The sequence below is a fragment of the Pinus tabuliformis genome, chromosome 1_1 (genome assembly GCF_031772625.1).
Source record: "Pinus tabuliformis cultivar Carrire ecotype Pingquan chromosome 1_1, CPIR1, whole genome shotgun sequence".
NCBI classification, from domain to species: domain Eukaryota; kingdom Viridiplantae; phylum Streptophyta; class Pinopsida; order Pinales; family Pinaceae; genus Pinus; species Pinus tabuliformis.
The window spans coordinates 761,115,939-761,188,027 of record NC_142297.1 but is presented as its reverse complement, the minus strand read 5'-3'; the positions used below and the strand labels follow the sequence as shown (position 1 = coordinate 761,188,027).

At 37.5% G+C, this 72,089-nt stretch overlaps 2 pseudogenes across 1 annotated transcript; both read left to right on the top strand.

Moving 5' to 3' along the window:
- The first annotated feature begins 19,888 nt into the window (after nt 1-19,888).
- Nucleotides 19,889-21,328, top strand: LOC149216246 (plasma membrane ATPase 2-like; annotated as a pseudogene). Its single transcript, XR_016250082.1, has 6 exons — nt 19,889-19,969; nt 20,082-20,204; nt 20,332-20,436; nt 20,541-20,685; nt 20,777-20,941; nt 21,168-21,328. The product of XR_016250082.1 is annotated as a plasma membrane ATPase 2-like (transcript).
- A 22,820-nt stretch (nt 21,329-44,148) lies between these two features.
- On the top strand, nt 44,149-44,717 carry LOC149216245 (histone H2A pseudogene; annotated as a pseudogene).
- The last annotated feature ends 27,372 nt before the right edge of the window (nt 44,718-72,089 follow it).

Here is a 72,089-nt window from a genome sequence, read left to right as displayed (position 1 = left end):
CTCCTATCTACAGTTCCTCGGCAATGACGACTTCTGAGCATACCATTATAAAATATTTTTATAATATAATATTATATTTTAGGTATTATGCCTTTCTTATATTTAAAATTTAAATATCAAAGGTATAATATTTAATATTTTGAATCATGCATAAATTAGCCAACAACACATTAGATCATCAACATGGGCCATCATCCACATTCTCTTTACCTTGACAATTTTTTTAAAGAGAATTATCGTTAAGGAAAAAATAAATATAATGATTATCTCTTTGAACTAAGATATAATCTGCCCCAAAAGGATCATAATTATAATTATGATCCTTAAGATATAATTATCTAAGTTATTGAATTAATTAGGTTAATATATGATTATCATTCCTAAATCCATGTTTGACCTTGGATTTAGGTTTTCTTTAACCTAAATCCTAGGGCAGATTTAGGTTAAGGGTCATTTAGCATCTCCTTAATAACTATAAACTAAGGATATCCCTTAAGGAGATGTTGTTGCATCTTTGTATTTATGGTTATATCTGTGATTTGTTGCATTCCTGTTTAAGTTTGGATAATCTTTTCCTACTCGCATCTCATAGGCTGTGAGAGTACCAAGCAACTGATCCATATTGATATTCTTTAAGTCAACCATCTCTTCAATGGCAGAGACTTTGGAATTAAATCTCATGGGTAGATATATTAAGTCCTTTTGAACAATTAGATCTTCTTTGAACTCTTCACCGAATCCTCTAATCATATTGGTTACTTCATCAACTTTGAGATTCATGCCCTTTCTTCTCCTATATCTCTTGTAAATTGTAAGAGGGAACTAAAATAGGAATACATATTAAATTAACTTTGAATATATTATATTTATGATACATTCTTAGGTATATATATTCTTAACATATGGATATTTATAATTATACATACCAATATGTTTGGATAATTAAATATTTGGTTTATTAGATCTTATATTAGATAAAATAATATATAAGTGAGAATTAATTTATCCATAACTAATATTAATCATCTAACTATGTATAACCTATTGTATAATCATAATAGGTTATAATGAATATTATGATTAAGATAATATAATAGGATCACTTAAATAATATTGATCTTCAATTAATGATAATTAATATTAGATATTAATATGATGACTAGGTACCCATATTATTAGATTAAATTATAATAATGATAATCATAGACATACATTATCATATAATTGCAACTCCTATTAAGTCTTGATCACCTTCTTAAGGTACAACAAAGCATAATAACCAAGGGCCTAGGATAATTATGGAGCCTTCAAATTAATCTTGCTAAACACCCTACCACCCTATTCAAAGTTTTAATCTTGAATTTTTCAAGTGTTGATTTTATTGGATATGATAGTGTTTTTATTTACAGGTTGTCAATTCCTCTACGGGAGAGCCCAGTCAAAAAGTATATATCATTGACATCAATGGTGACACGATGATCCTCGATCATGAAATATTGATTCACTAACCACGTCATGAGCATGGAGTAATCCCTGCTCATAATATTTGAAAATTTCTTTGCAAAAATAGATTTGACAATGCTACACAAATAAAATATATCTTCAACCATATAAATATAAAAAACCGTAAGAGTAAGAATTATTTCATAAGGAGAAGCTATATAAATCTATATAAAATAACAAAATTTTAAAAATAAAAAAATTTAAATAATCTATATAATATTAATCTATATCAAATAAATTAGGGAAAGATATAATAATTACTACCTTAATTCTATTAATAATTAATAAATAAAATTAATTAATATATTAATGACTATCCCGATTATTATTAAATATTAATTCTAATAAGAACATTTTTCATTTGTTTTTTTGCTTCTCCTCACACAGTGGTTGTTTAACAATCATCTAATCAATTTTGATGGGTGTTCTAAAATAATTTATATTAGCCTTATTATTATTATGTAAGTGAAGTATATCTTATTAGTCCCTGCCTGGGACTAATAGCGATCGATCGATCGTTGACCAGCAATTAATTAGCTTTGACCAAATAATATTTCCCGTACATGTCAGGTTTAAGCCAATGTTTGAAATAAATTTTCTGCCCAATAGATTTTTATCCAAAGTTTGTGTTTCGACCTCTTATTGCCGGCTGCACAGTATACTTTTTTGAAAACTTAGGCTAAAGAGTTTGGAGTCGCCTGTATACTTTTCTGAAAACTTAGGCTAAAGAGTTTCGAGTCACCTGTATACTTTTATGAAAACTTAGGCTAAAGAGTTTCGACTCGCCCGTGTACTTTTCTTAAAAGTAGGCAGTTTGGCACCGTTGTCGCTACATGTACATAGCTACCACGGCTTCTTCTACAACTGCCACGGCTTCTTCCAAGTGTCCTAACGCATTGAAGTTCTATTAACTATAATCTTGAGAAACAAGCAATACATATAGATCTTGCTAGCTAGTTCTAGAGTCTTGGGTCAGGGGGATTATCGTCGCCTATCCCTGGGCTATGGCCGGATGATGATGGAGTAAATGCCATCACTGAAATGTCCTTCTTCTTTGCTGGTGATTCACTGACTTCTTGCGATGCCATGAAAATATTTGAGCTCCATCGTCATTGCTGGCCAGCGTTTCAGGCCCCTTGATTTTGTGGGCTCGGTTATGACGAGGGCTGTCTTGTACGAACACTTTGAACTCGGTGGCAGCGGATTTATTCTCTGATGAAGCGACTGATAATCGCTCCTTCTTCATTTTCGAGCCCCTTCTTCGTTTTTCTGATGAAGGTAAGGCTGCACTGAGGAATGAATAGCGTGAGGGTTTAAGCCCATGTGCACACGAAGAAACGCAGCAATACGACAGCAAAAGAATTCAGCAGTGGAGAGATGCTCTTGCTCATGTTGCAAAGATTAGCGGACTGGAGCAGAAGGCATTTAATGGGTGAGCATCATAGCTTTTAGTCTGTTGGATTAGTAGGTGCATGCTAAATTAGGTAGGCTGCTCTCACTAATAATGTTACCCTCTGGATATGAATACAGGGAACTCGAACTCTTGCATAAGGTCGTGCAGGATGTGTTGAAACTTTTTCCAAACCTACCAGCTGAAATTGCGTGTGAATGATGCTGGAGCACCCTAGGCATCGCTGAAATCCTACACCCGGGTTCCTGAAATTGCTGACAACGGTCATGGCGATTGACTGCCAGAAAATCACGAATACTTTACTGATAACTGCGAATCAATTCCAAATACTAAAATTCCAAAAGACCAGAATTAGTGATGAACAGAAATAGTGATAAGACTGCTTTTTTATTGCAATAAAAGAATTTTATTGCTTATTCTAAAATATGCCAACAGATTTTATACCTGTCTTACAGGCAAATATATTGTAATCGAATTCAAAATCAATGGATTATTGTTGATTGGAAAATTTATTTCTATATCCAACTTTTTAAATAGTATATTTATGCTGATAGATCTGAAATAGGTTTCAGAAAGTGTGATTTATTTCACATTACAAATTTTGAAAATGGGAATTTTTTTTATTGTGTTTGCTATAGTTTAGATGATTTTAGAAATGATGCAAGAATATTTAAGGGATGATTGCAGTTGAATCCGCATTCTAGTTTCGTGGCAATATTAATATTCCTATATATTACAACAACGTATTGTTTTAATATATATAAGGCACTGATGATTCAAGCCCACCAAGAACAGAACAAGCATAGACATGCAAAAGATTGACACGGGATAAACTATTGACTCTGTTACACTACAATTTGTCACCATGACTATTTGCAGTCAGTATGGCTCCATCAATAGTCATACTATCCTCCTTGGCAAGTCTTATACCTCTGCTCCTCATGTCAAACTCCAAGAAAGATAGAAAGTCATTAAAAGTCAATATAACTCTGGTTACGTAGTTTCTCTTAGCCTTACCTGCGTGTACGCACCTCAAGTTCATAAAACCTGCGTACTTGTACGCTCTGTCTGTAGAGGGGTGGGTGCGTACTCCTGTAAAGGTCAAAAGGCGCAAGTTTCACTTCAAAAAAGTTACTTGTGGTCGATTCTAGAGCATTCTAGAAGATGGTTTGACGTGTATTGAGCGCCTCCAGATGGTTCATGCATCCCAATGAAAGAGGAACTTATCCCATGAAGAGGGGAGCTATCCCATTGAAAGAGGGGCTTATCCCATTCATGGTGGACCTGATTAACTTCCTCCAAAGCACTATAAATACATACATTGGGCCAGAGGGAGGGGAGGTTGAAAGCTGAACATTCCTAAGGGTAGATGCTGCTGAAATTAGGACTCCCTTATAGAGCTTGAGAGGAGAGATTCTAATCCTTTCCTAGCTTCATTTGGAAGTGGGTGAGCTGATCAAAGTAAAGGAGAAATCTTGCTGGACCCTGGGAGGGACCTGCACAACACCAAGGCACTGGTTGTAATGGTTTCTTTTGTTTCCAATTAATACAATAAAGTTCATTTTTCTCAACAAGTTGTTATATATAATTTGTTTCATAAACTCCTTGGTCTTTATGATGAATATGTTTTATTATATGAGTTATTCAGGTGCTATGTAATCGTTTGCTTGTTAGTGAATGCAGGCTTCAAGGAGAAGGAGCTCATCTGGATCAGAGAGGCTGGACTACAACAAACAAGCGTTGGACTAAAGGTAAGCCTTAAACACCTGGTTGCTTTTATTTTAAATGCATATTTAGGGAAAGATAGTGCTTGATTGTTTTGTTTGTCACTAGACGACCTTTGGTTGCTAGGGAGGTTGGTTTTGTCCGCAAAATTGACTCTTTCCGCATGACAAAATGGCGACTCCGCTGGGGAATTCATGGATTTGATTGATTTCTCTTTTAATTGATACTTTGATTTCTTTCTAGTTTTTGACTGATTGACTGTGAATTTGGGTGGAATAGCTTAGGGTTAAGTTAGTTTTTCTTTTTCTTGATTTTGAGAGTAGTACGCACCCTCTGCGTTAAGCACAGTGCGTACTTGTACGCACTGCTGCTTTGTACACAGAGCGTGGCCGCACCTGTGCAAACAGGCTGCCTGCGTACCCTGTCAAAAGCCTAGAAAATTTCAATTTTTTCCTTTTTATCTTTTAGATTTTGTTTATAGCTTGTTTTTGCTGCCCAGATCCACTGTTTACCTGTCAAAAGTTTTCATCTAAGCTTGTTTCATTAGCGTCAAGGGTTTTAGTGAAGTTCATAGAGATTCTAGCCCTAGGTTTGATTTTTGCATTGGTCTTGTAGTGACTTTGGCTTTGGAAGTTGTAAAAACCTTGGATCTCCCTGGTCTTTTCAGTCTTCTTAGAAGTCAGACCTTTCGTAAAATCCACCTTTGTGAGAAACCTACCTTTGTGTTGTCTCTTTGCAGAATTTCGAGAAGGCTTGTTGGTTAAGCTGTGAATTTCATTCTTAAGAAAAAGAACAAAAACTTTTTATTTTGTTTTTGACTAGTTTATGATTCTGCATGAATTAGTCCTTGGTTGGATTGTAACTGAGTAAAACATCCTGGAATTATATTTTGTAGGCTTTTACCTCATTAGATTTGCTTTTAGGTGAATTTCTCTTAGATTTGCATAGATCTTAAAATTGATTTTCGTTTTCATAAATCTTAGATTGATTTGATTATCATAGATCTTAAGATTGGTTTTTGTTAAGTAGTTTTGCATGCTTTGTTAAATAGGAAAAATACAAAATCTCTTTTGAGGAAAGTTTGTTTTAGTAGCGTTTGAAGTCTTTGAAAAGAGAAAGGAAGTTTTCGTGAATAATTAGTGGTCATGTGTTGTGTGCTTTGGAAAAGATAAAGAGATTGTTTCTTTGATTTTCATTGCCAAGAAAGTTGTCTTTATAAATTTTGCATTCTCCAACTCTCTTAGCTAGGGAATTCATTGAAAAAGGAAAGATTGTTTTGTTTCATCCTAGGTGCATCTTTTTAGTGGATTTGAGTCGAGTCTACACACCATCAGTTTCATCTCCGCTACCTTTTGTCCTAAAGAAAAGCCATAAAAATTAACGCTTAAAGTAAAATCAACTTAGTAACTTTTTATTTACTAGGGTTTTGAAACACCAATATAGATCAGGCTAGTGTCTTGGAGTAGGAGAGTAATTAACTCTCCAAGACAGTAAAACCAAACAAGTAGCTTATCTTGTGGTAGGATAAATCCAATTGTTTCATTTGTACTCTGGGAAAGCTCCTCTTAAAGGAGAAGCACGAGACCATGTCTGAACCAGTGAGGGAATCAATCCTCCTTCATTGGGAACGACGCCAGATACGCATGTACTACAAACGGTAAACCTTGGATTAACCATTGTTGAGGAGCCTGGGGTCACTTGTCGGTAAACCTTGGATTATTGTCAAGGAGCCGGCAAGGGGATTGAGCTTGTTACTCTGCCCTTGCGTGCTATCGGGTCGTAGACTGTTCACCCAGGTATATTTGTTGCTGTTGGTAACCTTAGTGACTATTATCTTTAGGATTCTACCCAAGGTGACGGTGGAGGGAAGATCCCACTGTACCTGGAGCAGACGTCGGCTAGACTCACTTGGATTTTCTGGGGGGTTCACTTCACTCGAGACGGTTAAAGTGGAGGAACTTGGTCCAGTCTATTCATTAAGCAGGTTGTCGGGGTAACTGTTCCACCCGCCACTTCTATACTGAATTCGACGATGTTGGATTTCCTCACCAACTAGTGTTTTCGGTCCGGAAGGTTACTGTTTGTGTTTGGTTTGATGCCCTAGATTCTTTACGCGTGTGATTCGAATTTGTTTGGTTCTTTAGAGACTTTAGGCGTTTTGCTTTGAGATTTTACTTTGTTTGCGTGTGCAGTAGTTAAAAGTTTTTAGTTGTGGCTGAATTAACAAGACAGTCCTGTAGACTTCGGGGCCAGTCTCCTGAGGTTGTAACCATGGCTGATTTGTTGAGGAAGTCCCGTAGACTTTGGGGCCAACCTCCTGAAGACATCCCGGGCCATTACGAAGGTTTGAAAGTCCTTGTAACTCCTAGTGGCAGTAAAGTAGGGTCACCTGAAGAAGGAGAGTCTTCATTGGTTGTTCATCCTGATTACCAAAGTCTAGAAACAGGTTATAATCCTGAAGCTGTTTCGGTTTCCGAGCTTGCTGGTAGTTTTTCATCTACTAGTGATATAGGCGAAGAACCTGAGATATCTGAACCTGTTACTCCAACATCGGGGTTAGTCTCTCCAGCTTCTAGTGTTCCTAATTCACCTAGGGTAGAAAGAGTCATCACCAAAAATCTTCCTTCTGGTTTGATAGCTATTGAAGAGCTTGCTCCGGAAGAAGAAATAGGCGTCCCTATCCCTGAAAATCAACCTACTATTGATCTAAGGGAGCGTGAATCCATTTTTTACAGTCCACCTAGAAGTACTACTTGGTATCTTTCTTTAACTAATTATTTGGACAACTCGGTGTCGCGTTTTTCACCACCTCGTGTTTCTTATCCACCTAGGGGTATTTATACTCCCGTAAATATGTCAGGTCAGTCGTCCATGTTTACTCAATCATATGGCGGTCCTTCTGTTCCTGCCGGATATCAGTCTTTATCTGGTACTTTTTCGGGAGCATCTCCTCAACCCATTGAACAAAGGATGTTCACTGGAAGCAATGGTGCAAAGCCGTTGAGTGTAGAAGACATTCTTATGATGTCAGGTTCTATTCCCATTTCTCAACCTCAAGGTGGCCAGTTACCGCCTGGGGGGCAGCCTCAATTAACGCCTGGGGGGCAACCTCAAGGTACACAATTTACATATGGGGGGCAACCTCAAGGACAGTACGTGCCTACGGTACATTACATTCCTCAAGGTCAACCCCAGACTCAATATGTACCCCAAGGTCAACCCCAGTATCAATTTATAGCTCAAGTTCAACCCCAGTATCAGTACATGCCTCAAGGGTATCTACCCCAAGGTCAGTACTCGAGTCAAGGTTTCCAACCACCCCAAGGTAAATCTTATGTTCAAGGTACGGGAAATGTGCCTTTGAATTATCAATCCTACCCTCAACCCGGTTATGGATCTCAATATCCTCAACCTGTTATGGGTCAATACCCCGGAATAAACATAGTGTGGGATCCATCACAAGTTCAACAGGTGTTGCAGCCAAATGTACAGTTGTCATCTCAAACTGGACAACCTTTAGTTTCTGGTTCACCCCAGGTCCAGTCTAATATTCAAACTTCTGTACCTTCGGTAGTTTCTCAGTCCGGGCCTATTTCGCCTCGTACTCCATCTCAAACGACTGCTGCAACTACCAGAACATCTGTTCCATCTACCACACTTACTTCTGGAGTATCGAAAGCTCCAGTTTCTACTGTCCCTGTAACTACTCCTCAGACATCTTTACCATCGTCTGGATCTACGATTCAAACTACGGTTCAGATGCTTGTAGGACAACCTGGTTTAAGTACGGTTGTTACAAGTCAACCACAATTCACTTATCAACCGTACCAGGGACAGTACCAACTCGGTCCTGCTGTCCAGCAGCCAGTTTACTAGTATCAACTGTATCCTGGGTACACTTATCAACAACCACAACAACCCCAGTATGGTCCGGTTAATCCTGGTTTTCTAGGAGGATACAATATCCCAAATGTGATTCCTATTCCTAGTTATCCTGGATATCCTCCTCCTGGGACTGGTATAGTGACCCAGAGTTTTAGGGATCCTAATCGGAAGCTACCGTTTATCACAACGTTGGATTTACCAGACTTGTCGCGCCTAACGAACGATCCAATTAATTATCTTCCGTTCTGGCCGCCAATGTCGAATAAGTTTCCCAGTGACATTCCCAAGTTCGAGGGTAAGTCTGGAGAGGACCCGTCGAATCATGTGATGACTTACCACATCTGGTGTGCCTCAAATTCCATCTCGGATGATTCAATCCGCTTACGTCTTTTCCAACGCACTCTCATTGGTCTCGCGGCCAAGTGGTACATTGAGTTACCACGAGCCTCTTTTTATAATTTTAGCCAGTTAGCTACCTCGTTCCTAACTCATTTTCAGTTGCTGGTCAGATATGATAATGGCACGGAGTTACTAACTTCATTAAAACAATCGACGTCCACTTATATTTCCGATCATATTCATGAATGGAGACATCGAAGGCGGTTAGTGAAAGTTTTTATCCCGGACCAAATCTTAGCTGAATGGTTTGTTAAATCATTGTTACCGAAGATTACTGAAGACGTAGCTAAGTCCGGAGTAGTTACTGAGGAGAAAGTGATTGCTCAAGCGCAGTACCTTGACTTAGTTTACACTCAGTCAGGTACGTTACACGAAAAGATCCCAGATCTTCCAAAGTCAAATCAAATCGCTGCTGCTCCTTCGGGATCTCATGCTGCTGATGGCATGATTGGTACGGTGAACACTAAAAGCAAGAAGAAATCCTCAAAGAATTCTTCTCCTATTATAACCTTACCAGACTCCCCGACAGGAGATTCTTCTGCTGAACTCTCCGCCGATATTCACGCTGTAGAGTCATCTACGGCTAAATCAAAATCTGGTGGGAAGAAGAAAGGCAAGAAGAAGAATAAAGCAGACAAAACTCCAAAGGAGAAAACTGAAAAGGCGGAATCCAATGATGAAAAGCGCAAGCCTCGTTATCCATGTCTTATTTGTGAAGAAGAACACTTTACAAGAGACTGCCCTCATCGAGCAGAGGTTGCAAAGATCGTCAAGGGTTCCCAAATTCCTGCTGTCTTGAAGGATCCATTTCCGAAAGATAGCAAAATGATAGGTTCTTCCTCGAGTTCCACTGAAGAACCCATTTTGATGATGTCTCATGTAAGGATTGCGACTCGATCGCAAGATTATGGTAGTAAAAGTCCTGTTGATGGATCGAAAGAAGCAGAATCTTCTCATTCTAATCCATCAACCTCAGCTCCTGGTTCCGATCCACTACAGATCGAGAAACCTAACCCAGACTTAGTAATCAAATCGCCCGCCAAGGGTGTACTTCGAAGGTCTGCTTTCAATCCACATGCAAGAGCGGCCCAGAATTACAACATTGTTGAGGACTTAGTTGTTTCACCCTCAGCAATGTCGGCTTTGGAAGTGCTGCAATCATGTCCAGCACAACACAAATTACTTTTGTCGGCTATAGGAGCTGTTGATGTTCAGGACCCGAACCTAATAATCTTTGATCTAGAAAATAGTACACCGCGTTTGCCTCATCAAATGGCTTTCCAGATCCCAGTGATAGTAAAAAACAGGCCTATTCATCGGACTGTAATTGATGAGGGAGCTTCCACATGTATTATGTCGATGCAGTGTTGGAGATCGCTTGGTTCTCCTTCACTAAATCAATCCCCGACAATTCTTAAGGCCTTTGATGGCCGTGGGTTCCGTCCTTTTGGCATTCTACAGGATTTGCCTATAGGGGTTGAAGGAAAAACTGTTAGTCTAGATGTGGAGGTGGTTGATGCCCCTCTAGACTACAACCTTCTCTTGGGTCGAAGTTGGACTTACGCTATGACAGTGGTCGTTTCATCGGTCTTCCGAGTAATAAAGTTTCCACATAATGGAAAGATCGTAACAATAGACCAGCTGACTTACTTTTCATCTGACCCAACCTCTTCAGAGAGTATCCAGCATGTCGGTAAAACGACTATCCCATATAAGGATGTTGGTGTAGGATTAGTTAAAGATGTCGGTTTACTGGGAACTTTTCCTTTTCCTCCACTCAACGCGTCGTCTTCATTCGCAACCATTCATATGATTACATCAGACACTATTTATTATGACGATCCCTGGATCGTTCCTTCTGAATCTGAAATAGACTCATTTGGTAATTCTATGCCGTTGAGTCCATATGAAATTGCCTATGAAGCCGTGCAGTCTTTTTCCGACCCGTGTTCAACCAAAGTCGACCAAATGAATGTGGTCCATGAGGAATCACTTTTCACATCAACCTCGGAGTTAATAGCGTTTCCCGAAGTTGTGTCATCTGACGAACAACTTCGTGAAGTCCTGTGTATAGATGACTTACCATGGGACGATCTCCATCATAGATCTTCGTTTTTACCTGAGGTTGATCGTTTTGAAAATGATTTCTCATCAGTTTTTTCAGCTGAATATGTCAAAGAGGCTCAGAATCCCATGAAACATCCTGATTCAGAGTTGAATTTGGGAAATATCTCTCGAACTCTTCCCATTGACATTTCAGTTAAGCCCGGAATTGTTGAAAACATTCATATAGGTGCCTCGTGTACAGATGACGAACTTCAGACATACAAGGCCCTATTTCAAGAATTTCGCGACGTGTTTGCCTGGTCCTATGAGGAAATGCCAGGAATTGATCCCGCAATTGTTGTTCATGAGATCAAGACTTACCCGGATGCTAAACCCGTCCGGCAAAGTTTGCATCAGATTCACCCACGAAAAGGTACTGCAATTAAAGCAGAAGTTGAAAAGCTGTTGAAAGCAGGTTTCATTTATCCGATCCCGTTAACAAATTGGGTATCGAATATTGTTCCGGTTAACAAAAAACATGGAACAATAAGAATATGCATCGACTATAGGGACATTAATCGAGCTTGTCCAAAGGACAACTACCCAACGCCCTATATCGATCAAATCATTGATGATTGTGCCGGCAGTGAAATATTTTCCTTTATGGACGGTTTTTCCGGTTACAATCAAATCAATATTCTACCTGCCGATCAACCAAAAATGACTTTCATTTGTCCATGGGGGACATTTTCTTACTGCAAATTACCTTTTGGGCTTAAGAACGTTGGAGCAACTTTTCAAAGGGCGATGTCTTATGCGTTTCATGACATCAAACACATTGTGCAACTGTATCTCGATGATTTGCCCGCTCATTCATTACATCGAGCTGATCACCTTGTCCATTTACGAGAAATCTTCATGAGGTGTAGGCATTATCGTATTCGGTTGAACCCACACAAATGTGTCTTCTGTATAGAAGTGGGACGATTGCTAGGATTTCTAGTTTCGAAAGCCGGCATTCGCGTCGATCCCTCGAAGGTAGAAGCTATCATCAAATTGCCTCCTCCTTCGAGTCTTCGCCAACTCCAAAGTTTGCAGGGGAAAGCAAACTTTTTACGACGATTCATTCCTAACTACGCCGAGGTTACAAAGGGTTTTACACGTTTGTTGAAACAGAACGCTCAATTCTCTTGGGATGAGATAGCTCAGAAATCTTTTGATGCACTCAAACATGCGTTGACCCATGCACCGTTGTTGCATTCTCCCAACTACAACCAGGATTTCTTTTTGTACCTCGTCGCCTCCCATTCCACCATTGGAATGGTCTTAGTTCAGGAAGATGAATTCGGAACGGAACATGTGATATATTACCTTAGCAGGACATTAAATCCCACTGAGCTAAAATACTCACATGTGGAGAAATTGGCATTGGCAGCCGTTCAAGCTGTCCAACATTTTCGTCACTACATTTTACTCCGTAAAACTACAGCCATTTCATATTGCAACCCTATGATTTACATTTTGACTAAACAATTGCTAGGGACAAGTACTCCAAATGGATTGTTATCCTGTAGGAGTTCGACTTGGAGTTTGAGAAATCTAAGTCTAAGAAATCTTTAGTTTTTGCAGAGTTAATGTGTGACTTCCCGCGTGATGACATGGAAACTGTGGCAGAGGAGCCCATTGCGGACGAATCTCTGTTTCTAATCAGCACTTTAGATCCGTGGTATGGGGATATCATCATCTATCTCCAGACCCAATCCTTTCGGCCCGAAGCTTCAAAATCGGAACGTCGGAAAATTCAATTCCAGTCCCAACAATACAAAATTATTGGAGATACTCTTTATCGCCGTGGGGCGGACTCTATTTTTCGACGTTGCTTAACTCACGAAGAGGTAGAAAGGGTTCTAAATGACTGTCACTCTAGAGCATGTGGCGGTCATATGTCTGGGTATGCCACAGCCCAAAAGGTGTTGCGCGCTGGCTACTTTTGGCCGTCCTTGTTTAAAGATTGTATTACTGCGGTCCGAAAATGCCACAACTGTCAAGTGTTTGATCGAAATATGCGCGCTCCACCTGCTCCTCTCCACCCTATAATTGTCGTTGGTCCTTTTGCCAAATGGGGTATCGATTTTATTACATGTAACCCTCACTCGGCCGGGGGGCATGCGTATATCATCCTTGCGGTAGATTATTTTACTAAGTGGGCCGAGGCGATGCCTACATTCGAGGCAGACGGCAAGACAGCTGCAATTTTTGTATTCAATCACATAATTGCTAGGTTTGGTGTCCCACAAGCGATAATCACTGACCATGGGCGCCATTTTCGAAACGTTATGATGACAGAACTTACAGGCCAGCTTGGTTTGCGTCACGATAGTTCAACTCCTTATTATCCACAAGCGAATGATCTGGTTGAATCTATCAACAAAGTTTTAGTTATCATGATCCGACGAATCATTGGTATTCATCGGTCGAATTGGCACAACATGTAATTTTCAGCGCTTTGGGCGTACCGAACCTCAGTGAAAACATCAACAGGGTTCACTCCTTTCCAACTAGTTTATGGTTTGGAAGCTGTGCTACCCATTGAATGCGAAATCCCGTCACTGCAAATGGCTATCGAGTTACTTCCAGCTACTTCCGAAGAGGAGAAGCGTTTATTATACTTAGCTCAATTAGATGAGAATCGACGCGATGCCGCATTGGCAATCGAGACTCACGCAAAACGGATGAAAGCTCAGTATGATCGAAATGTGACCCCTCGAAATTTTTCGGAAGGAGACCTAGTGTTGTTATATGATCAAGCTAATGATAAATTAGGTGCTGGAAAATTCGTTCCTATGTGGCATGGGCCCTATATTGTCAAGCGAAAGCTAGCAAAAGGGGCCTATGAGCTGGTAGACTTTGACGGGGACTCTTTGGGTAAACCCAAAAATGGACTTTACCTAAAGAGGTATTATGCTTAAAAGATGGGTATGGAGATTTTAGTTAGGTTAGGTTTTTCTTTCTAGCTGGTGTGTTTGTTAGTTTAGACAGTGTGCTTAGCTTAGAAAGTGTGTTTTCGTCATTATTCTGGCTTATCTTGGTTTTACTCTTGATGATGCAGATGTCGATGCCTCTCCAAACATACATTGGTTTTGCTGATGGTGCTTGTCGTAGTACACAGAATAGCTCTTCTGCAGCTTGGGTCATCTATTCGCCCTTTGACGAGTTAGTTTCTATGCATGGGGTGAGCCTCGGTCAAACAACAAACAACATTGCAGAATACAGTGCAGTGATTGAGTTATTGTCTGAATCTATTTCATTTGGTATTCAGAGTTTGATAGTGAGGTTAGATTCTGAACTCGTTGTATTACAGCTTAATAGAGTGTATGCCATTAGAAATCTAGTGTTATTAAGGTTATTTTTGAGAGTGCGTCTCTTGGAACGTGAGTTTGATTACATTGAATATCAACATATTCCAAGGTCTTTAAATACATTAGCAGATGCAATTGCTTCTCGAATGTTGAATAGACATTTGCAATAAACATACATGTAAATTTAAAATCATTCCATAACATGATTTACAAGATAAGCCGGTAATAATGATATATATAGATAGGAGTGTGTCAAAAAATACATCGTCTTCGATCATAGGTTGAAAAACACCTTATGATCGGCAAAAATGATAAGTACAAAAAACCAAAATGTCACATGTGTCTACAAAAACGACCATCCAATCACTGGTGATGATCTCTATATGACACCACTGCACGAGCCACCCTACACAAGAACCTCCTAAAAGGTCCTGGGACCCCGACTACAAAGCGCTGAAGCCTGATAGGAATATCATCTATGGTAGTCTCCGGTATGTCTGCTGTAAGACGCTCTAGGTCATGCTCCAACTCAGCTAAAGTCTCTGTGGCCTCGTCCTGTGGGGCCGGTGCCGCTGCAACTGGTAGTCTCCTCTCGAAAGGCTGGAGATTGGCTGGACGACGTGGGCCTACATCTGCATTTTGAAAATTGTTACTATCAGTTTTGAGACGATATAAAAACAAAAAAATACATAGTTTAAAAGAAAAAACTTGTAGAAAATGAAGTTACTTGTATCATCCCATTGTTCTCCCGGTGGAAGAACCATGTCCGGATCTCCACGAAAATCAGCTCCGGCATAAGGAAAATCCTGTATAGAAAATACCTGGTCCTCTAACCAGTGAAAGTACTCCGGAGTAAATCAAACAACCTCCGTTCCCTCATCAGGATGACGGGCCATAACCGCAACCCATCACATCAATTTGAGCTCTCGAGGAAGCCCAACACCAACAGTGAGCTGCTGTGGGATCAGCATCGGAACCCTCTCTAAGCCAAAACTGACAACTAAAGGCCCATAACCAAAAGTCTTCAGCTGTCCGTTTTTGGCTCGAGTCAGTTGGCCTTTTACATTGGCCAACACAACATCACACGAGTTAAAAATGGTTCCTCGATAGCAATCAATCGCCATCCGCATCTGGGACCCAGTGGCAATGTGCAAAGTGGCAGCCTCGCAAAGTCTGGTAACTGTAAAGGCAATCACCATAAGTTCAGGTCAGGATATAGTTTTGATCTCTATCCCCTTCTCCTGGTTCTGAGTGTTACACCACTCTAGTCGGAGACTAGCAATGGACTGGCCACCCGGCCTAGTCCCGAACAGAGTCAAGTGTTTGCCTCTCTTGGGCAAACCAGTGAGAAAGTAAATATCTGAGGGCTCTATCTCGAGTTGGTGCCCTCCAATATAAAAACATTGGTCCTGAACATTCCACCTTTCTACCAGCCACTCTAGAAATCTCACTTGGGCCCTCATGCCAGGTATGGCCCAGTATTTATAAAGGCCGCATGCCTTCAAAGCATCAATTGATGGTTGATGATTAATGGCGGCCAAATCAACATCTTCGTGCTCCCTCTCGCGCCAATCAAGCATGGTGGGAAATCTACACACCAAAAAACATCTGTTAGATTCAATGAAATCAAAACAATTTGGTCCATTTTGAAGAAATTGGTGTTTGAAAACTCGTTTTGCGGGGTACGCACCTCGCCTTTAGGAACATAGCGTGGGTACGCAGGTTCCCTTAAGGCAAGGTGCATACGCTCGGCATTTTCCCAACTGAGAAAATGTTGGGGTACGCAGGTCACCAGTGGAGCACCTGCGTACCCCGAAAGGCGGATCTTGAAACCCCAAAGCCTCCAAAAAATGAAACTAGGGCCTAAAAACGAATTCCAAACGGATGAAAATGAAGAGGAGGATGTTGTAGAATACCTGAAAGAGACGGCGTTCGGTTTCGACGGTCGGATTCTCTGCAATGTCCACGGGAAGTTTCTTGCCAAAAACCCTTTTTCTCTCCTCAACAGTAAAATGGTAAAAATGAATTGGTAAAAGCCCTTTTTATAGGTTTTTTGGGTAAATAAATGGTAAATTTGTTTATTTTTCACCATGAAAAGGTATTTTTCAAAGTATTTTTATATATCGTCAACAGGTATGAGTAATGTGTTGGTTTTTGTGCAGGATAAAGGATTTTCAGGGAAAATTGTCATTTTTTACAAACAAAAACATCAGAGTCATCTTTAAGCCCTTTTCTGACTCCTAAAACATGAAAAGATTGCCGAGCGTTTCTTTTACACTCGTTAAAACGGAATTAAAAGACGGTCCTCTTATAGCCCTTTTCTGACCGTAAAAACATGAAAAGATTGCCGGATATTTGTCGTTTCAAATTCGATATTGAAAATAAAACGACATGTCCTTGATCGCTTTTTACTTTTCAGGTCAAAGACACTAATCATGAAAGTACTCCTTGGTTGTAAAGATCAAGCGGTTCTCTCAAGTATTATTTTATACTTTTGCGGGCTTGGGAGACACAAACTTACGAAAAAGGTCAACCCTGGAGTCTTCTTAAGTTTTTCAGACTCTCTAAAATTGAAAAATGCCGAGTTTCTCCTATACTGGACTCGTTAAAATTTCACAATAAAGGACCTGTTCGATTACAAACAGGAACGGACCACTCCTTCTTAGGGTTCGAATCTAAACTAAGTTGGACTCATCTGAAGGATGAGCTTATAATCAAGCAAATGTTATCCTCCTCAAGATTGTAAAAAAAATAAAGAGGTACTTGCCAGAAATGGTGGGGGAAAAGAGAGAAAAATGAGCCTATTTGTTATCCTTTGTCTCAGAGAAACCTTATCACCACTCTTGAACACGACACTTTTCATTCACCTGGGTTGGGAAATCCTTTGCCTCACAGTTGATCAAACCACATTGAAAGTCTTCAATCGGGTATCAACTTTCGGTCAATTGTCACGAAGCCATCTGTCGTGTCGTTATGTGTTCAAGAGGTCACTGCAAATAAAACATTCATCCAAAAAATACCTGTCATCCATCTTGACCATCCATGAGTCAGTCCTTACAGCTACATTTCTTCAACTTGATCTGTGATTTCGTGTTGTGGGCTTGCCTACGATGGATCGCTTTCTATCGACATCAGCACATTATCTAGAAAGATGATCTAGAAGTCGTCAGCACCTTGAAGTCTGCATGCATCAATGGCAGATTTCTCACCTTTGACGACAATTTACATCATTGACTTTCGATCGAAGGATTCCGTGACATGTTCGACATCAGCACATTCATTCACATCTCATGGATTGTACTGGGTACTTTGAGAACCATTGACATCACTGGTGGTCTCTCTCACACTTGTTAACAGTTTACATCATTGACTGGTAATCAAGTGGTTTCTACCATGTTCGACATCAACTCATTTATTCGCATGGATAGAATCGTACTATTTCGGGAAGTAGAAATGAAGACCCTGGATCTAGTTTCCGCCATCCAGGCTGCGAGGAGTTTAGTATTCATTATATAGTAGACTAATTATAAACAGATGGCTGCGTCCATACTGTGTCTACATGAGTCTATGATTATAATGTACTGCGAAATCATTCCTGTATCAGAGCAATAGTTAGTTTGTTAGTTAAAGTTTCTGATCTGAGTATGGGAATGCCTACCTCAGCGATGATATGATCTCATACATGTATTTTGTGTTGAATATTTGCAGGTTCCGACTAGGCTCTCCACAAGATAATCCTTGAAATGATAAAGTACTTCACCCTTCCTAGATGATATGAAACCCTAATCTACTACAGGCTTCACACTTTAGGGGGCAATCTGTTACACTAAAATTTGTCACCATGACTATTTGCAGTCAGTATGGCTCCATCAATAGTCATACTGTCCTCCTTGGCAAGTCTTATACCTTTGCTCCTCATGTCAAACTCCAACAAAGAGAGAAAGTCCTTAAAAGTCAATATAACTCTGATTACGCAGTTTCTCTTAGCCTTACCTGCGTGTACGCACCTCAAGTTCATAAAACCTGCGTACTTGTACGCTCTGTCTGTAGAGGGGTGGGTGCGTACTCCTGTAAAGGTCAAAAGGCACAAGTTTCACTTCAAAAACATTACTTGTGGTCGATTCTAGAGCATTCTAGAAGATGGTTTGATGTGTATTGAGCGCCTCCAGATGGTTCATGCATCCCAATGAAAGAGGAACTTATCCCATGAAGAGGGGAGCTATCCCATTGAAAGAGGGGCTTATCCCATTCATGGTGGACCTGATTAACTTCCTCCAAAGCACTATAAATACAGACATTGGGCCAGAGGGAGGGGAGGTTGAAAGCTGAACATTCCTAAGGGTAGATTCTTCTAAAATTAGGACTCCCTTATAGAGCTTGAGAGGAGAGATTCCAATCCTTTCCTAGCTTCATTTGGAAGTGGGTGAGCTGATCAAAGTAAAGGAGAACTCTTGTTGGACCCTAGGAGGGACCTGCACAACACCAAGGCACTGGTTGTAATGGTTTCTTTTGTTTCCAATTAATACAATAAAGTTCATTTTTCTCAACAAGTTGTTATATATAATTTGTTTCATAAACTCCTTGGTCTTTATGATGAATATGTTTTATTATATGAGTTATTCAGGTGCTATGTAATCGTTTGCTTGTTAGTGAATGCAGGCTTCAAGGAGAAGGAGCTCATATGGATCAGAGAGGCTGGACTACAACAAACAAGCGTTGGACTAAAGGTAAACCTTAAACACCTGGTTGCTTTTATTTTAAATGCATATTTAGGGAAAGATAATGCTTGATTGTTTTGTTTGTCACTAGACGACCTTTGGTTGCTAGGGAGGTCGGTTTTGTCCGCAAAATTGACTCTTTCCGCATGACAGACTCTGTTAAAGAATCGAGTTATTCTCTTCTTCAGATAGCTGGGATCTCCTAGTGAACCTCTTTGCCTCTAAAGCACGCCACTCTCCACTTCACTCTGAAACGAGACCCCTCGTGCACGTCTGAAACACGAAACTTGCTCACCCACCAACAAACCTAGTTTCACATCACCGCCTAGCGGGATCAAGGGTTCGATGGAGAAAGCCAGGTTCTAGCTAGGTGTGGTTTGCTTCCTGGTCTATTGGTTGTCATATTTCATCTGCTAGTTGTTTTACCAACACCCAAGCATTCGTGGTTAAGCTTATACTCCTAATTTTGCATGGCCAAAATGCAGTCAGAGGAAATCTCTATGGCTAAAATACAACCTGAGCACCTCTAGCAATCAGGAAAAAAACCAAATCAATATGCAAATGGTTTCGCAGTTGATTCTGTCATGCGAATTAAAGTCGAATGCCACGTACAAATGCGAGGTCTGGGAATATGCAAATGGTTTGATAGTTTGATTCAATCATGGGAATTAGAGTCGATTACCACTTACAAATGCGAGCTCTTGAGGATGCCACCTGGTTTCTGGTCAGAACAACTTGTAAAAATTACATGGAAAATAGAAAATAGTGAATAGTGGTGCCAACACGTCAGAACTTCCGTGCAAATGTCATTTACATTTGCCTTTTTTTATTATATTATCCTGATGGCTGCAAGAGCATCCAGAACAGAGAATCAAGATGCCATTGATGCGGCAATTGTTGGGATGATTGCGGATCCTAAGGAGGCAAGTATTTTTTTTATGTCATCATATTAAATTTTAGTTGATAAGTAGGCCTATGCTTATTTTACTGATTTGTATCTTTTGTTGTGGGTTTTAATATCCATGGATGTAAAAGGCGCGGGCAGGCATTCAAGAGGTCCATTTTCTTCCTTTTAATCCAACTGACAAGAGGACAACTCTCACTTATATTGACAATGAAGGGAAAATGCATCGAGTTAGTAAAGGTGCTCCAGAGCAGGTATTGTTCTTTGGATGTTTGACCTTCTTCATTAGGCTTGGTAATGGGCTGTATTGTTTAGAAAGTGCTTCAAAACTTATTTGTACACATTCTATTAAAACTGAAATGACCAAATACTTTCTGCTAGATTCTTAACCTCGCACATAATAAGCCAGAAATTGAGCGGCGAGTTCATACAGTTATTGACAAGTTTGCTGAACGAGGACTTCGCTCTCTTGCAGTTGCATATCAGGTTAATAATATGGCTTCTTTTGCTTTATCCGTGGGCTGAATCTTCCCAGTAAGTTCTTCTTGTTGATTATGTATATCTTTATAGCTATCTCAAAATGTTTGCAGGAAGTTCCAGAGGGCAGGAAGGAGAGTCCAGGAGGGCCCTAGCATTTTATTGGATTGATGCCTCTTTTTGATCCCCCACGCCATGACAGTGCTGAAACAATTAGAAGGGCTCTTAATCTTGGTGTAAATGTCAAAATGATCACAGGTATGGTGAGGTTATGGTGTCATCAGTTTCACTACTGTTTTTGTAATGCAACGAGCCGACATTTAACTATTTACTTGCAAATGTTCATCAGGAGATCAATTAGCTATTGCCAAGGAGACAGGTCGCCGACTGGGCATGGGTACAAACATGTATCCATCATCCTCTTTACTAGGTCAGGAAAAAGATGAACCAATTGCAACTTTGCCAGTTGATGAACTGATAGAGAAGGCTGATGGTTTTGCTGGTGTTTTCCCTGGTAAGCAACAATTATCTTTTACTTCTGTGTTTTTTCTTGGGAGTCCCACTCAATTCTTTATTTTTCCAACTCCCTTCTCTCTTGGTTATGGAACTTTATGCTTCATGGTTTATATTATAACTATTATTTTGCAGGTGGAAATGTTTATCTCAGATACTTTTATTTTTTCATTTCCTTAATTAGTGTTTGATTCCATATCCTTCCTGATTTTGACTGGTCATTGCAGAGCATAAGTACGAGATTGTTAAACGATTGCAGGCTAGAAAGCACATATGTGGAATGACTGGCGATAGTGTTAATGATGCGCCTGCGCTAAAGAAGGCAGACATAGGAATTGTTGTTGCTGATGCAACTGATGCAGCAAGAAGTGCTTCTGACATAGTCTAGTCAAGAAACTAGCCCCATAGCTATTTTGTTACTATGTAATATTTGCATCCACTGTGAACTGATTTACGGTTGAGAGTACCTGCCTGCCTTGAGTGACTTATATGAATTACTGGTTTTAAGGTTTAAAGATCGAGAATGTTTATTTGTGGTTGAGCATTATTGAAAGGGTTGAATTCATCACTTTGTATCTCCAAACCCAGTTCCTAAATGATTTTGTGCATTTCTGTTTAGCATCTTTATTCAAATAAAGCTTCTTTAAGTTCATAATGGTTCTTGTCATACCTGGACAGATGGATGCAAATGGTCGCTGCTCTGCAGCATGTAGGCCAGTCAAGAAACTGGCCCCATAGCTATTTTGTTACTATGTAATATTTGCATCCACTGTGAAATGATTTACGACTGAGAGTACCTGCCTGCCTTGAGCGACTTATATGAATTACTAGTTTTAAGGTTTAAAGATCGATTTATATGAATTATTGGTTTTAAGATTTAAAGATATTTTTCAGTCTAGGCAATTAATTTTTCAGTCAAGATTGAACAGAATGTTTATTTGTGGTTGAGCATTATTGAAAGGGCTGAATTCGATCACTTTGTATCTCCAGACCCTGTTCCTAAATGATTATGTGCATTTCTATTTAACATCTTCATTCAAATAAAGCTTCTTTAAGTTCATAATGGTTTCGTTTATGTTGTTTGAAAATGGCAGGAGCCCCCCACCTCCAACATAGGCGAAAAAAGCATACATATAGCCCTTTCAATCTTGCTTGGTATCACGGGCATTGAATGCCCAAGCGTTAGGAAGCAAAGTGAAGTAATAAAAGGATTGAATGACAGTCCATTTATTCCTTGACCTCTACCTCCCATCCTCTCCAGACTTGGGACAATTTTCGCTAGGCCAACTTTTCCAAGTTCTGCAATTCAGTCCAGCTCCTGCTTGATGCAATCCATTTGCTGTTAGCTAACTTGCAATGTGCCTGCAAACCCCGGCAAGGACTACCGCCACGGAAGTGGCTCCTTGTTACTAATAACGCGTACAATGCTTTATCAATAGTTTTATTCTCTTTTTCATGAATAAATCTGTATTCTTATTACTTTATTAGTGATGTTATTTAATTCATCTATACTAATCTATTTAGTGGTTATTATGATTATGGTTTAATATTATATGTTTAATTATAATATCTCATTATAGTTAGAAATAAGATTAGCTAATTGATTTTTCTTAGAAATGTTGGGTATGTGTGATATTCTTTCCATGTGTCATGGGGTTTGGGGCATCGCCTCAAATTTGACAAAATGACAATTTCTTAGTTTTTAAACGACTTTCACCCAACTTATAAAAATACCCGCCATACCCTCATTCTTGCTTCTTTTTAAGTGATTTCAGTTGGAAATGGTGCATTCTACTATTTGCCATTAATATAAAATGGTAATAAGACATAATATAAGTGAAGGCTAACAAGGAAATTAATATGATATTATCTGAGACCTGAGCTAAAAAAATAACAAAATAATAATTAAAAAAATAAGATACGTGCCAGATGATATGGTATTACTAAAAATAAGCATCTTGCCAACACTCTGTGTTGATGTTTAGGTCCCAAAGTTGGAAAGGTGGGTACTGCCTTATAAAACAAGCGCTTGCCAATCAGTTGCAACTCCTGTTGGCCTACATGTGCAAAGAAAGTAGAGTTCATGGACAAAATACGAAAGGGGGTTGCGGGAAAACCCTTGAAGCACTGCACATACATGACAGACTGGATAAGATAATTAATATTTTAGTCCATAAGTCATATATTAATCATAATATATAATTAACATACAATCATCCATCAATAAGGCCAATAATAATCATTAAAAGGTGATATCTTTTTATTAATTTATCATGTAATAATAGAATTACATGAAAGAGCATGTAAAAATCATATATGTAAATACTTAACGAAGAAGCAACATAAATGAGACCATAAAGAAAATGCATACAATTTTTGATAACATAGTTCATCCAATGTGGACTACATCTCTGAGCCTTGCCTCAATAGTGGAGAGGTTCGCCTTCGAGAACCTGATAACTAGTTGACCTGCACGCTATTAAGTGCAGTGGTTACCTTTAATAGAATAGTGATATAATCTTAATTATCATTAAACAACCAAGATGACACCATATGAGGTGGTCGATGGACAACTCCCACCTTTTCCAACTTCTTACATAAAAATAAATTAATAATTATTTTTCCATATAATATTAATAATTTCTTTTAAAAATTAATTTAAAATATACCCATAAATTAACCAAATAATAATAAAATATAAATTAACCAAATAATAATAAAATAATGGCAACAATGGACCTCGATCACCTGAAACATGTTAAAATAATATCACTGGATGGAATCTCATATTATATTTATTAATAATCATTTTGTTCTTCTTAACCTATTAAGAAGCATTAGTTCTTTTGTTATTTTTTTGGGATCATATTAATCATATGATCCCAGAAGCTCACGTTAGTATTAGTTAGGTGATTAATTAATAGTCATTCTATTTTTTCCTTCACTTTGTCTAATATTTTTAGAGGTACTAATTGGAATGTAATAGAAAGGTAATGATATGACACTAATGATTGAAGAGATGATTTTTAAATTCATCTATGTTTTGCACATGTTACTACGTTTTCACCATTTATAGAGATAATAATTAAAAGTGATCAATTAAGTTTTTTAGGGCAGTGAAAATATCCTTACTGTTTTACATATATCAATTTTTTTTTCTAGTTTAAACATTTTAGTATTGATATTATTATTTGCTTCTGACAATAACTTACAATAAGTGTAGATAGGGGATTTTTGCTGGGTCTATTTCCACTCTCGACACAAGAATTTATTATGACCTCATAGCACCAGAGAGGAAACTCACCCTATTTTAATGCATAAAATCATATGTATTAATAATAAACGACAAAATTAACTAAGTTATTTTTACTAATATGCTATAACTTAGTAATGCCATATTAGTTATTTCTTTATTTTGCTTCATATTAGAGCACCATGACACTGCACCATCAAACTATGTTTTTACTCTTAAACATAACCTAAGAGTAAAAGTTATCATAGAAAAAACCAATATGGCATAACTAAGTTAATTAAATCACATCTCATATGTTAGGATCTATTTGACTAGTATATTATATGATATCCTATCATATGTGCTATTAGACATAAACTAATATCCTCCATAATATTAATATTATGTAGCCTATTATCCTTCATAATAAGTATAAATTATAATTTTAAGTTCTTGTAATAAAAGTTAATAGAGGAAAAATAAGACCATAGGTAAGGGATACGTATTCCAAGTTGAATGTTGGGAAAATATATCCTAGTGGGTATCATTGGATGTGTGTTTTGGTTAAGGAAAATTGGCAAAGACTAGTAGACATGCATAAATTTAGTTTAAAATATCAGTTTAGAGAAATTCATCTCTGTTTTGCACATGCTACGATGTTTTCGCCATTCATAATGATAACTAAAAGTGACCAATTTAGTAATCTTCCCAAGATTTGGGAGCTACAACCCCATTTCTGAAGATTGCTATCCTCAGCTCTTTGTGGATCACTTTTCAGAATGTTTCAAACTAGAGGTGAGGCGAAGTTTCATGGACGATGGAGCTTCAACACCCACTGCACAGACATATTAAAAGAATAATTATTATAATAAAACTATGACATAACAACTTGATAATATTATGAACATGGAATATGCTAGGAAATAATCACACGGTTACTTGACTATTTTCTAGCATATTCCATGTTCATAATATTATCAAGGTGTTAGGTCATAGTTTTATTATAATAATTTTTCTTCTGATCTGTCCGCGCAGTGGATATTGAAGCTCCACCATCTATCAAAACTTCATTTCAACACCATAAATACCTGCTTTTCTTTTTCAAAAGCAGGTATTTATGAAGAATATATGCTTTTCCTTCAATAACTCATAATTATTCTTTGAAGGCCACCATGATCAATGATCCTTGACCCAATAGTCTTGAACTAACAATCGAGTCTATAGACTCCTATCTACTGGAAACCACCACGACCAACGAGCTTCACCCATTTTCTTCCAAACTATCCAACCACCATTGGATTGATATCAGTAAAATAATTAAGGGTTAAAGGTAAGTTAGTATATTATTGAGAATAACCAAATAACATGTAATGGACATTCATTCCTAGGATGTTTCTTGGTACATATTGGATAGAATATGCCTAAATATTTTTTATTGTCTTCTTGTTTTTTCTTTTTTATATGGCATCTAATTGCATATACAATGGTGGCTTTGCAGATACCTTTTGCAATGGACAATTCCTACGAAAATGGCGATGCAACTTGATTAGTTATAATGTGATCGATTAGTGGCAGTGGAGGCCCACAACGGTGGTTTTCCTTGAGCAAATAGAAAAGATATCCAACCTAATTAATAAAGCATGTATTAGTTTTCTCATAATTGTAACTATTTGAATAATAAATGATTATTCAGATAGTTAGTATATAGTTACTAATCATATTGGTTACTAAAAAAAATTGTAATTCTATTTATGAATATAAACAAAATTACAACAACAGATAACTATCAGCATTCCAATGTCTTATAGCCTGTGTAATGAGAGTCCCATCCAAAAAGAAAAACCGAGTCTCTTTTGCAAGCCTCGAATCTTTTATCCTTAATATATAGATTAAAATATATTCCATTCAATGTTTCATCTATAATTGCAGTCATGAGTTCCATCCAAAAAGTTGTCTCTAAAGTTTGCAATTTTCCTCAATGAGTACTCTTTCCATCATCAAAAAATTATCAAAATTGTTTGTATTTTTAGATGTATCATTTATGTCCAAGGGTTCAGAAAATGTTCGTGCAACTGTCCTCTTTTTGTGATTTTGCATGTTTCTCGGGCCATACGTTGGCCAAATTTGGAGAGGAAGTCTGCTTCAGTGTCCCTGTGTTGGTAGAAATTATCCGTGTTGTTCTCAACATCTGTTTGAGTATGGATTGTGAGTCCCCATAAACATGCATATGTTTCCCTATTGGTTTTCCAATTGGAGAATTAATTTGAGAGAAAATGATTTTGCATAATTATTTGTAGCTGGTCCTATGCTCACTGAGATGTTGAAACGAATATTAGATTTGATAAAAATATGGATTGTGAGTCCCCATAAACATGCATATGTTTCCCTGTTGTTTTCCTAATTGGAGAATTAATTTGAGAGCAAATAATTTTGCAAAATTATTCATAGTTGGTCCTATGCTGGTTGAGATGGTGAAAAGAATATTAGATTTGATAAAAATAACTCCTCCAGCCCCTTCCTTAAAGGGAGAGCCTGAGCTGCACCATAAAAGAAATCCTAAGGACAATCAACTTGTATAGTAACTTCCTAGGAAGGAGGATGGATTTTTTTTATTTTTTTTAGGTTGTTGGTTGAATAGTTTAAGCAATTGTCAAACTATGACTAGCTTCCTTGATAGGGACGGCTCTTTTCCTTCAAAAGTAGCCAACTTCCTCTACGACAAAATTCCCCATGCAATGAGAGGAAGAGATTTATGATGTTGCTTTTGTGACACTGGTAACCATTTTTAAGATTTTTGTCATGGAAGGACTGTCCCAGGTATACTGTAGACTTTCCAAATAATTTATTTCATTCCAAACAGGTCTCTAGCTGCAAATGAAATAAAACTACAAAAAAGATCATACTTCTATCCAGGCACATAGGAGGGAAGGCTGAGAGAATATATATATGAGAATAGATGTATGAATTTTATAATTCCAAAACTTTTTTGTAATTTTCTGAAATCAAAAGCATGTCAATAATTTTGAGAAAAGTCCTTCTCTATCTAAGTCTATTTACATCTTACAACAAACCATTTTTCACTGAAATTTCTATTTCATTGAAATTCATTTTGTATTAAAGCAACACACCAAAATCACATCTACAGTAATGAGACAACTTGATATAAAAATAGGAGTTCGAATTATGCCTTTATATATAGTACATTGTACTGTTATCCAAAACGGATCTATCAATCTTATAGTAGCAAAAATACAAATAACCATTTTCTAGAGTTTGTGAAAGTTCAACCAACATTTACACTCATATTTTATATGCTTGGAGTTCAGCGAAAAGCTTTGAATAAGTCGATACCGTAACTGCACAAATTTGAAATTACATCATGTTGGACATATCCAGATACATGTTCAACCCGTCATGCACACAAGATGTCTTTGGATCTAGAGATCCCTTTATAGGGTTATGCCAATATTTTCTCTATAAATACTCATCAGCTGGAATAATGCCATCTTGCCATTGATTGTTGGCATTTTGATGGTTCTTTTCACCTGCTATTTCCTGTAAAAAAAATTGAGAAGAATGTTATCACTTGATTTTGGTTCATCCATTACAAAACAAATTACCAATATAGGTTCATTTAAAATATAAATAGTGACTTTGATTTACACACAATTTCATTTATGAAATTTATAACATTTTCATCAATCAACTATTGTCACCATAAAATTCGAAGTCATGTGAGTAGATTGTACTTTCTCGGTAGATGGAGAAACTATAGGTAAATCGTTGATTGGAAGTGTGCAATAGTTGTGTGGCTCCGGGGGTATGGATGGAGGTAGCCAAAGAAAGGACCAAACCGGAGCCCCTGAATCTCGGAGGGGTGGGGTGCCCCACCGGTCTTAGTCTTGAGCCAGGAAAAAAGGGAGCCTAAATGAATAAGGTATAGAGTGCGGGCGACAATACAATCCGACTGGTTGTATGATAGGCAACATCACCCTAAGGTATGGAACCAAAATGTTAGGGGTTGAGGTAGGGTGGCCAATTAACAAACTTGGTGTATATGGTGGAAACAACCAGGGGGTTCGATGATCAAACGGGAGGGGTGGACGCAGTGAAGCAAATGGAAAAGGAACCAATGTACTCCCCATATTTGGATCCACATTATTCTCATCAAATAATCAAACTTGACAACTTGAAGTATTATGAGATGTGGAATCTTCAGCTGTAACAAAAAAAACACATTGTTATGCAATTGCATGGAAGGTGATGAAGATAATGATATTTTTCATTTCACATAAAATGATACATCAATTGAAATTTCCATACCAATATTTCGTAGAATAGAATGTTGTACCCTTCTAGATGTGTGGTCCATATTTATTTCTTTTGTAGAAGAGATCTCCAATTGTTCATTCATGCTTTTCCTTCCACGACCTCGTCCAATCTTTAAAAATTGTGGTTCATCTTTTCTTGATTTCAACACACGAACACTTTTCTTCTTTTTTTGATTGGGCTCAAGAAACTATATCGCCTCTTGGTAGTGACCTTGGATGGAGTTAGAACATCAAATTTCTTCTTATTGTACTCTTGGCTTACATTTTCTACCAATTTATTTAGTGCATATGCCTGCTCCAAAGTTATGGGTGTTATTTGTAATAAACCCCTCAATTTCTTATGAGTTGATGAAATCACAAGTTTAATTTCCTCATCATTAGTTAGGGCGCTATCTGGTCTTACAATGGTTGAATCAGTGTGGTATGATAAATCTCCACATCATAAATTTAGTTTTCATTATGACACATAAAATTGGAAGGAGAAGGTGGAAGCTTCGTTTCAATTTATGGGGTCATTACAAATGTTTCATTTAAATCAAGTAAATTTCTAGGTCTTTCTGTAATAGACCTAGAGACATTAGACAATTCATTGCCCCCCGAAACATTGCTAGTCACTAGCATCTCAACTTTTAAAACATGCTTACAAATATTTCCATTTAGGGCCCATTTGCAATTACAAAATTTTAGGTTGATCCCTTTATAGATGACATTATACCATGTACCACGAGTCTCCATAGTTGGCTACGAACCAAATACTCAGATTTACTGTTTCCATCAGCCACACATTCTTCATCTGGGATATTCTTTGCTTTTCAATTACTTACATTTAATTGTCGCTCGGATTTTGAAACTCGTACAAAACCAACTTTTTTTAAACATTGATTGTGAACATAATATAACTCAACCTTTTCAATAACATATGTAACAACCAATCCACCGTTATGTGAGACGCATTGTTTTTCTCACAAAAGTTCCTTTACTTTAGATACCAGTGATAAGATTCGATAGCAATATTAGTACCCTGGTTAGAGTGTGGGAAGTCTCTATATTATTTTTCCTACATATATGGAAAAAAACGTATATTAGATGCGAAGAAACAATAGAAAATGGTCCATTACAAAATAAACTGATAAAACACAGCTTCAAGAAACTTACATAATTTGTTGTTGTCTAACCAGTTGGTTGTAAAATAATACAAAAACATAGTTTCTTCTTTGAATTCATCAAAGAACATTTGAATTACATGTTGTACAGATTTATCATATTTACACGAATGCATAATAACTCCTAAAGCACGGAATATACAGACTTTATTTTCTTTTCCCCTAACTTTATTTCCAACGTTCTTCAACCACGCTCTATGGACATGCCATACACACAATAATAGTGTAGATTTTGTGCAAGTCTTGAAATAATATGACATTAAAAGAGAATATCCTTAAACAATATTGCTTCCTATCTTTTCTATAAAAAATAAACATTTCACCTAAATGCCTCAATTTCCATTGTCACATCATCTGTGATGACATCTCGAACATGCCAATCTAGATGTTCCTTTTTCCCATTTGCTGTAAGAATTTACAGGGTAAGTTCCTCAGACAGAACACCAAAGGACACCACTCACAAAGAGATCACAGATCAATACACCAGTATTCTTGACGTGGTTAAAACCCTCAAAGAGGTAAACAGTCCACGGCCTAAGCCAAAATGGCCACTTCAGGAAATTTATTAATAAAATAATGAAAATTTACATAAGCTTCTCTCATGAATGGTTACCCTACAAATGACCCTCCATGCTCTTTAAATATATATCATGGACCAATTGGGTGTTAAGCCACAAATCAAGTGTCGGTAATACCGAGGAGAGAATGAACCGTTGGATCACTTCATGTCTAGAACATATCGTGACCGTTGGATTGTAAGTTACAAAAGTACATAGTAAAGAAACACACTTTACCTAACTCTACACTAGACCAAGTTATACTTAACTATTTCCTATGTGTTGGAATGTCCTAACATCTCCCCTTAAGAACAACTTGGGATAGGATTGAAGGATGTACAAATATGACACAATAGAAGGAAGGAGGCATTAGAGCCTATCCCCCCTTAGTGACAACTTCTTGAACTCCAACCATAAACTGAAGTTTAGTAAGCTTCGCCTCTATTAGAGCCTTTGTAAAGATGTCTGTAACTTGATCATCTGTTGAACAATATTGCACTTCAAGAACATGGTCATGAATGAACTTTCTGATGAAGTGCATGTTCAGTTCAATGTGTTTGCTGCGCTGATGTTGGACTGAATCTTTGCATAGTTGAATGGCACTTTGATTATCACACCAAAGTGTAGCCGGATGCTGCTGCTGAAAGCCAAACTCTGACAGGATCTGATGAAGCCACAGGGCTTCCTTACTAGCTTCTACGACATCATGATACTCTGCTTCTGTTGAAGAAAGAGAAGCGACACTTTTTTTCTTGCAAGCCCATGTAATAGGTCCTGAACCAAGAGTGAACACATAACCTGCAGTAGACTTCCGATCATCAGAGTCACCAGCCCAATTGGAATTAGTGAAACCAAACAATAAAGGAGATGCTTTTGCACTGTAATGAATCTCAAACTGAACTGTACCTCGAACATAATGAAGTATTTTTTTTTAGCTTCTTTCCAATGAATTTCATGTGGGTTTTGCATAAACCGAGCAATAAGGCCAACAACAAAGGAAAGTTCAGGACGAGTATGGGTAAGATACAAAAGTTTTCCTACAAGTTGACGGTATAAGGTAGCATCAACTTCAGGGGAAGTACAAGTGACTGAAAGTTTGTCTCCAGGCTGAAAGGGAGAAGGGGATGGCTTACAGTCTTCCATGTGAAAATGGCGTAGAAGATCACATGTATACTTGGACTGGGAAAGGGAAATATCTTCCTTGGATTGCAAGACTTAAAGACCAAGAAAATAATGCAAGTGTCCTAAGTCTGTCATTTCAAACTTCTTTTTAAGGCTATACTTCACATGGTTTATAGGGTTGGGATCACTACTAGTAAGGATAAGATCATCAATATAAAGAACAAGAATGATAAGAGACTCGCCCACTTTCTTAGTGTAGATAGATTGTCAAAATGACACCTAGAAAAGCCAGCTTCTAAAAGAAAGCTATCCATTTTGGCATACCAAGCCCGAGGGGCTTGCTTGAGACCATAAAAGGATTTATTAAGCCGACATACAAGGCTTGAGTCTATTTGTATAAAGCCAGTAGGTTGTTCCATACAGATTTCTTCATGCAAGTCCCCATGCAAGAAGGCAGATTTAACATCCATCTGATGGACTTCCCATTTGAAAGAGGCAGCAAGGGAAAGAACAAGGCAGATAGAGTTCATTTTGGCAACAGGGGAGACGGTTTTAGTATAGTCAATGCCTTCAACTTGTGAAAAACCCTTAGCAACAAGACGACTTTTATGTTTATCAAATTTTCCATCTTGTCCATACTTGGTTCTGTAAACCCATTTGCATCTAACAAGATTTTGTCCCTTTAGAAGAGGAACAAGATCCCATGTGTCATTTACCAATAATGAACAATATTCCTCATTCATAGCTGCGTCCCAATCTGGATGGCCTGAAGCTTCTGCAAAGGTGTCAGGATCATAATTCGCTGAAGCTTGAGCCAGTAAAGAAGAGGCTTTATCAAACTGAGAACGTGTATGTCACTGATCTGTAGGATCTCTGACAAGAGAACCTACTGCATCCTGAGTAGCACGAACCCATTTTGGAAGCTGAGGAGCTGAAGGAGGATCCTGAGAAGGTGGAGGAGGATTGTCATCCTTGATGTCATCATCTGAAGAAGAAATATTTTCAGAAGTAGAAGGGATAGAGAGAGGTGGCACATCTGCCGAACTAGGCTCGTAGGCCGATATATTTTCAGCAAACTTTACATCTCTTCTAATGATAACATTTTTGGACTTAAGTGGAATAAGTCTATATCCTTTGACATCTTCAGAATATCCTACAAAAATACATTTTTCACTCTTAGGTTCTAAAGCTTTATGTTTCTCATCTGGAATATGGGCCCATGTTTCACTTCCAAAAACACGAAAGTGACTTACCTCTGGTTTAATTGAGCTCCATGCTTCTTCTGAAGTGGTATTCTTTAAAACCTTAGTAGGAGTGCGATTTAGTATGTAATTTGCATAGTTAATTGCGTCTGCCCAAAAATTAAGACTAAGTCCTTTAGATTGAAGCATATAATTAGCCATTTCATTTAAGGTGTGATTCTTCCTTTCAGCTACACCATTTTGTTGTGGAGTATATGGAACAATATGTTGCATTTGAATTCCATTCTCAGTGCAAAAGTTGATGAATTTATTGTTAACATATTCTCCGCCATTATTAGATCTTAGCTTAAGAATTTGATGTCCAGATTATTTTTCAACAAAGACCTTAAAGGCCATGAACATGTTAAATACTTCACTCTTGAGTTTTAAGAAGTATACCTAAGTGCGTCTAGAGAAATAATCAATGAAAGTTAAGAAATACTTGTAGCTAGAGAATGAAACAATTGGAAGTGGACCACATAAATCACTATGCAGAAGCTGTAAAGGGGTTGAGGTGTGCCAAGAGGCACGTTTTTCAAAACTATCCCAATGATGTTTTCCGAGTACACATCCAGAACAAACACCATCTCTGCAAGATACCATTGGAAGACCTGTCACCATATTTTCTTTACATAGATTATGAAGGGAGCGATAGTTTAAGTGACCAAATCGCTCATGCCAAAGTTTGCTCATTTCATCATTATGAGCAACAAATACCAAGGGAAGAATTGATGACCCAAAGTTGTTAAAATTATACAACCTTGTATAATCATCGACAATGCTAGTAGCTAAAATCTGTCTATGATCTATTAGGTCCTTAATTACAACATCGTGAGGTGAAAATTCAATGCTTTTACCTTCACCTGAATGAGTTATTTGATATACCGATAGAAGGTTGCAGGATAAGGTTGGAACACATAATACATCATTAAATTGACCATTGTCTAGATGAATATTTCTAGTCCCTACAACATTAAGAGATCTATCATCACCAACATATATATTTTTGGTGTTATAATCATTTAAAGAAGAAAAAATGGCTTTGTTTTTGGCCATGTGATAAGAAGCTCCAGAATCAATGAGCCACTCATGAAAATGATAAGAAGAAGATACATTTAGTGCACAACCAGATCAAGATGCTTGACAACCACATGCGGAAAGTGCTATTCCTGGAGATGAAGTTGAAGTTTAAGAGTGCTCCAAATGGATGTTATGCTTCTTCATTGCTGCTTCCAAGGTTTCCATCTTCTTAAAGCATTTGGATTCTAAGTGGCCATCTCGATTACAAAAGTGGCAATGTCTATTAGTCTTCTTCCCTTTGTTTTTATTTTCCTTATCATTTTGAGACTAAAATTGCTTAGGACCCTTGTTTGGTTTAGGACCATTCTTTTTAGGATACTACTTCTTGGGATTCTTTGAATTTGGTTGCTACTGGGTGGCTAAGGCTTTCTTAGAAGAGTTTCCAAGATTAATAAGACCAAGATATAAGAGATTTTCTTGTTCTCTTATTAAATAATCACAAAAGGCATCAAAAGAGGGGGACTTGTAGTCTTGTCCTTGAGAAATAAAAGCTTCTCTAGTAGAATGGAAGGTGGAAACAAACACAGAGTAGGCTGGTCCCAACTTAGTAAGAATGAAATATATAAGGCTAACATCTTCTTTCTTAACCTTAACACCTTCCAAGAGAATTCTAAGGGTCTTGAACTTGGACAAAAAATCTTCAATGGAAGAAAAATTATTGGGGTCCAATGTAAGCAACTCATTTTTGAGTTGATGGGCTCTAATTTCATTTTTAATTCCAAAAATTTTAGTGAGCTGTTTCATTACTTCATTAGGAGTATCAAGTTCTGCAATATGGAATCTAAGATCTGGATAAATAAACATCCCTATCAACCCACGTGCTTGATCTTGCCTATTTTCCCATTTGGCTACCTTATCTTCATCTTGAGGTTTTGTTTCTTGGCCTAAGGCTATTCTGTAAAGACTTTTACTTACAAGTAAATCCACAATGTAGGACCACCATTGGAAGTAGTTGGTGTTGTCAAGAATAAATTGGCATGGACTTTCCATTTTAACAAAAACTAAAGTTGTAGATGTTAAAACTAAGTGTTCCAATGTAAAGATCTCGAAAAATTAGGCTGATTAAAAAAAACGGCTCTGAAAACGGCTTCCAGATGAAGAAGTTATGGCTTTTTGAAGAAAAGTTGTTAAAGATGCCGACGAAGTGCGTGAATATGCGGAAATGAATGATAATGTTGTATTTAAAAAAAATCCCCCCCTTTCCAAACTTAATCTAATTAGCTCACTTTAAAAAAAGATTTTATGTGACTCACTTTTATAAATAAGTGAAAGTCACTTTTACAATGGTATTTTATGAGCTACCCACTGAATTGTAACTTAAATAAAAGATAAAGAGACTTTAAAATTATAAGTGACTCACTTTTTATAATAGGTGAGAACATTTTTATATAAAATAACTTTAAAACATAAGTTATATGTATTTTTTGAAAAAGTAAATCAACAAAAAGAAAGACTTGAACTCAAGACCTCTATTCTCATAAAAATAACTTTGGACCAAGTGAGCTAGTTTAAAACGTTTGTAATTTTGGGAAAAGAGGAAAGGGTTTTTTTTAAGTCACTGAAGCTTTGGGGTGTGTGCTTATTTGAAAAAAGTCTTTTTTCCTACAAAACAAAAACCACAAAACCCAACACGGACATACAAAAAAAACAAAACCTTACGACTTGAAGTTAGCTTTAGCCAAAAACTAAATATTTTCCTTAATCTTTTTGATTTTCGGAGATGACACTAAGGCATGGTGGAAAAGAACATACACATGAGAAAAATGCTTCATTTCTCTTTCTGATTTGCCAGATCTCATAGAGTCGCGGGGCAAAGAGGATACGCAGAAATGAAAGGTATAGATCCGGTAATAAAAAACAGAGAGCTAAATAAACCAAAATAAACAGAGAGATGAATAGTTGTAACTACAAATAAAGACTATATACCTCCAGATCTTAAAAATGACATAGCTAAGGCTACTAAAAACCTTTTCGCGTTAAACGAAAGGGGTTCCTCACTGGAACAGATGCTCCTAATATAATAGAGCAGTCCTCTCGGCCCAAAAGCAGTTAGAAACATTAGATCTAAGAAATGATAGTCATATGCAGTTGTACCATGTAGGAATTTACAGGGTAAGTTCCTTAGACAGAACACCAAAGTACACTGCTCACAAACAGATCACAGATCAATACACCAGTATTCTTGACGTGGTTAAAACCCTCAAAGAGGGAAACAATCCACAACCTGAGCCAACGCGACCACTTCAGACAATTTATTAATAAAAGAATGAAAATTTGCATAAGCTTCTCTCATGAACAGTTGCCCTACAAATGATCCTCCATGCTCTTTAAATAGAAATCATGGACCAATCAGGTGTTAAGCCATGGATCAAGTGTCGGTAATACCAAGGAGAGAATGAACCGTCGGATCACTTCATGTCTAGAACATATCGTGACCATTAGATAGTAAGTTACAAAAGTACATAGTAAAGAAACACACTTTACCTAACTCTACACTAGACCAAGTTATACTTAACTATTTCCTATGTGTCGGAATATCCTAACATTTGCAAATAATTGTGACATCCATTTACAAATATCATAAGTACTATTCCGTGATGATATTACCCAAGCCATTGGAATCTCATTGCGATGATCATCAAAAACCATTAAGGTGTACAGTTGATACTGCATTACAATATGAAAACAAAATTATGATTATATAAGAGGACAACATCGAAATGAAATTGAATAAATGAAGTTTTGGTAAATGTGTTTACTCCATATTTATTAGTGCTAAATTTGGAGTCCATTGATATCATGTTATTGTGTGAGTGTTCTACCATCATTGAAAGTATCCACTTAGTTTGTATGCCTATAATGAAAGGGATGTTTTTAACAACATCTTGTTGTTGGTAGAAGAAAAAGCTCTTTGGGCACTCACTAACTCAACAATCCACTCATTGGATCACTTTCATCCCTCACATACTCTAGCCTTTTGATATTATTGTAGATGTTTGACACATCCTTTCTTGTCATAAAAGAATCCCGAGGTGCCCCTGTGAACAACTCACCAGATCCATACCTTACATTAGAGATAAACTTGTCCCATATCATCGTAGCATTAAAACCATCACAAATCAAATCTTCAAAGTTGGTTCGTATATTCTCTGTTAAATGCGGCGAATAATTGAATTTATTGGTAATGTTATTTGCCTCATTTCTATGACAAACCACATTTTTCTCATCAATATGTCCGCATGTTATTGTATATTAGAACAACATCATTTGGTCTAAGAGAAAGTCGTCACATAATAAAGTGACATTGGCAACCAACTTTAATGTTGTGACATGGAAGATGTTTTTTAGTTGTAGATTCAAGTTCAACTACATTACTGGCTTGTACATGATTCAGACCATAGGCACACCAATATCTGGTGATCAAGAATTTACAACAAATTAAATAAAATATTTATGCATGTTTGACATAGTGAACTTCAAATCAAAATTATATATATAGTGAGAGAGAGAGAGAGAGAACATATTCTAGATATGTTGAAGAATTTGTCTTCTTGATATCCTTCACATCTTTACTTTATCGAGTTTTAGCAACAAATTGAGTAGGTGTATTTTCTCTCAATCTCTCCACTTATAAAATCCTCAAGTCGACAATATGGAATAATTGCGACTTGGTCTCCCTCTACTTCTGTCCATGTCAAATCTTCCACCAAAAACTCTATCATTCCTTCTGGGTCCTCAACCCCCAACTCATTGATCAAGTCCCACTTCTTCATTCTTCAAATCCATATACAAATGAGGGAACAAGAATATTGACTAAACATATGAGCGGCATTTCATATAATGAATAAATGAATAAAATAACAGTGTTAAAAAACTACTAAAAATAACAAAATATTTTTTACTTCTCTTAAAAAAATGAAAATTTGGATGGCCATAAAGAAATTGACCATTCTTTATCAAAATTGTCCTCTCCATCAAAACAACACATAATTTTACCAATATAATTTATTTTATCTTCATTTATTTTAGATAGTTGGATTGTATGACTATTATTGTGTACCACAAGACAGGAGGGTTGTGAATCCTATGGTTTAACTTGTGTATCCTGGATGAAGTGCTTGCTTCTTGGCATTAGATTGATGATTGCATTGTTGAGCCCAATAGGAAAATCCTAGCTCAAGTAGGAAACCCTAAATATAACCCTAAATTTCTAACTCAATGCATTTCAGTAGTCAAAGGAAGGCCATTGTAGTGACTTACAAAGCATGTTTGCAGCACTGACAAAATTACTCTTTATCTTAATAATTTCCATAATTGATTGATTCTGATTTCCAAGAGATAAAGGAGTTAGAACTTAAAAGACAACATAAAACAAGCACAAACCCTATCCAAAGCATCTCCATTCTCGATATTTTAATTTCAAACTGCAGAAAGAGTTTGAAAGGCTCCCACCTCTATAATCTATTGATACATGCACACAATGCAATTGAGGAATTTGAAGTGGAGGCTCTGAAATTTATTGTCATTGCATTACATAATAGCATGTGTTTATAGCACAATTTCTAATGAGGAATTGCAACTTAAAATTTCAGACCTAGTTTAGGATTTTTTTTTATAGTAAATAACGAAAAATAATCTCAAGTGAAAATTGTGGCATAGTGGCTATCCCTGTTTGCACTCAATGACCAACTCTGCAAAAAATAAAAATTGGTAATAGTCGTAATGGAGGTTAGTGGGGCATGGCGTGCAAGGAAGTTGTGAGATTTACACTGGCCTACGGCTCTAGTACTTATTTATAGACAGTGTATGGGCATTAATAGAATGGTGACTAGAGATGAAAATAAAATATCCCTCAACCTTTTATAATTCTTCCCTAAAATAAACTATAACTGAACAAAAAAGGCTCCTTTGAGAAGAGGAGCATTATAATTAACTTAGAGCTAAAAAGAGGCAAATTGTAGATGTGCTAATCATTTCCGTTTTGCTTTGGAGGAAATTGTCCCCAATTTCTGCTAAAAATAGGGAAACTGCTATAAAGTGTAAGCTCCATTTCCAACCAAGTATGCAATAGTCTACATCTTTCTGTAGTATTCATATCTATGTGTGAATCTTATGATACTAGACTCATAAAATTATAACAGATTAACGTAAGGGTAAAACTCCTGTCATGAGGAAGAGGCTCACAATGATAAACCACTAGATGGCCTGCTTGTTTAACAACAATACTTATAATAACACAAGGCTACCACATCATATAACTTTTGTGGTACACAAAATATATAGCCTTGCAATTATATTTTATGGTATACCAAGGAGAAAATTACAATAACCCATATGTTAGAACGTATTTAATAGTGTCTATGAAAGGTAGACCAATAATGATATGACACTTACAATTCATAAAAATTACGTAGACCACCAATACTTGCTATTAATCTCTCTAATTTGACAGGGACATAAATGTGTTAGTATAGGAAGTTTTCAAGAATCCAAATGATTCAATAGATGAGACAATCCAAATAACGTTATCTGTTATTTATGAGTACTTGAACCAATTGATTTTTAATCTGGAAACTATATGCGAAAAAAGCTTCTCTATTTGAAGGAAAAATACTAAATAGTCTGTGGTCATGAGAAATAATCGAGAATTAGGGGTGCTAGGATTACAAACTACAATTACCCCAAATTCTCCATTCTCCAATTGTTGTTCCATAATAAAAGCCTTCATCTTGTTGGTCTTTTACTTGAGACACACTTCAACAAAATGACCACAACTCTATGAATAGTATGTAGTCAAAAGCACTTCTCTATTGAAGGCAGAACACTCCATTGTCATGAGAACAAATTGAGATTTAGAGGTGGTAGGCTTTACAAACTAAAATCACTCCCACTTCTATGTTTTCTAATTGTTGTTCCATGATGAAAGTCTTCATACAAGAGGATCAATTGTCCAAGCTTCTCTATTTGAAGGTAGAATACTAAATTAAGATTTAAGAACAACATATCCAAGATTCTCTATTTGAAGGTAGAATACTAAATTAAGATTTAAGAAGAGCATATCCAAGCTTCTCTATTTGAAGGCAGAAAACTAATAGTCTATGGTCATGAGAAATAATTGAGAATTAGCAGTGGTAGGATTACAAACAACAATTTCCTTGACCTCTCGATTCTCCAATTGTTGTTCCATAATAAAAGCCTTCATCTTGTTGGTCTTTTACTTGAGATACACTTCAACAAAATGACCACAACTCTCTGAACAGTATTTAGTGAAAAACACTCATGAGATTGAAGGCAGAACAATCCATTGTTCTGAGAACAAATTGATACTCAGGATGGTTATTTTTTTCCCAGACAGAATACTATTCTGATGGTGAAATTTTAAACCTGTTTTGTTTTAGTTTGAAGGCGATTAGAACTCCTTTTTAACCTGATTTGTTTTAATTTGCAGTATAAAATCTTGATTCTATAATAATAGAAAATTACAAAGAAGTTGGCTGGGGAGGCTGATTGTATTCCTTGAAACATACCCTTCGACCTGTAAACATGGGTCCGGTTAGCTCGCCAAATCTTTAGATATTCTGAATAATATGAAACAGAGGGTCTTCCAGCCAAAGCTTAAACTTTAGCACAGGCATGGTTGGCCTCCGTCATTTAGTGAGAGTCTAGGTCCCAAACACTGCAGCATACCGTATGTGCTGAGTCCGTCTTTAAACATATCCACAAACCCCCTTCTTGGATTTAGATGAAGCCGTTTCTCACTTCAGCATTCATGTTCCCAGGCACGCATTGGGGGAGCCAACTCAGGGTTTCATTTCATTTTATTCTGCATGACCCTCCACCTTTGATTTCTATCAAAGAATACAACTAATTTCCCACTGCGAGTTGGAAATCATTTGCAAAAATTGCCTGGCATATTTTGAAAAACTGGTTGTTAGGAATGCATTGCATACATTTTTTAATATCCTGTACTTCACTTTTCTAGAGTTCCTTCTTTGTTTGGCGCAGATGAAACAACATTTAACCGCCAAAATCATTCCCTATTAAATCTCCTACACTTCCACTCTCTTTAATTCCTTCTTTTCTTGGACGCATAAAGTTGTTAATTAATTGGTAATAATGAGATGATGATATTGGGGAAGTGTTGGGTAGGGATCATGAAGTTTGCTCAGTGAAAAGGGTCGTTCTTCTAGAAACCCTTGTAGTTGCCCTGCTTGCAGGAACCATAAGATATAACTCTAAAATTGTTGATATATTCACAGATAGTAGCAATCATAATTTCCCTACTATAATGTTGGAAGATGGAACACATATCAAGGCCAAGGTGAAGCTTTAAATCCCATTAAACAGACAAACAAATTGCCTTTCCTATAGGGTTTGATTATTGTTTTTGTATATTTCCATTATTTGAGTTCATTTTGTGAGTGATTCAAGAAACATGTGAAAGTTCAGACTTCCCTTAGCTTGGGTGTTGTAGAGTATCTATTCCAACACAATAATTTCTGAGAACCTTGCACCTAGTCTCATCTCCTTGAAATGATGAAACTCGTGCCATGCAAGTAGGGCAGATCACAACGAAAATGGAACACTAGTTGATGTCTCTTAAAACTTGGTCAAGCTTACACTAATACCCGGACGACCTATTTTTGAGTTAGGTTATCTAGGTTGCTTAAAATTTCTCAGTTCATTTTCATTTTTAAGGTTATAATCTGTTTCAACTGTTATGCACTCACTAATTCCCAATCGCACGATGTTCTCTTGTAGGGTTCACATGATCTTTGGATATTTTATTTACCCATGGTGTTTTAGATCATCTACCAAGTCTGGCATCAAACTTGCAATTTCATGTTCAATGGCGCTTCTTTCCAGACAAAGATGGAGAGGAAACCTCTGAAAACTTCATTGTTGTCAATGTGCTGTAACTAGGGTAAACCCCTGGTGCCTGAGTTTCAAGCAATTAAGCACTTAGAGAGTCGAATTCGTGACCTCTGGGACACAACCCGTAACCTCTCCAACTTGGGAGACAAATGCCTCTAACTTATGGCTACTAACCCTTGAGGCTAATGGCATTATATTTTTTAACTTATGGAGGGTCCACTCACAATTCCTAAATCGCATATTGCTTTCTTCTTGACTTCCTCTTATCTTGGCACATTCTGGAAATTTTTGTTTACTATGACTTTTTTATGATGTTTTTGATCATGTGCATGTATAGGTTATGTCAGTGCATACTTTGTGTTTTTCTATCTTCTTCTTGCAACTGTGGAGCTTGATTGGGCAGTTTTGATTTTATTAATGACATTCCTAGCATTCCTGTATCTTGTCAATTTTCTATTGGTTTATGCAGGTCACTTTCATTGGTTTTTTTGTACTATAAAGGTTATTGCTGGTAACTTGTCACATATAGAAAATAATCTCGATGGGATCACAATGGAGCAAGTATGATCCAACTTAGGGCTTGTTGCTTAATTAAAATTTACTCGTGTCTAACTCTTTTGATCTTCCGACAAATTTGTTTGTTCAAAGATTGATATGTTGTAGAAGACAATAAACTGTTCATTTTGGACCACCATGATGTCTTCATGCCTTATGTGAATCGAATAAATGCTTTGTACTCTACTGAGATATACTCTTCTCACACACTTCTTTTTCCTTGAGAAGCATGGCACATTGAGACCATTTGCAATTGAGCTGAGCTTACCCCCTTTAGATCAATGTCGATAAAGTGTTAGGAATGTGTTTACTCCTACAGAGCAAGGCGTGCAAGGAGTTGTATGGAAACTCACCAAAGCCTACATGACCGTTAATGATACTGGTTATTATCAGCTTAAAAGTCACTAGTAAAATCTAATTAGGCACTTCTAACATATCACATGTAGAGTTTCTTTACCATTTTACAATACCATTATAAATGGTGTCCCAAGTAAGTAAAAAAACATGTCGCCAACATATAAACTCTCACCAAGTTGTCTAAAGATATCAAAGCACATATTGGATTTAGGTTAGAATTCCTGCAAACCTAACACAGTGAGGTTCGCGTTGCAAGTGAGGTCCGGGAGCAAGGAGGATTCACGTGGACGAGCAAAAAGAGCGAGGGGATTTGAATGCTGCGCTAGTTGCAGGTAAGGAGACGAGCGGGTCCTGTGAGGGTTCCAGACGAGCGCACAGGCGTACCGTTGCAGGTGAGGTCCGAGAGCAAAGAGAATTTGTGCGAGCGAGCGAAAAGAGCCAGGGGATTTGAATGCTGGGCTATTTGGCGCGAGCGGGTGACAAGAAGATTTGAAACTACCAGCATGGTGGGCGCCAGCAGGGCAACGGTGGGGCACCAGAATCCCCGAGAATTGCACAGAGGCTGTCAAATATTCCTATGGCTGCTCATGGCCATGTATGGTGAACTAGCCTCCATAGGAGCATTAAATGCCCTATAACATGCTCGTTAGCTCTTGCCATGACCATGAACTAAATCAGTGGTTGGTTTATTGTATGATTATTAAAAATTATCTGTCTCATACCACCTCCACCCTACCAAACTCATATCAGTCAGAAATCACTTACACCAAAAAAATTCATACTATACATGACCATAACCATACACCAATAATTACCACCTCCACCCTACCAAACTCATATCGGTTAGAAATCACTTACACCAAAAAATTCATACTATACATAACCATAACCATACACCAATAATTAGTTTAGTGTATGGTATTTAAGAATTGCTTGAAATGAAAATGATGACCCTATCCACAAAGTGTTTTTCGTCTGAAAAGCATTAAACACATTCGTCGTAATCCTTTATGTCATTACAGTTTGACCAACACAAACCATCATCATTATAAAATAAAAAGCTGTGAACGATGCCAACGATTCAAATGAAAAAAAATATATATTTAAATATAATTAAATAATATATCTATATATATATTTTTACGCTAAATAAGAAAAAATTGGTCAAAGACGTGTTATATTGTGGGCAGTTATAATAGGAGTAGTTTATAATGTGACTTTTTGGAGATTCCGATCATCCGGAAAGCGCATTATTCTGGCCAACCACCTAACTGAGTTTTTCCTCACCTCCGTCTCCATCTCTATCACCTCGCCGGAACGTGAACTCCGTTACCTCCGTCACCGTCACCTCGCACGCCGACTATATGTTTCAACTTCACCAACCCCGCCAATGCCTTAACAAGCATATGGCAACCGCGCCAACTTGATTTGAAAATTTCATGTGAACCGGAGCATCCCTTGCTACCTCGCCCTTGCCCAGACCCTGACCACCGAGTGAGCGCAACGCAGTTTTATGGACAGTGATGATTGCTGGGTATGCACAGAATGGATAGGTGGGTGAAGCATTCACGCTGTTTAAGGAGATACCTAAGCCAGATATGGTCACTTGGATAGAGTGCTACCTCTACTAAGTCAGGGAAGGGTGCAGGGGGCCAAAATGGAGGATCCAAGAAAAACCCTGTCACGAAATCAGTCATGGCCGGCCTTCAATTTCCTATTGGAAGGCTCGCCAGATATCTGAAGAATGGCATATATGCCAAGAGGGTTGGGATTGGAGCCCCCATTTTTCTTGCAGCTGTGCTTGAATACCTAGCAGCTGAGGTTCTTGAATTGGCAGGAAACGCTACCAGAGACAACAAGAATAATAGAATAATTCGCCGCCATATTCAATTGACCGTGAGAAATGACGATGAATTGGGAAAGATTTTGGGGAAAGTTACCATAGCTCATGGAGGCGTAATTCCCAACATTCACCAAGTGCTCTTGCCCAAGAAGGCTGGAAAAAAGATGCCAGAGAAGGCTAACGGTTTAAAGAAGTCCTAGTGGCATTTGGATTTTGGGGTTTTGGCATATTTTTAAGCATCCATAGCCATGAATACGAATGTGCTTGATTTGACTATCAGCGGGCCTGGGTTTCATGATTTTTGGTTTTTTTGTGTGTCTTTGATGCTAATGTTGTAGCCTTCGAAGGTTTTATGGGTTACGGTGCATGTATGGCCATGTTGCTCCCTGTTTTGTTCGCATGGAATCGATATGGAGACTAGTGGTGATGCCTTTTGTATAGTAAATAATTTGGATTAAAATCCTTTTTTCTATGTGGTTCATTTGCCAAGTTTTATAAGTTTGAAACACAAAAGCCTCTTGTGAATTGTAGGTTCTCACTTATTATTAAATATAATCCCTGTTTTAATTTCTGAAAAACTAGAGGTGGTTATATTCTTGGTACAGTATCTACCATATTTGGGCAAATCATTAAATTCAGAAACCATAACCTTTAATTGTGTTGAGATTTTAAGATAAGCGATACAAATAAATTTAAGGATCCAATTGCTTCCTCATCCAAGGCCAACTCAAATCCAAATGATTCTCACCATGAAACTCTGAAACAAACTGATGATATCAACAATCAGCGAGAAATACTAAAAACTTACCCAACAGGAAGGGGGTTGTAATTTAATAGTAGAGATTGAATTCAATGTGTCCTCCTCCATATCTTTAACCATGGAATCCATTAACTCATTCATGTTATTATTTTCTTTAGGCCTTGTAGCCCAGTCGCTCATAAACTAACTCATCAAGTGGCCAATATAAAGTCTATGTCAACAGAAGACCATATATATATATATATATACACACACACACACACACAACGAGATTCTTGTAGGAGTGATTGAATTTTAAGGAATATGCAGTGAATAGAGGATTAGGGAGACTATGAAAAGAAAGAAACCAACTACTTCTAAAATGACCAGGCAAACCTCTTAGAATATCACAATTCATAATGCTAAGCAAACTTCTTGGAACCATAATAGAAGTGGAAAAACCATAACCGTGTTCTTGAAACTTAGGAGCACATAATCAGACAACCATTAGTCTAGAAATTATCTATTAGACATTGTAAGTGCCACCATCCAGCACATAAATTGCTATCTGGAACCAACGACCCAATCTAAACAAGATAAAACTTGTATTATGAACCCATAATAAAGTGCAGCAAAACAAAAATGCAGTAATACACTCTTCCAAATAAAAATTGTATATAGTTTGATCAAATATTCAACATCTGCATAATAGAGTTTTTTAAGACTGCAATTCAAATACACTATAACCCATGACAACTATAATGAAAGTTCAAAATAAGATCAAGTTATGGTATTCATGCTTTGGTAAAGACCAACCGGTCCTCTGATTATTTTAAACCCTTTATCAGACACTGTGCCCTCTGATGTTCCTTTCTTTTGACTAAGGAGGTCAATCACTGAAAGCTCTAGTTTGCTAATATTGAATTTTCTAACCCAGAACATGCTAAGGAATCCCATCACAAGTATTTACCATGTGTGAGATGAACAAGAACCAAATATTAGTGCATGGAAACCATTAATATGATTTATATATTAAGCAATGAGAGGTCATTGAAAAGAAGTTAAAATATTTAAAACAGTCATGTTAATGCTTGACAACATATAACAAAGAAGTTGAATGGATCATTGAAAAAAACCCAACAAACTTTGTGAGGCAAAGTTTCCAAGTTTGACTTGGCTATTGAAAATAGGAAAGCACAAAAATATTTAAAAAAATTCACACTTTGTGTTTAAAAATTAACTTTTGGGGCTTTACAGAGAGGCAAGAAGGTTTTCCTGACTGGGCAATGAGTCAAACTCATTAACAACCCATCAGACACCAGCACATACTCACTGTTCAAACAGTTCCTGCAAAGTCAAAATTGCTTTGAATCACCAAGGCCTTCAAACAGTAGGCCAGGTTTGACCCGCAACACCAGGCCAAACTCAGCAGGTCTATTAAAACTGTTTGTTATAGTAGATTGAGATCAATAAATTAAATCTGGAAATTTAAAGGGCTACAACAAAATATTTGTTTCTGCCATGATTGCTACTACATAATTTCTGCTGGAATAAGGATCACAGGTATTAATCCTACAACTAGACTTCTGTGAGTAAATGTTCATTGTGATGTGTAACATGGAAACAAACTGCCAAAATGTCGGCCTTCACGAGTACACAAAGGGTTATCAATTCAGATTGCTATAACATGACTATACTAACATACTCTAAACAATTTGATATGTGGATAGCTTCAAGGCTGTCTCAACCAACCCCTGGCACAGGTTCTCAGAGTATTGTCAACCTAATATGTAATGTAACTCTGCTTCATCTTCTATATCAGAATCCCTATGGAGAGAGGGCTTCCACCATGGGAATTCAATGTGTTCTGTTCTGAATTCTGATTGAAATGATATTATGGTTTTTAGTAGAAGGGGCATTTGAAGATGTGTAACAAGTTATGTTTACTATAGTCCATCTTAATTGTCTGCAATCTGCAGCAGCAATGCTTTGATCTCCTTTGTTGTAACATCTTCCCCAGTGGATTGTTGATCACAATGTGAAAAATAATAGAGTTAGACTAGGAGCTATTGCAATTTAATGGATAATCAATTGAAACATTATATTACCTCTGCTCGAAATACATCTAGTGAAAATCCATTGAGGCGACTTAAGATTGCTTGCTTAACATCAAGACCAAGTCCATCCAGAGCCTTGATTGTGAATAGAAGCAATCCTGACTTATTGGAAAAAAACATGTGAATGTTTAGGACCTTCCCTTCTCTTCAACTTACCTCTGCCTGCATTTCTAGGGAGAGGATATCAAAAGGGATTCTCTTTTTCAACCAATCACCATTGATTGGATGGTTACCTAAAAGAACTCACAAAGAAACCACCAATGACAGAGAAGCCTTGAAGCTTGAAAACAGAAAGAGATTGGTTGGCAAATATGACATTCCAATGTGATCAACAATAGAAGATTTATAAATTTTTATGAAGGGTAATATGAAAACTTGAACTTGCTGATTGACAGAATTTCATCTAAGTCACAATGGTCTACCAGTGGGCCTGTCTAACCCAAACAAATGTGGCCAAGGTTTTTCTTATAAAATGGTCTCACCTTGGTCACCACACCTCTAGCTATGTCTATGCACTTCTCGCCTTCATTAAACCACCAACTCTAACTTCACCTCAATTTCTACATTTTCCATTAATCCAATTATCTCACATGTATTGCTATCACATGCCAATCTAAAGTTGTCTCATGCATTATGGGCATGCAATCACTACCACACCAAATAATTTCATACTCAACTAACTTATATGAGTCTTGTGCCAACAAACTCCAACCATAATTCCCCCCAAACCCCTTGTCACACCAACAACCCAAATGCAACACCTAATCCAATGTATCTCACCTAGTTAAGCAATTAATTCATGACAAGATAAGTAGAACCATCATAAGTCGTTACACTCATGGTTATCCCTTTACTCATGGTTGAAGTTTCCTGAGTTAGAATCTCTTGTACACCATCAAATTGATTATGCTCCAGTTGTAAAGAAAATTGGAAATGAGATCGATTTAACTCTGGTTGATCTTGAGGGTCTTTTACCTTCGGCAACCATTATGGTTGTTTCTGTCACTGCATCTACCACTAGTGGTAAGCCTCTATCAGAAGAAAACTTGCAAAAGACTTTAGATGCCTATGATAGAGCGCTTTCACTTGACGCAGCAAAAAATAAGGTTTTGGATTTTGTTGAGAGTAGGTTGGGATACATTTCCCCCAATTTGTTTGCTATTGCACGGAGTGCGGTTGCAGCGAAATTGATGGGTACTGCAGAGGGTCTCTCTTCACTGGCTAAAATGCCAGCTTGTAATGTGCAGCTTCTAGGTGCAAAGAAAAATATTTTGGTAGGATTTTCAACAACGACTTCACAGTTTTGTGTTGGATACCTTGAACAAACAGAGATTTTCCAGAGCACGCCACCTGCTTTGAGAATGCGTGCATGTCGATTGTTAGTTTCTAATTTTTTTCCATGAAAAAAATGAACGAGAGACTTTGCATTTCCAGTTTCTTTAAACTTAACAGTTCAGGTATATAACTTGTGGGCTGCAATGAGAAGATATATGACACCTGAAATTGGATCTAAACTTTGTAGCTAGATACTACCAATAGGCATCTCTTGGAAAATCACCTTAACAAGTGACAAACTCCCTTTGTTCGTTGAATTTAAAGCAAAGTGGCATGTAATCCTGACTTATTGGAATAGAACATGTGAATGTTTAGGACCTTCCTTTCTCTTCTACTTACCTCCGCCTGCATTTCTAGGGAGAGGATATCAAAAGGGATTCTCTTTTTCAACCAATCACCATTGATTAGATGGTTACCTAAAAGAACTCACAAAGAAGCCACCAATGACAGAGAAGCCTTGAAGCTTGAAAATAGAAAGAGATTGGTTGGCAACTATGACATTCCAATGTGATCAAGAATAGAAGATTTATAAAATTTTATGAAGGGTAATATGAAAAACTTGAACTTGCTGATTCACAGAATTTCATCTTCACAATGGTCTACCAGTGGGCCTGTCTAACCCAAACAAATGTGGCCAAGGTTTTTCTTACAAAATGGTCTCACCTTGGTCACCACACATCTAGCTATGTCTATGCACTTCTTGCCTTCATTAAACCACCAACTCCAACTTCACCTAAATTTCTACATTTTCCATTAATGCAATTATCTCACATGTATTGCTGTCACATGCCAATCTAAAGTTGTCTCATGCATTATGGGCATGCAATCACTACCACACCAAATAATTTCATACTCAACTAACTTATATGAGTCTTGTGCCAACAAACTCCAACCATAATGCCCCCCAAACCCCTTGTCACACCAACAACCCAAATGCAACACCTAATCCAATGTATCTCACCTAGTTAAGCAATTAATTCATGACAAGATAAGTAGAACCATCATAAGTCGTTACACTCATGGTTGAAGTTTCCTGAGTTAGAATCTCTTGTACACCATCCAATTGATTATGCTCTAGTTGTAAAGAAAATTGGAAATGAGATCGATTTAACTTTGGTTGATCTTGAGGGTCTTTTACCTTCGGCAATCATTATGGTTGTTTCTGTCACTGCATCTACCACTAGTGGTAAGCCTCTATCATAAGAAAACTTGCAAAAGACTTTAGATGCCCGTGATAGATCGCTTACACTTGATGTAACAAAAAAGAAGGTTTTGGATTTCGTTGAGAGTAGGATGGGATACATTGCCCCCAATTTGTCTGTTATTGCACGGAGTGGGGTTGCAGTGAAATTGATGGGTATTGCAGGGGGTCTCTCTTCACTGGCTAAAATGCCAGCATGTAATGTGTAGCTTCTAGGTGCAAAGAAAAATAATTTGGCAGGATTTTCAACAACGACTTCACAATTTCGTGTTGGATACCTTGAACAAACAAAGATTTTCCAGAGCACGCCACTTATTTTGAGAATGTGTGCATGTCGATTGTTAGTTGCTAATTTTTTTTCCATGAAACAGTTGAACCAGAGACTTTGCATTTCTAGTTTCTTAAAACTTAACAGTTCAGATATATAACTTGTGGGCTGCAATGAGAAGATATATGACACCCGAAATTGGATCTAAACTTTGTAGCCAGATACTACCAATAGGCATCTCCTAGAAAATCACCTTAACAAGTGACAAACTCCCTTTGTTCGTTGAATTTAAAGCAAAGTGGCAGCTTCTTAGGATCAAACTCCTCTATTTGATTTGGAACAAAAGAAATGAAGCACTTCGTAGCAAGGCACAAACTGAACATTTTTTTTATTGGTATGTCTGTACCCTGATCTGTGTAAATATTCACTTGCAGAACACTGTCCAAGTCCAAAAGGTTGAAATGAAAGTGGCAGACTTGTGCAACAAGGAGCCCCCCTATTCACTCTGTTTTCCCCTTAGCTTATTTCAGGCAATCGCAGTGCTTAGAATCAAGGCACAAACATTGGGTTTGCTAGGCTGTTCAACAAAGAAGAACATGGGAAGAATGGCATCACAGTTAGCCTCCCCTGCTTCGACAACACATTAAAAAGTTCCTTCAACTAGTTCTCACTTTTTTTGAAGCCAAGAAACACCCAAGCCCAAACAAGGGAAATATGGACGGGAACCTTTGTACCATACCTTAAACAAGTCAATGTGAGAGGATCACCAAATCAAATATCAACATTTTTAGATGTACATATTTGAATGCTTAATTTTGATTTCCCAAGTCTTGCTGTCTTACTTTTTCTTTGTGTTCATCTTCATCGATGTCATTGTCTACTTTTGGAAACTATTTTAAACAATTGAACACACATGCTTTCCCTTTTATCAAATAACACCTAGAATGTTTCTTGTGCTAATCCAATTGCTTTGAGCTTGATTATTTAACACAGATTCTGCTTTGCAGAACACTGTCCAACAACTTGTTTTAGTATAGACACATGAATTTTATTTTAGAAAGTACCACAAAAAAACTCCATCCTAAAGAAATATGACCACTGATATTATATGTTTATACGATTATATCCATTTTGATATTTTGTCAAAGTGTTGGTTTACATACTGTTGTAGGTGACTGTTTGAGCTTTTATCTGCAAATAGGAAGGTACAATGAACATATATGCCAAAGAGACTTCAATATAACACAAATAACATAAAATCCATATGGTAGCAATATTTTTGAACATGCCAGGATCACTTTTATTAATGATGAAAATACACATACCACTGATAACCCATGGGGCAGCCAACAATTGTGGGATAGATTGAGAAATATCAGTGAGCAAATAAGATATATATGACTACATATAAGTGTTGCTTTAATTAAGATAAAATATCAATAGTATCAACACCTTCCACATGGACAATGCATACATAGGAGTATGCATATGTCACCTTCAAATGTTTGAATTTGCCTAAAAATTATGTATAGGTCCAACAACTCGTTTTTGTATAGACACATGAATTTTATTTTAGAAAATACCACTGAAGAACTCCATTTTGAAGAAATATGAGCATGCACAACAATAACCATTAATAAATGTATTGGTAAAGTTGATTTATTTTTAAACCAAAAACAAAAAAAGTGTTGTCAAAGAGACACATCTTCAAGTCTACATATACCATACATTCAACTACTTCCCTTTTATATAAGAAGTGCTTCAGGTGCAAGAGGCATTGCAGTCTTTGTTGTATATAATGATTTATTGCATTCTGTCATGTGAAATTGTCATTATAAAAAAAGTGTTGGAAATTACCCAATGAAGAAAGAGAAGACAAGCTCATAATCAAATATGCAAATACTCGATTATTGGACCATTTAAACACTTTATTTATATAGAAAAGATGAAGTACATGTACATACTTGCAACTTATCACAAGTTGGAACAATTTCAAACCCTAGCCAGCGAAACCAAGAAAACCCTAACAAGCAACTCCTCATATATAAGAATCACACCTAACAAAAGCTAGTCACTACACCAAGAATCCTCAACATCCTAGCATCATCAACTGCAATGGCATTCATGACACGAATGCTGGTATGTGGGAGATTAAAGAAGAAGAAGAAGGATTTTCTCTCACAAATTGTTTGAGAAGCCTACAAGTTGGTTAAAATTTATGTCTTTTCCTCAGCCCTGCTGGTTTATTCTGTGTCCTGGTTCAATATGCAAACATTTAGACACCATATTAACAATGGCAACAGCAACCACTACACAATTTAAGAGAAAACTAAGAGCATAAACATGGAAACAAACCTAGAAAATCACCAATTTGGGTGTTGTCAATGAGCCAATCTTGTTCGGATGGAGGTTGATCCATTGAAGAAGTTTTTGTATCTGTAAGATAACAATGCAATTTCCATCAGACCAAATAATATCATGTGAATTAATACAAGCATCAAAATACAAACTATATCAATTAGGGATCCCATTAAATGCACCTTGACTCATGTGATCAATAGAGCGATGGTTCTTCTATCTACATGCTTCAAGTGAAGGCACAACATGGGGATGGTGCACCCCTGCAAATATTCAAACACTACATTAACAACATCAACAACAACCAGTGCACATAGATAAGAGAAAAGGCATAACAACAAACCTGGAAAATGACCAATTTGGGTGTTGTCAATGAGCCAATCATGTTCAGATGGAGGGAGATCCATTGAAGAAGCTATTGTATCTGTAACATAACAATGTAATTTCCATCAGAGCAAATAATATGATGTTAATTTATAGAGGCGTCAGAATACAAACTATGTCAATTAGGTGTCCCGCCAAATGCACCTTGACTGATGTGATAAATAGAGGGATGATGCTTCTGTCTATGTGCTTCAAGTGAAGGTACATTATTGGGATGGTGCACCCCTTCAAACATTCAAACACTACATTAACAACATCAACAACAACTAGTGCACACAAATAAGAGAAACGACATAGCAACAAACTTGGAAAATGATCAATTTGGGTGTTGTCAATGAGCCAATCATGTTCGGATGGAGGGAGATCTATTGAAGAAGCTATTGTATCTATAACATAACAATGTAATTTCCATCAGAGCAAATAATATGATGTTAATTTATAGAGGCATCAGAATACAAACTACATCATTAGGTGTCCCATCAAATGCACCTTGATTGATATGATAATAAGAGGGATGGTGCACCCCTGCAAACATTCCAACACTACATTAACAACATCAATAACAACCAGTGCACATAGTTAAGAGAGAAAAAGCATAGCAACAAACCTGGCAAATCACCAATTTGGGAGTTGTCAATGAGCCAATCATGTTCGGATGGAGGGCAATCCATTGAAGAAGATGTTGTATTTGTAAGATAACAATGTGATTTCCATCAGAGCAAATAATATGATGGTAATTTATAGAGGCATAAGAATATAGACTACATCATTAGGTGTCCCATCAAATTCACCTTGACTCATGTGATAAATAGAGCGATGGTTCTTCTGTCTACGTGCTTCAAGTGAAGGCACAATGTTTGGATGGTACACCCCTACAAACATTCAAACACTACATTAACAACATCAACAACAACCAATGCACACAATTAAGAGAAAACACATATCATCTAATCTCTCTATATAACTTACTTGGGACAGTAGAGGATGCATTGTTAGAGCGAGGACGACCATGCTTGTTGAGGTGTTGAAATTGAAATGGTTCATCTTCAGATGCAGGGACATTCAAATCAATATCCAAGCTGGCATTTTTTTTGCTTCTTTTATTTTTCTTTTTAGGACTAAGGAAACTCTTCTTCCTCTTCAAAGATGACTCATAAGTACCCAACCCAAGGGTGAAGTCATAATCCATAATATGAAGATCATTAACATCATCCACAAATATTTTAGCCAAATCAATCAATTGTTTTGTCTTGCTCACAGTAGAAGGAGGACTATTCCAAAATAGGTCTAGATAGCCAAACAACTCCTCTCTCAACAAATTAAGGTCTTCAACATTTTCATCATCCAAAATAGTTGTGCTAGTATCTACATCAAGGTTTGGTGCCTCTATACTTATCTCAGGAGGGGAATTCAATGTATTAGGTGTGGTATCAAGGTCCAATAAAGGGTTTGAATCCATTAAGGAGGAATGTAACCAATCTACCTTTATGGCATGCTTGCAAATGTTTCCACGAATAGACCATGGGCAATCAAAAGTGATAAAATTTGTGCGATGCCATATGATAAGATATTGCTTATTAGGTTTACTTTGACTCCTCACCCAATAAGCATGAGATATTCTCTCATGAGGCCTGCAATCACTGTCTGGAATTCTTCTAGCCTTTTCCATTGATGATTCAAGTTGCATATTTTTCTTGTGGTTGTTCAAATATCCTTTTTTTTTCAAAATTTCCTTGAATTGATAACATGGCTCAACATTTTTTTATTAGAGTATATAATATCCAATCCATCCTACGAGAACATATCTTTCGTCTATCACATAGAAAGGTTATCTTGAGATAACCGTGGTATGACTCCACAACATTATTTGTCTCTTGATTTGCATGAGGAAAATCTCGGCAGCCTTTAACCCACATCCCTAAATGTAAAAATTGAACTAGTAAATATATCTTGTCGTTATAAAATAAAAAACTTATGAACTAAAAAAAATAGTATGCGAACTTACACATCTTTTCACCTGCAACCCAATTCTTGTGGAAATAGTCCAAAAACTTCTCCTCGGTTGCAAATTTGGTGGAAAAACCATTGATTACATTATCCACTTCATCATTAGAAACATTTTTCATGATATAACCAAGTGCATTAAACATCTCTTTTGCTTTTTCTGAATTGCTGGCCAACAGATTAACATTCTTTAGCCATGCCCTCTTTACATGCCAAATACACAAGATCACTTCACATCTGGTGATTCTCCTGCCAAAATTAATTCATTTTAAGTGAGAAATATTTAGAATGAATGCAACTTGCAATGTCAAATAAGAATATTGATGTTACCTCAAAGCAATGATTCAGCCAATGCATCATCAACCATAAAGGCATTGACTTTCCAGTCAAGATGAAGCTGAAAACACCTATGCATGAGGTGCTCCAGCCAAACCGCTATATCTTGTGATGTATTACGTGACATCACCACCCATGCGACTGGAACCCCATTTTGTTGCTCATCAAACACCGCAAGTGTGTACAATTGATACTGTCATATAAAAAAAAATGAAGTTAATTTTAAGTCAATAATCATATTGAATCATTATAACCAAAATGATTCATTAAAGCTATCATTGCAAAAATACTCACTCCATATTTATTTGTACTGAATGTTGAGTCCATGGCTATCAAGCTATTACGGGATAACTTGATCATAGTTTCCAACATCCATTTTGTTTGTATTCCAGCGATAAAATGGATCTCTCCACCATTGGGCTTCTGGTAGAAGAAGAAATCATTATGGTGTTTTTCATACCAAATATTCACACTCATTTCATCTTTGCTATGCAGTTGGTGATTTTCTTTTGTCAGACAATTATAGATGTTTACAATATCTTTTCTGCGTAAAAAAAAATCCCTAACTCGAGCTGTGGCACGTATGTCAACATATTTCTTAATATGCATTTTACAAATAAAGTCAATTGGCACTTGAAGGAAAAAGCAACTTTCTAAATAAGAAATCATGTCTCTTGAAAGCCTTGGCTTCCTCTGAGGACCATCATCACGTAAAGTGTCATGTTTGCCATGACAAGGCCTTCCTTGCCCATCTTCATGATCATACATGTTGTATGTTATTACTGCAGCATCAGGATCTTGAACCATGACCTTTATAATAAAATGGCACTGACAACCCCTCTTTTTGACAAGTGAATGCCTTGGTTTGGTTTTCCATTCTTCTCTCTTGTCCTCTGGGCGATATGAGCAAGTATAACTACAAAATAAATTTTGAAATGTCAACGCATATGACAAATGATAAAGCATTGTTAATATCAATATGTAAAGAAGGCTTTTCTAAAATACTTACAGTTCCCATAGTAAGGCAGCACTAGGCCTTGAGCTTGGAGTTTTGCTTTTTCGATGCTGGAAGGAACATGGAGCATCTGGATTCGATTCCTCTCCTTGAATAAAATCATTAATTCTTAGTTTAGGAATTTTTGCAACGCGGTCAATATTCATGTTCATCTTGTATACTTCAGACCAAACTAAATCTTTACTAGAAAATATGATTTTCTCTTTAGGGTCTTGCACCTCAAGGCCCATAATAGTCTTCCATTTCTTTTCCATGTTGTCTCAATGTCTGCAAAAAATGTGGAAACATATTAGGAAGTTGAATCTAAAAACTGAAGTTTTAAAAGAGAATAAATAGTTGCATTTACAAGTAGACTATTGTCATGGGTCCCCTTCATTGACAAATATGGAAGAAAGAAGGTGAAATGTCAAAAGAAAATATTCTACACTATTTATTGAGCAAGAACCCCACATTCTTCTAGTTTGTAGTACAAAAACATCAATGACAAAGCTCACCGCCCCATGGAAATGATGTTGTGAACGCTGTACAAATTTGACAATGTAACTGTGGGCCTCATGTTGTCATATGATATGATATGTGAATCTCCAAAAAGTCGCATATCATCACGCAAGAATTTAATGAACAACCAAGTGTTTGAATGACACTTGTCCAAGGAACTGCCAAATGTTTCCAAGGAAATTTCAAACTTTGGAGTAGAACTGCTAAGTTCACAAGTGTCAAATGGTTGTCCAGGTGTGAGTTGATGATCAATGTGATAGCCCAATACACAACAGTTCCAAGATTACTTATCTAACGCCATAATTTTCCAGATTTGTGCCAACAAATTTGCAAGAATGTATACAGAAAAATTATCAAATCAAAACAGGAATTTGATGATTTGGCCTCATATAGAGAAGCTAGATGCTAAATGATTGTCACTGAAACAATAATCAGGGGTTGTGTGCTAAAGTTTCAATAATTTTATCTTTGTGTAATATTTCATATATAGAGAGATTTCTCACATAATAGGTGAGATAATTATCTAAGTAAGAAATTCAGGAAGCAAACAAGGGTTTCGAGGGAATCTACATAGGGCACCAGGGATAGAGAAACATTGCATACAAACAATGAATGCTCAATTCTTGAAGTTCTCCAATTTAGAAGGGATTCAAATATTAAAGAACAATAAACATCACACTTTAGGCCAGCCAACTCTTTAGGACAACAGCGACAAACAATGCTCAATATTCTTAAAAAAATGGTCTTAATACCCCTACTCAAAGGATTCAGTGTGACCTTCAAAGAATTTGTCAAGTGAAGAAAAAATTGTAAATTCATAGTTGGTTTTATTTTTGTACTTATTTCTTATTTTTCAGTTGGTGGAGTTCTTGCAACTGTTTTAATTATCATCACAGTTTTCTGGGTTAAATTTATATATGGAGTATATTTTCATGTTAATGGTTCACTGGCAAATTGGATTAATCTTCCTTTCACATTTTTTGAAGGAGATGGGTGCAAGTTCATGTTAACAAGAGATCGGTTGGCATCAATTTGCAAGTTTTCTCTATTATTTACTATCTGAAACTGATAGAATTCAAGTCTTGATATTTGTTAGCTTTGTTGGAGTAAGAATAAAGGATATTGAATCAATAGTCAAAGGATTCAATTGGCAGAGTATTATGAGGCAGAAATTTGTTTCCATATATGAAGGAAAGAAATCAACCAACAAAAGTCAAATCCAACAATTTCAGGGTAATGAAAATATATGTGGCAGCATTGGGGCATTTTATGGAAAAGAAATAATATATTAAATATTTATTCAAATTCAAAGGTATGAAGATCACCAATTAAGGGACAAACGGAGAGAAATGGAAAAAATCCCAATTTTCAAGGCAAAAAATTAATCATCATCTCAACTAATTCGAAGACTTCAATAGTTCTAGAAATCTTGAAAAGACAATTCTATTTTAGTTTATAGATAAGGAGTAGTCTATAATTTGTGACACATTTAAAATATAAATCACACACCAGAAATTTCATGTTGCTTTGCATGGTAGTTGAATTACTTCAGCATGACTCTTGCCAAGATGAATGAGAAAATAATGCATTGCATTAAAAAGTGCAGAGCTAGTTGCATACATTGCAAGAGAATTGGTGTAGAGTTCAGCTTGGGACATAACGAATGGCAGTGTCGTGAAATTGTGTTCTGTTAACACCCAGGTTGTTCCCTATGACTCCCAAGGGAATACGGCCGGGGTAACCACTAACCAATCTTTGGATTACAGTTTCTAGCCAAACTGTAATCGAAGAGGGCTCTCTCTTTATGATTTGTCTCTGTTATGATAGTATTTTAGGCTAGCTATTATGCTCAGGTTTTTGTTTATGTTTTGGTTGAAGGATGTCTTTCAATAACTAAGATGTAATGTTTAGACAATTGTATTTCATTGGGCAATGGAGTCTAGAGCTGTGAAATGTTTGAAATGCTTCAGTGGGAATGTTCAGACTGCAGGGCCTATTGGGTATCCCAACATACAAATTTAAAACTTAAGTGATGATGTATGATGATGCATGTTTAGCCAATGAAAAGAAATTAAGAATTCTCCATTAAGCTAATGCTGTGAAAGTGAAATATATTGCTCAGGAGCAAACTTGAATTCCTGAAACAAAGGTCACTGTGAAAGATATATTCTGAAAGTGTAGCAATTAAGAATTACACTTATCAAGATTATAACTGAGGAAAACATTCATTAACAACATAGATTGAGCCCAGGGTATTCCATGAATAAATCCTGAAGGCTATTCTTTTTCTTTGCTGCTAAATACTTAGAACTTAGAAATATTTATGGATTGCAAAAGACTGAAACACAAAACGAAGAGAGTTACAGAAAACTTATTGTATATGAGATGCACAGGGATCCTGCCAACTTCAACAAACACCATGAACGCATTCAAACAACTCAGAACTTCAGAAATTCCATTACTTCTGTTATTAAACTCTGCAAAGATTACAGCATAGGAACTTCTTCAAAAGAAATCAACAACAACCCCTGCAAGCTTATGCGAGGGGCAAATATATACAAACGGTAATACAAAATATCCAAAGCGTTGAGTCATCTGAGAAATAAATATTTCACCAACTTTGTACAAAACAGCAGATAGAAAGTTATTGCTGCCTTTAATACAACATAAATGCTCATTTCTATCAGTCAGAAGATATTTTGGCCTTTGGAGGCCACTGAGTCGGTTGGAATGATCTGCTTTAAATGCTGGAAAATGCGCTTTTGTGGATGCTCTGCTGTAACTTTTCGGCCCTGTCACCTGTAGCTGTCCATCTTGACCTGCTGGCCGAAAGTTCTGCTGAGTTGGCTCAGCTTTCACCTTTTATGCATGCTGATTTTATTAACTTTTCCTGTGCATGCCACCTTGTATTTTTGATGAAAAACTTGAAGAATGGCTTCCTGGTCTATAAGATCATCTGTATTGCTTTTGTCCACCATTCCTGTGTGGGCAGTTGATGCCTAAGAATTGCATCCATAGTCTCATCTGCCTCTGTGTATTTATAGAAGTTAGGAGGCACTTCAAACAGGTGTGTAATTTCATTCATTATAAAGAATAGATTCTCCACTCTGTTGTAGAGACTTTGCCCTGTAGCTGGCCCTGTTTCCTCTGAGGTGTTGGGCCTTTCAGTGATCTGACTTGTGGCGAATGTATTGACCCTCTTGGCATACTGCTCATGGGTAAGCAGTCTTCCTGCACTGTTTAGTAAGCCAGGGAGACCTCTGTTCTGTAATACCACAAATTTGTCCATAAATCTGTTCACCTCGGTCTGCATGTCTTGGGTCCTTCTCTCCAATGTCTGCACTAAGTTTCTCAGTGTAAGGACCCTCTTTATCAACAAAATAGTCTCAGTCCTGTTAGAAATTCCCATAGTTGCTAACTGAGCACTTGTTCTATTATTGAGCACATTTATCATCCTGGTGGCAACTTCAGGCATATTGCTTAGAGCTGCCCTTGATCTCTGAATCTCCTTCTGTGCTTTTGCAATGAGCTCCAGCTGCTCATGAATTGTCTCAATATACTGCCATTGGTCAGTAATAGATTGGCCAATATTGGCCCATAGCACTGTCTTGATCTCAGCCACTACCTTATCCAGTTGGAGCTCCTTCTCTAGCTCCTTTATCCTGTCTTTGAGGGTTTTTATTTCCCTGCCCTTTTCTGCCACAGTCTGCTTGGACTTGTCATATCTTTCATTTACCTTGGCTAGTTTCTCCCTGGCCTCGTTTAATTCTGTCATTTGTGCTTCCAAGGCCTGGATCTCATTTCTCAGCTTTTGCATGTCCAGGCTTGGGGCCTGCTCTGTTGTTGCTGGTGGTGCTGAGGTGGATGGTGCTGCCTGTTCTGTTTGTTGAGGAGGAGGAACAGTAGTTGGAGCAGCTTCCTCAAGGTTAATTATTTCAGGAGGAGGCTGGGAGGTCTGACCTTCTTCTTTTTGCTTCAAAGCTGCTTGTAATGATGCCTGTGCAGCCTCTGATTCTCCTAGCTTTTCTTGAGTCTGGATTAGCTGCTTATATAGAGACACCAGCAAAGTTGTGGCATCCTGATCATGCCTCTGTTGGGCAACTTCATCTGTTTGAGGGTGAATTGTGGCTGGAATTTTGATCTTTCTCCTCAAAGCTGCCATGTTTGCATCCCTCAACTTCAATATCTCTTGTATGCCCTTGATATCCTTGGGATCATGCCCAATTTCTATGATTATATCTTCTAAGGACCTAATTCTGTTGTCCTTTGCTTGAGAGGATGCTCTCTCCAACTCAAGTTGGGCAGCCGTATTATGAAGGCTATTCTCCAGCCTATAATTATCCAATGTTTTGTCTGCCAAGGAGGCATACACCATCTCACCCGTTTGTTTGTATAATTCAATTTTATCCATAGGGTGGATGTCCTTGGCAAGGACCTCAAGATTGGTCCTTATATAATCTGCAGGGGACTGGGGCTGTGCTACAGCTGGCAAAAAATGACTCATGATCATTTTGCCTTCACTAACATCATACGCAGACATCAGTCTTTGCTGGTTAGTGGGAGCCATTTTCAACAAATGATTGTATAGTTGTATCTTTATTGGCTCATTCCTCCTCTTTATGTCTATGAACTGCTGTTTGATGCTCAGTTCACCTTCTCTCTGCTGGCTTGAGGAGCTGACTTCTCCTCCCACTGTTCTGTCCTGTTCCTGTTGGAAGGAACTTGCGGATGCTTCCCTGCTAGGTGGGCCCATGCCCAAAGACTGTCCCATTGGCATTTCCTCCTCTGAGAAAGGATTTATTCTCTGTCTTTTCTCCCCATAAGTTGTCGATGTTGTAAGGGGAGTCTCTCTGTCCCTTTTCCTGCTAGTATCCTCCTTTTGTGGAGTTTGGAGGATTGATGCTTCAGCTGATGTTTCTTGCCTTGGAGGCACAGTTTGTTGTGGCTGTTGCTCAGTGGATTTTGGGGCTTCCACTGTCTGCTCTTGCTGCACAGGCTGCTCCTGTCTTTGTTCTTCTTCTTGTTGTTGTTGTTGTTGATGTACTTTCTGCTGCTGCACTCCTTCTTGCTGTTCCACCTCTTTTCTTGTTTGCTCTTCAGTCATGGGAGGTGGTTGCTCTTGTTCCACCTGCTTTTCTTTGCCTTTGCTGGATGTCTGTTGAGTGTCCATGGCAGCTTGTTGATGTGTAGTTGAAGAAGAGGCAGCTGCTCCAAGTTGCTTTTGATAAGAGAAGGGAACCTTGCGAATTGTCGATAACAGTTGTAAATGCAGGTACAACGGAGGCGCCCACTGTTTCAGAGTTGAGTTGTGCAGGTTGGCGCTGCTTTGGTCGTAACATGCATGCAGGAAAATCAATAGTTGCTTAGGCAAAAGTGGGAAAAACACGCATTTTTGGCCAAAATATGGATTTTTGGCATATTGGCGCGTTTTTGGGATGACGTCAGCATGACGTCATCAGGTGGGGTCAAGGTCGGATGACGTCAGCATGACGTCACCAGGTGATGTGGCAAGCTGTGATTGTTCCACGGGGATAATGAGGTGGCAGACATATCAGCGCAGGGGCGGACAAGAGTGCTGACGCGACGGCGGGGTGGAACTGACGTGAGTCTGACGTGGTGATGACGCAAGAATAGCAAGACCGGCGGTAAATTATAAGCAGTAATGGTTTTTTCTCGGACCGCCTTAGATACGGTCAGGGTTTTGTCAGAGGGTGACCCGAGAAATTGTGAGGGCGACGCGTGGCAAAGGCCTGACGTCACCCTCTGACAGTTTCTCGGGCGCTAATCTTCGGACGTCGGGCCCAACCCGATATGCATAATGGTCGTCCGATCAAAGGCACCCGATCGGACGGTTGACGGGTCGTTGAACAGTGCGGACGATACGGCAGCGGGGAGGTAATAAAATATTATTTTCTTTTGAACGGCGTGCCCAGCGGGACTTTGGGTTTCGGCGGGTTTATATGGTTTTTCAATGTAAAATAGAAATAAAAATATTACCGCGCCGATACTTTGGATAAAATGGAAAAGTGGGTTTTTGTGCGCTTTTTGCAAATGAAGCGGGTTATGGGTAAAAAGGGTTTTTCATATGTTTTTCTTAGCAAATGAAGGTGTAATGGGTCAAAATGGATTCAGAAGGGGGAAGGGGGTTAGGCTTAGGTTTCTCAAACTGACCAGATGTCCATTTGATCCCTGACAGAGGACATATGGCTATAATGCCAAGGGGAGGGGTATTTATACAATGCTTGGGGGTTTATACACCATGGTGTTATAATAGTAGGGAAAGGGTAACATAGGGGAATTATATAATAGAAGTTAGGGATTAATGTGGATGAAAGAGTGGATGAGGGGTGGTGTTACTAAGTTTATTTGAAAAAAACTTAGCTTAGGAAGTAGATCAAAATGAAAAGAATTTTAGACAAGAAATGTGGCTTTTAAAGGACTAAGAACCACCATAAAACCACCAATTCTTCCATGAATCTCAACTGATGAGGGGATGTTAGTAATGAATGGGAAAGGGGAAAATTGGGAGGTTAGACATGCTTCTTTGTTTTGCTGCAACCTGATGGAGAAGAAGATCTTCTCAATCCATTGATTTTGCTTTGTGAAATAGATTAGCACACCTTCAATTGTAAGGAAGGACAGTTCTGCAACCCCATCTGCCTACCCATCTATTTGCCTAGCATTTTTTGTTTCTTCTTGGAGGGTGCACTTAGACTTGCAGACCCTTATTTGCCTTTTCTTTTCTCTGGCTTTTTCCTTTTGATTTTCTATCTAATGCTACCCTTATTGCTTCCAAGGTCCCAGATTAAGCAGTTGGGAGCCTTACTTCTCTACCTAAGCTACTTGTCTGCCAAGATTAAACAGTTTGGACAGACTTCTTTCTCTATTCTACAGCTAAAAATTTAAAACATGGCATGATCCAGATTAGGCTGTTGGACCATCCATCAAAATTGAGTCCACATCAAGCTATATACACACCTTGTCTTCTCTTGGAAATATGGGATCTTTGCATCATCAAAGCAGAGCATATTTGGACCTTTCTTTGCCAATCATGAAATATGAAACCTATTGGTATAGGTATCTAACATGTTCTATGCTACAGTGCTCATGCGGTTTATGGATTGAAAAGAAACTCTTTATAATGATTTAGTATCATAAATAATAGATGAAACTGTTAATTATTAGTTGTTATGTAATCCGCTAAGTAATGAGTGTATTAATCAGCTAAGTAATTGCATGGACTCCGAGTTACAGCTCCACAAAATGCCATAGAAAGAGAAAATATGTTATTACAAAACAAAAATGCTCGAATAGAGGCTTGCATTTACTCTTTTGCCTTTAGTTTGAGCAACTCGCATAAGAGCCTTTACTTGGATCGTAAGGACGAGAGATTGAATTTTAGGATAAGCACAAAGTTATAGCACAGACCCACCCAAAAAATCGCTCACGCTCACATGTATAGTTGGAAGGTCCGTATTTTAATGGGATCATTGTTTAATGTCTAATGTCTACACGTATAGTTTGAAGCCTCACAATCTAATATAAAATCTCATGTTCATTTTAAAAAGTTAACTAAAATTATTATATTTTTGGTTCTTTATTTAATATAAAATATTATTTTGTTACAACACAATACATCTTTTATCGGTTAGAATGTTGTGTAGCTATAGAATAAATTTTGGATGCAGACTTTCCTAACTTGTAATGGCGGAAAATTTGGAGGTTCAAATCTTACAAGACGATGGCGGAGTAGTTATTCTGACTTGAGCAGATGTGGAGGAACTCAGTAGCGAAGTAATTCCTCTCACTTGCGCAGATGCAACGAAAATTTTGAGTATAGGCAGAGCAGCAGGGGATGCAGTGCCGCGGAGGAAAATTCAAATGGAGTTGGCGCGATGAAGCATGGTGAAGAATTGGCGCGATGAAGCATGGTGAAGTTAATGCTGGGAGTTGGTAGTGACTGCGCGAAGTTAATGGAGGTGGGAGCTGGAATCCGGGGATGGTGACGGAGGTAACGGAGTTCACGTTCTAGCGAAGTGACGGAGATGGAGGTGAGAGAAATGCCGGTTGAATGGTTAGCCCGAATAATGCGCTTTTCAGATGATTATTGGAATCTCCGAAAAATTGCATTATAGAGTACTCCGTTATAATATATCCAATTTGCGGCAGATATAATAAAACAAGACATATATGTCGAGAAGGATGGAAATTTATATAATTGCCACCTTGATGTGTGTGTTTTTAATGATATTTATTTGGACTACAATTTATTTTGAAGAGGCTCACCAATTTATTTTAGGCGGCTATGTTTTACTATTTTCAATGTATTGGTGGCCATTGACGCGCATTATATTATTGGCATTATGATACGGATGTCATGTTACCTTAATAAGGTATTGTTTATTTGTTTGTTTTTTGGTGGTGAATTTTATTAATAAAAAAAGTTTACAGGGCGTTCATAACAACCTAATTTGATATATTTTACATGCATCGTCTATCGTAAATAGCAATATTTCACTATAGAAGGATTAATAAATATTTTATATAGTTTTTATTTATTATTTTTATTCAATTTCTTTATAAATTATGAACCTATAAAATGGTACATTAATGTTTATGTTACTTCAAAAGATTTATTTTCATGAAATCTAAATTTATAATGAAAATAAATAATGTTTTATTCAAATTTAGGAATTTTAAAAGTTTGATGCATTTAGTTGAATGAAAAACTGAAGCCTATGGAGACATTAATATTATTGGATATATAAAATAATATGATTAGTTTGGACGGGGAAAATTGTTTGTTATCTTTTCTAATTAGATTCAATTTCAGCTAAGTGATATGTTGACTTGTAATTAAGCTTAAAAAAATAAATACCCTTGGACATAAAAGTCCAAAAATCCACTCTAGTATGCTTAAAAGTTAACTCATATATTATTAACATATATAATTTATAAACTATTAAATATACTCTTAAATTATAAAAATAATAATTTAATTTAATTATAAACTTATCTTATAAAGTGCTAATATGCTTATTACATTGTTATATTTTTCTATCTTTTATTATAAATTTATTATTATGTTTAGTATGATATATATTATTTATTACCAATTCATGATTATGCGTAGTATGATGTATATAATTTATTATAAATTTATTCTTTCAATTTTTTTTACTCAAACCATATTTTTAAGATTGATTTTATTTATTTATTTATTTTCTTTTGTTGGTGTGGTTTACGACATTACATTTATGGAAATTTCTGCACTGATCAATCTTGAAGGGAATCAAATTCAGGGAATCAAATTTCTTGGCTGATCGGTCCCGAAGAGAATCAAGCTTGGCACATCCATGGAAATTTCTGGGCTGATCAATCCTGAAGGGAATCAAATTTCTTGGCTAATCGGCCCCGAAGGGAATCAAGCTCGGCAACCAATAGCTAGGCATGACCCCAAAGGCTTCAAGGAGAATTGACCCTTGTAGAAATTTTGAATAATATGACATTTATTCACAGAGATTATCCCGATTATACACTATTGCGGAATACATGCATAATACATAACCTCCTCTGCGTTGATCATCAATTTTGCGGAATTAAAAACAATGAAACATCAATCACATGCGCACATTAACACAATATGTAACCCGGGGAAAGCATACAGCTGAAAACCCCACACTATCTGTATATTATATTGATTGAGAACATGTAACAATACATAGTACAATACTCCTCACAAGTACTCAGTACTATCTCCACCTGTTACACACAAAACTAGCTCAGATCTGATGCCTCAAATCTCCTCCACTGTCTGCCCGCCTCCATTGCGCAATCCTGCAAGAGAATAGATGAGTGTGGATGATCCAAACTCATATTTTGTTGGCTGAACCACGCAATCCTCATTGGAAATTACTCAATCCATGCATGTGCAAATCTCATGCACAACTACAGTCACAACTGATAGCAATCTCAACCTCTAACACCTGTCTCCACTGAACTGTCCATGCACTGAGTTAACTGATGTATTCTTTAGTTGCTTTATGAGTTAATAATTAGTGAATTAATTTAACAATTAATTCACATCACTCATCACTAGTGTATTTGTAGTTAGACTAAATACAACTAGTTTAACCAAGTCAAACTGAACACAACTCCATCAACTCCACCAAACTCAACCACATGAGTTCTAACTGAAGTCCTGCATGCAATAGCTCAATTGACCCACAAGAAAAACGTATTTCCTTCTGACAGCTGCATGTGCCACATCTGTAGCTCAAACTGAAGTGCTCCAAGAGGATAAGATAATGTTTATAGTCCAAATATTATTATAAGCTAATAATATTCAGCTGTTCTATTTTTAGCCTGGCAGTCTAAAAATAGACTCCGCCCATATGTCTAAAAATAGAAGTCCATCTATGTTTACCAACATGACCAATCATCCACAAATAGCATCCTGCAACTCATAGACCATGATCCATATGTCTAAAAATAGACTTTGCGCCAAAAATAGCCTGCGGGCCCACTTAGTGAAGGCGACTCCTTTCCACTAAGCTCCATCATCTTGTTGCATTTTCAACACTCCCTCTCAACAAGATATGGATTATCAGTAACCCCTATCCTGCAACTCTGGAATGTTCTGCATGCAACACATTTCCCTGGTCCACTTGCTCCAACAACACTTGGAACAAAAACACTCCCAACTGACCACTCTGTTGGGCTAGGAACATACTCTGATGCTGAAGCTCTACCTGCTGCTGACAAGTGCTCCCTCTCTGACATCTACGCCACTGCAACATCTCCATGCATCTCGCACCATTGCACACCTCTCTGTGCCACCTAGCACTGTGCAAAACACTTGTGCCTCTCGCATTGTTGTAGCTTGATAACTATGCGTTGTCATGGGATTCCCTACACTGTTGCTCTCTCTGCCGCTCCATCCGCATCTGTCTCTACCCAATCAGTCAGTTCCTGCTACTCCACATCGGGGCTCCCATAGCAAGGTCTCATCCAAGAGGTTGGGTACCTCAAGGATCCTGTCCCTCCTCCTTGGGATAATCAATCCACATCACCCCACCTCCTACCTAGAGGTATGGCTGCATGCGATCCCTTTGTCCACCTGGCTCGAAGTTTCCCCCTACTGGAGGTCTCTGCATGAGTAGATGTCTCTACTCGATCTCCTCTCAGCTTCCCTTGTTGTGGCTGCTCCACAACCTCCTGAAGCTGCTGCACCAATCGTGGCTCCTCCACAATCGTCCGAGACTTCTTCTAGCTCTGCATGTTGAGAGGTAAAATACGCTCCCTCTCAACCACCAAGTCTCCATTAGTTTCCTCGCTACTCAAGGCTTTGCATGCATCTCTTGAGGTTCCCTTAATGAAAACTACATCATAGCCCATCATCATGCATCTCTTCCAGCATCGCGATCGACACCAAGTTTCTCTTCAGTCCTGGCACATACTTGACATCGGTCAAGGTAAGGTGAGCTCCATGCTCCCTCTGAAAAATAACCGTGCCTACACCTGAGACACTATACTTCTCATCATTACCCATCGCTATGTGTATCTGGAGATCTTTCTCCTCCAAAGTACTAAACAAACTCTTGTCACCGGTCATGTGGAAAGAAGCTCCACTGTCAAGAAACCAACCACTTCCCACCATGGATGAAACCATGCAAGCGAAGAGTGTGAAATCCAACTCAAATTGTGAAGCAAGTGCCTCACCTTCAGATCCTTCCCCGAATCCCTTCTTGGATTTCCTCCGTTGACAATTTGTAGCATAATGGCCCACCTCATGACAACGAAATCATAACAATTTCGATTTGTCAACCTTCTTCCCATCATTGGAAGAACTGGATTCGGAAAGAGAACCCTTCTCCTTCCCCTTCTTTGCTTTGGCAGCCAAAGCAAAATTTTCTTCATCAGATGCCTTTGATGAAGATCCATCCCTGGTATTCTGCCTGATCTCCTCTTGCACAAGATCAGACCAAAGTCTCTCCCATCCTGGAAATTTCTTCCAACCATTAACAGAGTCCTGATAGGAATGCCAACTCTTCGGAAGACCAAGGAGAGCCATGCTCACCAAGTCCTCATCATCGACAATCACCCCCACACTTCCCAGCTCATCCCGGCATTGGGTGAACTTTGTGAGATACTTGGGCATACTGTCTCCATTCTCACACTTAATGTTTCTGAGTTTATCCTTGACCATCAACTTCCTTTGATCGCTCTTGCTTTGTAATAGATCTGTCAACGCTTTGCACATCAAGTATGGAGAATCCTTTCCATGCAGGCTGGACACAATGTGATCCTTCACGCCCTCCAACAGAATCCTTCGACACTTTGCTGTCTTCTTTTGCCAAACCACAACTTTAGCAGCATCAGTAGGCTTTGGGACCTCAGCCTCTATGAACTCCTTCAATCCATTGTCATCTAACACTGCCTCCATCTTGTCTTTCCATGCAATATAGTTCGAGCTGCCTTTAAGAGCATACTCCAATCGCAATTCGTTGAAAGACATTTCAACTTTGACACCAAGAAAACACTGCTGCAAATTCGAATTCCACCAGCTCAAAACTCAAGCGCTTCCGATCTAAAATTCGTGAGAACAAAGTATTTCTCGTACAGAGATTGACTGTATGGGCTTTTACCGGATATCTCACCTTCCAAAAGAAGGATGAATCCAGAGGCTACCTGGCCCGATTACAAACTCTGCCTTAAGAAATAAAATGTAAACACTTTCTGAATAATAGATCTGATGATCAACTCTGTTCTGATACCATGTAGAAATTTTGAATAATATGACACTTATTCACAGAGATTATCCCGATTATACACTATTGCGGAATACATGCATAATACATAACCTCCTCTACGTTGATCATCAATTTTGCGGAATTAAAAACAATGAAACATCAATCACATGCGCACATTAACACAGTATGTAACCCGGGGAAAGCATACAGCTGAAAATCCCACACTATTTGTATATTATATTGATTGAGAACATGTAACAATACATAGTACAATACTCCTCACAAGTACTCAGTACTATCTCCACTTATTACACACAAAACTAGCTCAGATCTGATGCCTCAAATCTCCTCCACTGTCTGCCTGCCTCCACTGCGCAATCCTGCAAGAGAATAGATGAGTGTGGCTGATCCAAACTCATATTTTGTTGGCTGAACCACGCAATCCTCATTGGCAATTGTTTAATCCATGCATGTGCAAATCTCATGCACAACTATAGTCACAACTGATAGCAATCTCAACCTCTAACACCTGTCTCCACTGAACTGTTCATGCACTGAGTTAAATGATGTATTCTTTAGTTGCTTTATGAGTTAATAATTAGTGAATTAATTTAACAATTAATTCACATCACTCATCACTAGTGTATTTGCAGTTAGACTAAATACAACTAGCTTAACCAAGTCAAACTGAACACAACTCCATCAACTCCACAATCAACTCCACCAAACTCAACCACATGAGTTCTAACTGAGGTCCTGCATGCAATAGCTCAACTGACCCACAAGAAAAGCGTATTTCCTTCTGACAGCTACATGTGCCACATCTGTAGCTCAAATTGAAGTGCTCCAAGAGGATAAGATAATGTTTATAGTCCAAATATTATTATGAGCTAATAATATTCGACTATTCTATTTTTAGCCTGGTAGTCTAATAATAGACTCTGCCCATATGCCTAAAAATAGAAGTCCATCTATTTTTACCAACATGACCAATCATCCATAAATAGCATCCTGCAACTCATAGACCATGATCCATATGTCTAAAAATAGACATAGTCCAAAAATAGACTTTGCGCCAAAAATAGCCTACGAGTCCACTTAGTGAAGGTGACTCCTTTCCACTAAGCTCCATCATCTTGTTGCATTTTCAACAACCCTATGACCTCCCAATCGAGAAAGCACTGATTTGACCAATTAAACTAACCCTTAAAACTAATTAATTATAATTAAAAGAGAATAATTTTAATAGATGACCTATGGCATAAATTTCTTTGTATTATTTAAAGAACATTTCAAATCGGTAAAAAAAAATTTATCTCAAACTTTGGGTTTGGGTTAGGGTTAATGGAATTTTTTTATCACACCGGAGTGCTTTGAACTTATGTTTTGAATTAATAGAAAATTATTTGAATATGAACATAAACATGATCTTCAAACATGCTCTATTCTGAATTAATACTAAATTACTTGAATATTCTTTTATAAAAGAAAATTAAAGTGTGTTGTTCAATCCTACATTATATTATATTATTTACATTTTTTTCGTGGTTTATATGTTGATAGTGTTTCACGGATGTCTGTTTTATTATATGATACATGAGGACTCTTTATATGGTTGTCTTCATTTAATTTATAAAGTATTTAAAATAATTTAGTTAGTTTCATATTTTTATTATTTTTTTTATATTACATTAAAAAGTATTTAAAATAATTAGTTAGTCTTTTTTTTTTTTTAATAAAGTGAATTAGTTTTTAAAAACAATTATTTAGAATTTATATTTTTTTAAATTTGAAATTAGATTAAGTGAGGATAGCCATTCTTTCTACATTTTTAGAGTTAGAGTTGTATGTTGTTTAGCTTGCTCATATATCACATGTTTTAAAGGTTTATTTTTTGAGGGTTTTTTTCTCAAAAAAATCTTTCTATTAATAGTAAAGAAAGTGATTACAACAGAAAATTTGTATTAGGATTTCGAATGAAAAGAGAGTATGTTACTCAGAAACTTTAATCTTAGATGTAACAGAGAAACATGGAAATTTCATTGCTTAGAAAGTCTTACAATGTTTTGTTAGCACAGGGAAGAGATTCTTCCAAGCAAAAAATCCACAGAGATGAAAGATAGTCATGCATACAATACTAATAAGTGGATCCGAAAGCCTCGAGTGATCCAAAGAAAAGTGGAAATTTGATAATACAGGGGACCCTGCAAACATATGTAGAGAGAAACATTCAATGATCAAGTCAATCGAGAGGCTAAGAACGAGTGAGCTTAGTTAATGAAAAGTAGAGATCTTAAATCTGAATTTGACCATCCTCCTGTAGCATGTCAGTGTCAAAAGACTGGAAGGAGATCCATTCAGTCACTGAAGAACAACCTGCCTTAGATAAATGATCTGCTTCATCATTTTGTGCTCGATAGATGTGGGAAATAGTTAGGCTGTGGAATTAAGGGATCGAGGCTCTAATTCTAGATTTCCAAGGCTCCAAAGAAGGGGAGAAAAGGGAACCTCTCATGTTTTCCCACTCAATTACAAACTTGGAATCTCCAAAAACATTGAGCTCTCGAAGACCAAGCCAAATGGCACAATGTAGGATCCCCCAAAATGTTAGTAACTCAACACGGGTGTTAGATGCAAAGCCACAATTCCAATGAAATATGTAGGAGCATGATGGCCCTAGGTGAATGGCCATGCCACATCCACAAAGTCCAAAAGACGAGGCACCATAAAAAAACCAACTAGGAAGACTGACCAAATATCAAGAGGGGGAGGGGGACATTTCAGAT